The sequence below is a fragment of the Lytechinus variegatus genome, chromosome 9 (assembly GCF_018143015.1).
Source record: "Lytechinus variegatus isolate NC3 chromosome 9, Lvar_3.0, whole genome shotgun sequence".
Classification (NCBI taxonomy): Eukaryota; Metazoa; Echinodermata; class Echinoidea; order Temnopleuroida; family Toxopneustidae; genus Lytechinus; species Lytechinus variegatus.
The window spans coordinates 22,632,431-22,704,519 of NC_054748.1; the positions used below are offsets into that span (position 1 = coordinate 22,632,431).

At 37.3% G+C, this 72,089-nt stretch overlaps 1 protein-coding gene across 2 annotated transcripts; it reads left to right on the forward strand.

Moving 5' to 3' along the window:
- Positions 1-1,347: 1,347 nt before the first annotated feature.
- LOC121421425 (DNA damage-regulated autophagy modulator protein 2-like) lies at positions 1,348-60,325 on the forward strand. 2 transcript variants are annotated; one of them, XM_041616118.1, is made up of 7 exons: positions 1,348-1,400; positions 18,556-18,623; positions 20,029-20,183; positions 32,294-32,471; positions 48,663-48,712; positions 57,453-57,662; positions 59,655-60,325. In XM_041616118.1, exons 1-7 carry the CDS (start codon positions 1,378-1,380, stop codon positions 60,045-60,047), a joined length of 1,077 nt encoding a protein of 358 aa, XP_041472052.1. In that variant the 5' UTR covers positions 1,348-1,377; the 3' UTR covers positions 60,048-60,325. The 2 variants fall into 2 exon arrangements, with proteins under 2 accessions (XP_041472052.1, XP_041472053.1); XM_041616119.1 differs by having other exon boundaries at positions 57,453-57,783; positions 59,655-59,741.
- Positions 60,326-72,089: the final 11,764 nt, after the last annotated feature.

Here is a 72,089-nt window from a genome sequence, read left to right on the forward strand (position 1 = left end):
TGGTAAATAAGAGTTATTATTACCAAAGATCTGCCACAAGGAAGAACATTTAGGAAATCATTCTAAATTCAGCAAATTGACATCAATTGGCATTTAATTGCATAATACTTCATTGTGTAAAAATAGTATCCATATTACCTTGACATAAGAGATAGCCCCACCCCCAAATTTCAATGACTGCCTCAATGTGGACAAAAAAAAATCTACCTTTCATAAAACCAGTGCTGAGAGGCTTTGTATAATGGAAGCCTGTGTATTGTGTTTGCTTTTTGAAACCCAGAACTCTCCGAAGGATTTAGGAAGCCTGCCATGTTTGTAGAAATTATTTCATTAACCTTGGGGAGTAACTAGATTATCATAATAATTCTCAAACATCCTGCTCATACGCACCCAACCAGAAAATTCTCCCAAAATAATCATGAAATGTGAGGATTAAATGAAATGCAAGAAGATTAATTTCATACTTTCACTTATGAACCTGTTATTATCCTCTCCTAGGCTCCCAACCTTAAAATTCTACCATAGCAATGAATAGAATGTGAGGATTAAAACACAAGAGTGTTTAAACTTCAAAGATTAATTCCATACTTTCATAAAGATCTGTTTATGAACAATTAACCTGTTCTTATTTTCACTTGAAAGAGGGCTGAGAGGGCCTTGATCCCAACCCCCTTTTTTTCTTTCTCTGTTATGGTTTTGTGAAGAAAATGATCCCTATGTGTGGTAATAATGTTCACATTTATTTATTTCTTTATATATTTATATATTCATTCATTCATTTATTTGTTTGTTCATTTTTTTCATTCATTCATTAATCAATTAGTCTTTTTTTTTTTTTTTTTGGGGGGGGGTAATTTTGTTGACAAAGTGCCCTTTCCCTCTAGTCAGTCCTGGATTAATACTTAGCAGCCAGTCATAAGCCAGTCACAATCAAGAATTTCTTGGAAGTTACCATTTGATAGCAAAGTTACTATAATAGTAATTTTCATGAAAGAGGGCCCTCAGGAATCTTTCAGGTCAATTTTTTTTTCCAGTCTGGTGTTTTGACTGCTAACAGACAAGCTTTTTATTTATGCTACTTGAGGGTACTAAAAGGGAAGTTCACCTTAACAAAAAGATTGTTGTAAAACTAGCTGAAAAAAATAATTGAAAATATTGGTGAAGGTTTGAGGGATTTTGAGATTGTTTGCAGATAATATGGTAGTGCTGCCATTGCTATTTTTTTGAAGTGCCTTAATTTTTTGTTACATTTTGATATACAAGGTTTTGACAGGCCAGAAATATCCTCATTTGTCAGTCATTCAGGTGTAATAATCCTCTTTGTTTTGTTTTGATATTTTTTACAGGTATACAATAGCGGTGCTCAGTGACCATATTATGGTGGTTCTACCATATGTGAGGTGAGTTCATTCATAAGAATCAATTTAATCATTCCATCACAAGATGAATTTAGTCATTTTTTTGTAAAATGTGAGACAGGCGTAATTACACATTTTGTAAAGTCAGAAATAGCTTTAAAATATCTGGCTCATTGCTGCAATCACAATAATAATGTTTTAATTCATTTTTTTTTGAATGAGAGATAGGCTCGATACGGTTTGAAACGTCAGACATAGCTTGATAATCTGTGCCTCGTAGCTACCCTCACATGATAAATTAATTCATATTTTATGTTGATAAAATGAGAGACAGGCGTAATTAAAACACTCTGAAATGTCTGGATCATATTTTTAAACCCATTGGGCAATTATACATTGACGGGTTGTAGACACACCTTTGGGTATTACAAGGATTTAGACTGTCTGTAGCCCTTTTTTCCAATGAGATAATTGGTGGTTTTCTTTCAAAATACTGAAAGTTGAGCACTGGTGTTTTCAATTATCTCCACCTAGAAGCAGGGAATTGGTTTAGCCTTCTAAACGTTTGCAGTGGAAAGAAGGGCTTAATTTGGGTTTTCTTTAATTTTATCCCGCTTCGGAGTGTGTGTCACGTACAGTATACCATGTGGAAATGATAATTGAAAGAAGAAATTATGTTTTTGTAGACTTATGAATGCTAGTTACTTCATGAAATAAGTGCTTGATAACCCTTGACCCCCTCTCTTAAAATATGCACTATTTACCCCATCTTTTTGAACATTTTTGTAAGAGAGGATTTTTCAAGTGAATTCATTGACATTTTCAAAATAATATACCCTCCTCAATTACTTTAACACTTATATATTTGTTTTAGATATATTAAATGAAACATTTGCAATATGAGCTATCCTTTCATTAATTAAAAATATTAACCCACATCATTGCAAGTTCTTGAATTCAGAATATGCAGAACACGTGTTCTAATAAAGCTAAACTGAAGAGGTATCTGTGGCTCAAAAGAGTTTATTTGAATGCAAAAGTCGATATTATTTATAAAAATGTTATTTTGCAGTTTATAGGGTGTCAATTAAGCAATAGATAATGCCAAATTTCTGTGCCGCAACTTTTGAATAAGGTACACCTTATACCATGAGGTGGTAGTGTTTTGTATACATTACATGTACTGTGATAATGTATATATTGTCTCTGTGAGAGAATGAAAGTTATATGGTAATTTTTAGGGCCCCTGTTGATATTCAAATATTTAAGAGGCCTCCAACCCCCCTCCTCCTCCAGTAGAGCCCCTACTCCCCCCACCAACGCCCAAATCTACCACTTTTTTCTCCCACTTTGCCGCTGCCTCGACAAAATCATTATCCATATTATGCTGTGTTTCAACAGTCCTGTTAAGTCGTATAATTTGACGGAAATAGAAGTAAAACAATGCCCTAGGCTACACTACAGCGGTCAGTAATTATGCTAAATTGCTCTTAAGTCATGGCATTATATTCTAGTGAAGAAGTGATGTTCACACAGTAGAGTTTCAAAACTTTCGCATAAGGTGGTTTCAGACCGCCTCTAAGTTCGTCAGTTCCAGGTATTCTCTGATTGGGAAATTTACCCCGATCAGAAAATACCAGGTATTTTGGTAATGTGAAAGCAAACTACGCGTAATTTCCCCGAAAGAAAATACTCGCTAAATAGTAGGTACTTGGCAAAATTACGAGAACTTTCGCGGGGATTTTTCCAAGGTAGCAGGTATTTTGGCAATGTGAAAGCAATTTACGGGAACTTTTAGCCGAGCGTGTCGTTTGGGCGGCGTGGATGGCTACTGGCTAGTGATTTTGAATCTCGCGCCTTGCCTGCTTATCATACCATACTGCGCATGCTGGTAACTTCAGGAACTAATCCCTAAGGGTATGTTTCGGAGTGGTGTGAATGCAGGAATAATTAATGGGTATTTTTTAGCCTTAAAAAGTTCTTGTAATTTAACAGGGATTCTTATGATCGAGGCGGTTTATGTCAATTTGTAGATTTATCAAACAGATTTGATAAAAGTAAAGAACCTTTGCTGGGCTCAAACCATTATCTTATTTGGTGGATGTTCATGCTCCATACATCTGCATTATTAAAATTCAATAAGGCAAACTACATGTCGCTCATTTTTTTTGACAGTTGGCTATACAGTGCGTATCAAAAAAAAGTTTACAGTTAGAAAAAATCTTTTAAAACTATACATTTGTAATATCCCGATCATTTTTCCACATTTTAACATTGGTACAGATCCATTTAAGCAATTTAGGATATAACTTCTGAAAAATATCTCCGCTTGAGTGAGCAACACTTTCTTTTAAAAAAGTTAATGAAAAATGATTTGCGCAGAACTTTAAAATAGTTGCGTGAATAAAAGTAGACCTTAATAATCAAGGACACGTTAAATTTAGCTTGTAAAATTGATATGAAGATATCTTTAAACTTTTTTAACCTGTTTCCTTGCCCAAAACACTTCGAAGAGTTCATTGCGCCCCACCCCGCTCCCCCACACATCGAGGCCATCGTGACGATATTTGCCTTACACTGAGCTGTAATTTACATGAAACGGCTTAGGCTTGGCTTTCATTTTGTTAATCATTGTCAAGCTTGGGAAAAGTGTGGAGAAACAAGTATTAATAAAAAATGACATGTAAACCCACTTTAAAAGATAAAAACTTAGTCAAAAAAATGCTGGAGATGTCTGATATAAATTTTTGTTCAGATTCAGTTATGTCCTAAGATCCAGCTAGCACAAGAGGGGTAAAGGTTGTGCTTACTAAGTGTTGAAATTTCAATTTGGGTGGGAAAATTGTTACAAAATGCTTGAATGTATCCATCTTATTTCAATTGACCAAAAGTGCAAGGGAAATGTAAGAGAAATGTTTTGCAGGGTAAGTTTGATTTCCCCCTTTCCCATTGACACCGCGTGAAAACAAGCATTTCTGCACAAACAGATTTCTGCGAGCTTTACAAAAATGAACAGTGCTCTCTCAAGTGTAAAATTCTGTCAAAACTTTTACTTTCATTGGATAGATGAGACCCAAACCCAAGATAACATGTGAAAAATTACTTTCATGGTGTGTATTTTTTAATTCCCAGGGCTTTTTCAAAGTGTAAACTTTTTTTTGATACGCACTGTATATTCATGATAACCGATATCCATGGTCTGTGACCTGGTTTTATCGTATTTGGATGTTCTTCATGCTATACATAACATCTGCCTTATTGTTATGATTATTTATTAAAATTCAATAAAGCAAAGTACATGTAGCTCTCATTTGATGAGAGTTGGTTATATATTTATGATATCCATTGTCCATGGTCTGCGAACTTGTTTTGTTATCTCATTTGGATGGTCTTCGTGCTATACAAAACTTCTGCATTATTCATTCAATTCAATTTGTTTTCCACATAATGAGTAAAAAACATAAAATATCAGGTATCATTTATAGAACAAATTCCAGAAACTTCGGGTATAGGGCCAGTTATTCAATGAATTAAGATTAAAAAATAGAATATATTCTAGACTGGTTCATTTCCATAATCTTCATTAGTAGAGGATGGTTTAAGCATTCTCCCCATAATTTTTTAAACACTTTCCTTCTTTTGTTGGGGTGCAAATTTTTCAAAATTTCTACTGAAACTGTTTACCAAATCCTTTTAATCAATCCACAACTCAAATACTACTCTCATATTCAGCTTGGTCGCTTTGCTCGCGCGCATATACAATCTTGAACATTTGCATATTCTTGCCCCTAAGAAAAAAAATGTTTATGGTCATGTGTTTAGATGTTACCTTGATATTTTGTGGCTAATACAAGATAAGCCACCAGAAACCTTTCGAAAATCCTGAAATTCTCAGCCCAACTATTGAACCGTTCTTAATTAAAATGGGAGGAAAAGTGGATGAATTGGGTTGGGTTTTACAGGAAGGATATCATTAAGAAACTGACGGCTTTTGTTCACCTTAACTTCTCCCATTTTGCGGAGTAATGAAGCGGGCTATTAATTTGACCTCAGCTTGGGGTGTATGGAAAGCAAGGTTCACACTACAAGTGCCCTTGGCTTATTAAAATATGAAGTATTTAATGTGATACTTATTGGTCTGTATTCTGGAGTACTAGGCCCATATTCTGAAGTTTGGTTTAACTTAAACAGTAAACATAAGAAACATACAACTTGATAAAAAATTGACACTTAATAAAAAAAATTGACACTTTTGGCTTCCCATAATTTTAGCACAGAGTTAGACCATGGTCTCATTTAAACCTGACTTCAGAATGCGGGCCATAGTATTCATTATGATACCTATCGGTCTATAGTCTGGATTACTAGGGTTTAACTTTACTCTTTTCTAATTCTTTAATGGTGAAGACAATTATCTTATTTATCCTTCCCAGACAGTTAAGAATGATTTGAGAGTCAAATGAGGTGATAGATTTAACCTCTACTGTAAGGAATTTATGTCACAGTTGGCTATCCATAGTTAAACCACAACTTTGGACCAGAGTGTAAATTAAACCCAACTCCAGAATACGGGCTTATTAAATGGCTCTAGATAATTCAGCCCCCACTTTTTCAATAAACATATGTGTACAAAAACTTTTTAAAAATCCCATCTTATTGTGTCTTTTTGCATAGTCACCTCCCCTTCACCACATTTGGCTCCGCCCCACCCCCACTTTTTAACAACCAATTCCAGGGCCCAATATGTACATTTTTATATAGTTTTTGTTATCAATTTGTTTTTTTTATTTATGTTTTTATTGATAAATCATCAACATACAAATCATTTACATCAGATTTCACTATATAAGTTACAGATAAAATTCTATATATATTTTGATTTATCTTATCAATTTGGTTATGTACAGCGCATATCACATAATGAATAACATCTCTATGCGCTTAAAGGACTTGGATATTATTACCCCGGCTGTAGCTCAATCAGCCTTCCAGCGCTCAGTGCATTTCAAGGAATAAATTCCTGTCAGGTACCCATTCACCTCGCCTGGGTTGGGTGCAGCGCAATGTGGATAAATTTCTTGCTGAAGGAAACTACGCCATGGCTGGGATTCAAACCCACGGCACTCAGTTCCAAAGTCCGGAAACTAATCCACTGGGCCACAACGCTCCAAATAATGAACGTTATCTTCTAAACATGGCTAATAACTTGAGGGAAGGAGATAGGATGGGAGTATATTGTGGTTGGGATTTGAACCCACTACCCTCTGTTTCAAAGTCCAGGGACTAATCCACTGGGCCACAACATTCCAAATATTGAAAATTCTCTTCTGAACATGGCTAATAACTTGAGGGGAGGAGATCAGATGGGAGTATATTGTGGTTATTTGATGTGGTTATAATGAGTTTATATGATCGCAAACACCCAGTAATTGCTGGACCCTGAATCTTGAAATTGATGGCCATTAATCCAAATCGTGTCATTAGATCAGCATCTGAGATGTTTTTGAGGAGTAAACTTAATTAGAGCGCACCCTTGGAAAGCTGTTACGATGGAGGAGGTTTATTGTTGTGTATCAAGGTTTATTTTACACTCACTTGGTCTACTATCATTTGGTCCAATACCATGTGGGCTCAACCTATTTGGTCTAATATCAATTGGTTTTATTGCCATTTGGTTTACACTATACACAGTTAGTCTACCACGGTCTATCTCCATGTTCTAATATAGTCTGCAGGTACAGACCCATGGTTTTCGCTATTCGCATAATGCATAATGCATAATGCAGAGTCTGGAGCAGTGAGACTAGATTCACTCTGGACTGTGGCTGACTGTCATACCCCTTTCATAAACCTATCCTCCAATTAGCCGCCTAAGAGTAATGCGGATAATTCAATAAAAATTGCGTTCATAAACTCTCTCTGAAAATAATCCGCACTATTTTTATGAGCGCCCGTCCTGAAAAAGGAGGATAATCGTCATGGCAACCGCACACACCCCCTCCGATGCGGCTGCGTTGGAAAAGGGAGACCTTGTGACCGCTCCATGGCAATTATCCGCATTAGTTTCGAAATGCGTTCATAAAGCCAAAATCTGGTCCTGATGCTGCTATTATGCGGATAATTGCAGTTTCAAAATAATGCGGATAACTCTGGTCCTCAAATTTTACGACCAAATTATGCTGCTATTAGCCGCATAATTGGGTTTATGAAAGGGGTATTATTTTGGGGTGGGATCTAGGCTACATTCTACGGACCTGTTATTGGTTAAGGTGTCGTATATGTGAAAGGGTTTTTAGACTAGGTTTTATTTCTCATTTTATCTCATGTTCAGATGGACTAATTTCCATTTTCTAAATTACAATTCTACACATTTGTCATATAAAAATTTGGTTCATTAACAGTTCTTTAATCATTTAGACCAGAATTACTTTTTGTAGTAATGGAAATATCTGCAGTGCATTAAGAGTATTAGAGTGATGGGCTTTATGCTTAGAATCTTAAACAACATTTTTACAGTGTTTATCAATTCAGAATGCATACATTTGAATTCTACAAGGAGAGCTAGCTATTCAAAATATGAATGCAATAGCCTTGAACATCCAGCAATCACCTGAATGTGAAAAAATTAGGGCCTAGAAAATGAAATATCTTTCCTACCCTGGGCCTGTAAAGGACGTGAACAATGAATGATGTATAACAACAAGTCAAGGTTAGGAAATCATTCAACAGATGGGATACAATAGGGAAATAATTCTGTGATTCGTTTAAAGAGAAATGCCAGTACACTGTAAAAACTGTGGTGTTAAAACTGACACCAATTGGTGTTTATAGAGGACCACACCCTGAGGTGTTAAAATAACACCCTAGAGATTGAAAATAACACCAGAGTGTAAAAGTAACAACCATAGGTGTTGTAACAACATCTATAGGTGTTGTAATAACACCTACATGTATAGGTGTAAAATTAACACCACCAATTTAACACCGGTGTAAAATAGCTGGTGTGGTCCTCTATGTACACTGGTTAACACCAGTTTTAGCTGTGTAGTTGCAGTAAACACTGATTTCATGAGAAAGTCTGTAAAACCAGGCTTAATTGTCAGAATATCATCGAGGGTCTAGATCTGGTACAGTTACATAAACTGAACTTTGTGAAATCTTGAAATCTATGCTGAAAAACGTTCACTCTGAAGATCACCAACACAGATAGGCACACGTGGGACAGTGTATCATTATTGCTGGAATAAAGACCCGACGGAAGTGACCGAATCCGCGCTTATTTTGCTTATTTCTCAGCAATTACACAATTTCTCCCAGAATCCTTTGGCACATATTTTTTATTCATACAAACAGACACTTGGGTGGTCATTATATTAAATTCTGTGAAAAGTCATTTTAAGGTTGTTACCAAAACTGGAATTTATCTTTAAACTACTTTGTGTGATTGAGTCGAGTGTGAAACTAATGCGAAACACTCTCCGAAAGACATGCAAGAATTTGATCAAGGTAATTGAAAAAAATACTTTTCTTTCTATTGTGATATTTTCTAGTTCAATGTCTGACTCTCAAACTGTGATATGTAATTTGTATGTAACTCTTAGAACATTGACATTGAACATTGTTTATCAACATTTTGTTCAAATATGCCATAGATAATGATTAAATATGATGATGTTTAACACACTTGTGTATGAATCATGAGAGTTTCTATAAGAGGTGATAAAATAAATAGATACTACTACGAGGGTGAATATTTATGATCGATTGTAACATTTTTTTTACATGGTTTGGCATACAGGCAAGCTTAATTTTCTTTATCAAAGGGCCTATTCTGTAGAACTTTCTCTATTTCTAGTTATGAAACATAAATTCATGGTGTCTCTAACTGATTATGAAACAAAATAATTTTATTGTGAAAGAAGTAGATTTTTAATTATCCAGACATTTGGCAGCATGGACGTGGGACTCCATTGGTTTCAGTTTCTGTTTCCGTTTTTATTTCTTATTATTCCAACAGACGTAATTCATACATATATATCAATAAATTCATTAATGAAAGTAAAATGATGCATGCAATGTAAAGTTTCAAGTATAAATTTGAAAACAAAATTAATGTACTCATTGTAATCCCAAAAAAACTATATCGATGAATAGTAATGAATAACTGGAAAGCCTTATTTTTACTAGGTGGTTTCAGACCGCCTCGATGTTCGTCAGTTCCAGGTATTTTTTATCGGGAAATTTACCCAGATCAGAAAATACCTGGTATTTTGGTAATGCGAAAGCAAATTACGCGTAAATTCCCCCCAAAAAATACCCGCTAAATAGTAGGTACTTGGCGAAATTACGAGAACTTTCGCGGGGATATTTACAAGGTCGAAGGTATTTTGGCAATGTGAAAAGCAATTTACGGGAACTTTTAGCTCAGCGTGTTGTTGGGCGCGGGAGCTGTGGGTGGCTGCTGGGCTAGTGATTTTGAATTTTGAATCTTGCGCCTCGCTTGCTTATCAGACCATACTGCGCATTCTCGTAACTTCAGGAACTTATCTCGAAGGGTATGTTTCAGGGCGTTATGAATGCAGAAATAATTAATGGGTATTTTTTAGCCTAAAAAAAGTTCTCGTAATTTAACGGGGATTCTTATGATCGAGGCGGTTTGAAACCCCCTACTGACCGTAGATATTACTATATTTGTTGGAAATTTACTGTATACGAGGGGCGAACGTACTTTCTTCAATTACGGGATACATTAGTCTAAAACCACATAATTATCTTAGAAAAAATCTTCATGAAATATGAAGCTTCATGACTCAGATGGAAAATCCCCTTTTTTCACGGAGCGTGACAATTACTCAAACTTTTTTGTCTTGAAGCTCGGATGTGGGCCATTAAACATTGCATATTTTAAATCGATTCCTCAGAGCAAGGGTGGAGAATAGCAAGAAACTATAAAAGCATTTATCACTCAACAAACCCAGTCAGCTACATATAGAGCTCGCCAGAAAGCCCCAGAGAAAAGAGAGGTATATGAGGTGCTATCTGAGAAGATATGCAGGAGTATAACCCCCTCCCCAGCAATTCAGGATTTCAAGGGCCAATTATGCATTCAGTGTATCTGTTGGAATTTGAGGTTGACTTAAGCAAAATTTGACAAGTTATCTAATTGTCTGCCTGCTAGTGATTGGGCAATATGGCTGATATAAAATTTAGAAAATATAATTTTTCATTGGTAATAATTTTCTAATGGAGCATTTGGTATTGTTTATGCAATTTATAGTATCATATTGCCTTTTTTACTTGCCGAACAACGTTATCCAGAGCCTTATGAAAGAAAGATGATATAAATCCCTTTTTGTGCCCAGAAGGGAATGTGGCAATTTATTATTTTTATGGTCTAACAAAAACTAGAATTTATCTTTAAGAGCCTTTTGGGCATGTCTTTCACTGGAGGTGAAATCAAATGAGTTGGAATTCCTCTTGTTTCTACTTCATCATCTGATAGGAAAGAAGAGTGACTCGGGAACAGGAGTTTGTCCAAGAGGGATTGCTTCCTTAGATACCGACTAACTTTGGTCTGGCGAGGTCGCTGTTCAAGCCCCCAAAACGATGACTGGCTGCATGATTCATATGTTTCCAAACTTCCTAACAGATCAAAAGCCTTGAAGATCAGATTTTGATCGCAATCGCGGTGGCATGAATGACCCCCTCCCCCATTGTCACCTTCTTTCATCCTGATGTGACAGTTTGACATTTATTTGCACGAGCTTATCCTGCTTTAGCACCATAAAATACAGGATTTCCACTCAACTATTTGGGGATATACAGCTTTAATACTGGTAATATTGTCATCATGTCCGGAGGTGTGCTTGAAGTTTTCTAGAGGAATTGGTCATTGATCATCAAGAATTTTCTTCTTTGTCTTCTATAGAATTGTACTGTATATTTGCATTGATTTTAAATACATATCAATATTTGCTGATTTTCATACTTAGTCAGTACTATACAAGAGCTTAATTAATCATTCCCCCCTTTTCCCTTATTGATACTTTGGAAGCAAACTATTCATACATCGCATATCTATTAACCCATTACCTACTGGAACCTGGTGATCCCTGTACAAGGCCTGTGAGAATCACATAATAAGTTCAACACTGATAAAGATTGAGTGAATAATTGTATTCAACAGAGGGAGTGAATTAAATTCACTTGATTAAGAATGAATTTAACATATTTTTGAGTGAACTTCACCTCTTTTGAAGTGAAATTCATTAAAGTGAAAGGTTTGAATGTACACTCTAAATTCACCCCAAATTGAGTGATTCTTGGTTCCACTACCAAGTGGAGTGAAAAACTAGTGAAAATTCACTCCCATTCGTTTTGTAGAGAGTTCCATCTTTAAGAGAATTGGAGGCTTTAATGGAACAGTTTTCACCAGCTATTGTTACAAGCTACTGAAATCCTTTCATCTGATTGACTGAGGGCAAGTTAGTCGGTGATAATGACAAAACTTCTTGTGAAACGCTCCCCTGTATATATACAGCTCAGAAAACGGATGACACACACAAGACACTCAAGAGGAATTCTTGACATTTATAAAAGAGACCAGCTTAATATTTCATCAAATCCAGGTGAATTTATCGTTAAAAATCTGTGTAAATGTCAGCAGATTACTTGTCTTCCACGATCTATCTCTATTTTCTTTCATTTATTCAAAGTTTCTTCATAATCTGTTTGCATTTTGAAATGGCTGTACTTGTATCTCTTCTCTCTAGTTTTTACATAAACGTATCTTCCTCTGAAATGCTATCACTGGCAATCTATCCTTGCAATACAATTCTCTTGTCGGAATGAAATTCTTTGCAAAGCCTTTGTAGTGAGAGCACAACTCTATTCAAACCTTACAACTCATTTCTTGCCAAAAATGCAGTTCATGTCAGGGAATTCGATCAGTGGCGTACGCAGGGGGGGGGGGGTGTTACAGGGGTTAACCCCCCTAAATTTTTTTTGATACCCAACTCCCCCCTTTTTTTCACTTTTGTCATTTTTTTATTGACCTACGAACCCGGGGGGGGGGGGGGCACTTCCATTCACGAGTGGATACCATGCGCGGCCATGGGGTCTCGAAAAGCACAAGGCTAAACACGTAATTTCCATATTCTGAAAATGCACCCCTTAACAAGTATTGGCGTGTGAAACCCTACCCTTAACAAGTATTGGAAACAAAACGATACTCTTGGCAAATATTCCCTGAAATGAACCCCTAAACAAGTACAGGAATGTATTATTGTTACGGGTCCGTCGGTGGTCGGCTTTACCTTATTTGGGTTTAGTACGACCCCACCTTCTATACCTCGCGCAAATCGTACTCTAAACACGAACAGTTGGGGCAAAAACGACATCCTTTATAAAACATTTTAATTTTGTTTTATCATTCCCGCAAATTCGACCCTAAACACGTAATTTTCCTAGCGAAATAGATACCCTTTTTTCATTATTTTTGTGTTTTTGACACCCTTATCACGTTACGTACGTAACGTGCCCTATCGTGAAAAGGAAATCCTTTTTACGTTTTTTTTTTGGTTGTGCATGTTATCCACTCGTCAATGTAAGCACCCCCCCCCCCGGGCCTACGAAACAACGTGAAATTAGTGGTGAAGACCTTTTTTCAAATTTTCATTTAGCTTGAACCCCCCTTTAAAAATTCCTGCGTATGCCACTGAATTGGATATTTCTCTTTTTAGGAATGATGGCTGTGAGAGGAAAATGATCTGGGAAGGGTTTCATGATGAGGTTGGGTCGGTGATTTTCATCCCCTTATGTGCTCTAAGCCAATCAGATCCAAGAATTTTGGTTTGAAGCATTTGCTTTATGAAATGCTTCCCTGGTCATTCTTACCCCCTGGTACACTAGGTGGTTTCAGACCGCCTCGAAGTTCGCCAGTTCCAGGTATTCTCTGATCGGGAAATTTACCCCGATCAGAAAATACCAGGTATTTTGGTAATGTGAAATCAAACTACGCGTAATTTCCCCGAAAGTAAATACCCGCTAATTAGTAGGTACTTGGCGAAATTACGAGAACTTTCACGGGGAATTTTCCAAGGTCGTAGGTATTTTGGCGATGTGAAAGCAAATTACGGGAACTTTTAGCCCAGCGTGTCGTTGGGCGCGGCAGCGTGGGTGGCTGCTGGGCTAGTGAATTTGAATCTCGCGGCTTGCCTGCTTATCAGACTATACTGCGCATGCTCGTAACTTCTGGAACTTACCCCGAAGGATACGTTTCGGGGCGGTGTGAATGCAGGAATAATTAATGGGTATTTTTTAGCCAAAAAAAGTTCTCGTAATTTAACGGGGATTCTTGTGATCGAGGCGGTTTGAAACCACCTAATGTAATCTCAGCAAATTTTTAGGAATATTCTTACAGAGTATCATCATCAGCATCATCATCATCATCATTCTCCTCCTCCTCATCATCACCATCCTACTCCACCTCCTCCTCCTCCTCATCATCATCATCATTCTCCTCCTCCTCCTCCTACTCATCATCATCCTACTCCTCATCATCATCATCATCATAATCATTCCTGTGAACTACAACTTAGATTCATCACAATGTGGATGAATTCATTTCAAATATACCCATCTTTTTTTATTTGGCAACATTTGAAAGATAAAAGACAACAAAAAGTCATCAATATTATGACATTTCAAGCTACCTACATCGGTATTAGAGCAAGTTGAAGTCTGTCAAATTAAGAGCTTTCAAAATCATTGGCACGGCTTACGAATCTAATATGATAAGTCATTGGGTAATTCTTCTGACGTAGGTTCTTGGGAGTAAGCAAGATGCCTTGAAACGTGTCTCGGATGTTTGTCAGAGGTTTTGAGGGATTATCTAATTGGGGTTCTGGGACGGTGACAATTTCAATCCTTAATGATGATTGTAGATCAGCAGAATGGATAGTCTGAAGTGAAAGATGCTAGAAGGAATGAGACAGGAAGATTGTTTTGTAAAGCTCATCAAAACTTTATTTTAATGATGATTGTGGATGAGAGGAGAAAGATAGTCTTCTTGAAAAGCTTCTAGAAGGAATAAGACAGAAAAAAGTATTGTCTAAAGCTCATTGTTCATAATGCACCTTAACAGGCACAAATCGGGGGGGGGGGGGGGGGCACAAGGGGCATGTGCCCCCCATTTGAGAAGAAAAACGGAGGTATGCCCCCCCCTTTTAAAATTGAAGACCTATTTAAAAAAAAAATTTGGGTTGTCAATTTTTTTGGTACAAAATATCCCTAATTTGTGGTTGAAAACCTTTTTTTTTGCTTGTCAAAATTCCCCCCCCCCTTTTTTGGAAAATCCTGGATCCACCCCTGACTTTAATGATGATTATGGATGAGCAGGAGAAAGAGTCCGAAGCAAAAGGCTATAGAAAGAATAATACAGAAAGAGCATTTTTTTTCTTGAGCTTTATATTGTAAATGCAGTTTAATGATGATAGTGGATGAAAACAGAAGAATTAGATATTCTGACTCAAAAAAAGCTAGTAGAAATAAGACAGAAAGAGCGTTTTGTAAAACTAATTGGCCCCTATTCTGAAGTCGGATTTAACTTAAACTCAGGTTTAAAGTTGTAGTTTAAGTATGGGAAACCAAAAGTATCAAAATTTGTATTAAGTTGTATGTTACTTATGTTTACTGTGCTCTTTCCTGATTCATCAATGGTGAAGACTATTATTTATTTATACTTCCTACACAATTATGAATGATTTGAGAGCCGAATGAGCTGAAGTATGATATCTTTACTGTTAGTAATTATGTAACAATTGGCTGACCATACTTAAACCACAACTTTAAACCTGAGTTTAAGTTAAACCCGACTTCAGAATACGGGCCATTGTAAATTCACTTTAAGAGATAGATAATCTGAACCAAAAAACACTTGTGGCTCAGTGGATAAGTGTCCAGACAAGGTCCAAGGTTCGACTCCCACCACAGCACTCGCGTCCTTTGGCAAAGCATTTTGAATCGACCTGTTCATTTGCCACTCTCCACCCAGGTGTAGTAAATGGGTACCTGGTAGGAAGACATTCCTTGATTGCTTGAGCACCAAATCAGGATTGCCATACTAAAGCAAGGGTAATAGTATGCAGTGCTTAAAAACATTGTATTAGGCACTTTAATGTTGCATATTTTGGAAAGTCAGAAGAGAAAGTTTGTATCAAATAAAGCTGGAAGTCTCCCCCCCCACATTGGGTGCATTTGTGCTTCCCTTGCTAAAGTTCACTATTAAAGGCAGATTGAACATTTTGAAACGTTTATCTTCATTGTACATGTCCATCGTAGACGCTCATCAAAAGCACTCATATAAGCACCAGTCATAAATGTTCATTGTAAATGCCCCTCGTAAACACTCATCGTAAGCACTCATCCATGTCATTTGTAAATGCTCATCATAAACATTCATTAAAGCGCTCATTAGGTGGTTTCAGACCGCCTCGAAGTTCGCCAGTTCCAGGTATTCTCTGATCGGGAAATTTACCCCGATCAGAAAATACCAGGTATTTTGGTAATGTGAAAGCAAACTACGCGTAATTTCCCCGAAAGAAAATACCCGCTAAATAGTAGGTACTTGGCGAAATTACGAGAACTTTCGCGGAGATTTTTCCAAGGTCGCAGGTATTTTGGCGATGTGAAAGCAAATTACGGGAACTTTTAGCCCAGCGTGTCGTTGGGTGTGGCAGCGTGGGTGGCTGCTGGGCTAGTGATTTTGAATCTCGCGCCTTGCCTGCTTATCAAACCATACTACGCATGCTCGTTACTTCAGGAACTTATCCAGAAGGGTATGTTTCAGGGCGGTGTGAATGCAGGAATAATTAATGGGTATTTTTCAGCCTAAAAACGTTCTCGTAATTTAACAAGGATTCTTGTGATCAAGGCGGTTTGAAACCACCTATTGTTAACAATATTCGTATCTGCCTGAGAGATGCTAGAAACCTGTGCACCCATAACTAGGTCCAAGTCATTATGTTTATTTTGAAAAACGTTCGAACGTTGTTAAGAAATGGGCGTTAAGGGTTAACCAGGGGGAGGGGGGGTACACCAAAAGTTAGTGAAATTATGACAAAAAAAATCCCCCAAAGTATATAGATGGCCATCTCATGGATATAGATAGGTAAAATGTGAAATTTCAGCGACTTTTGGGGATCTTTTTACTCCCTCTATAGAATAATATGGTTAAACGGTTGTAATAAAGGAAAATGTTAATGCTTTTAACCGTCATTTGAACAGAGTTTAAATGCTTTGGCCTGTATTCTGAAGTCGGGTTTAACTTAAACTCTGGTTTGTGGTTTAAGTATGGATAACCAATTGTTACATAAATCACAAACAGTAGAGATATAAGATTTCAGCTCATTTGGCTCTCAAATCATTCATAATTGTCTAGGAAGTATAAATAGATGATTGACTTCACCATCAATGAATCAGGAAAGCGTCCAGTAAACATAGAAACAATACAACTTAATAAAAAATTTGACACTTTTGGCTTCCCATAATTTTAGCACAGAGTTAGACCATGGTCTAAGTTAAACCTGACTTCAGAATACGGGCCTTTGACTCAGCCCAACCCAGAAGTATCGAGGTGTTCCATGAAACTTGCAATCAATTGCATTTAAATTTTGTGTTCTAACATCAATCATAAGTCTTGCATTGCATTTAATTGCTGGTTTGCTTTTTGATTATATCCTGCAGTTGATTTTATGCAATAAAAGATGAGTTTTTGGTGCACATGGATTTTATGAAAACCGTTGCTTTACATCCATGTGGTATAGTTTGTATTCTATGATTGTGGGTTTACAATGTGAAACTCATTACTACGATTGTTTTGAAAGTAACACTTCACCAAGTGGAAAGTAGGTGGTCCGTTTATTAGTTCATGCTATTTGTCACAATATCGCTGCCAATGTTTACCATATGATGTTGTTTTGGTTTTATTTTTGATCATAGATGTATTGGTCTAATGACTCTTTTGTGATGGCACATGGCTTTCATGAGCTTGGTTTCTAAGCAAAATGTAACCCCCAAAATAGTTTTTTTTTTAAATATTGGATCTTTCAAACAGGGATGCCAGTTTTCAGGCAATAGCCTGAATTCAGGCTCTGGCCATTTATTTTCAGGCCATAGTTTTAGTATTTTTGTGTACAAAATATTGTATTCTAGGTGATTTTCAGGCCCTATGATCAATTCTAACTGGCATCCCTATTTCAAAACTATTTGAAAATGTGATCACGATATTCTAATTCATATGATTTTTTTCCCCTTCTCCTTGCTTTTTTCCTATGTTACTGTCTCTTTAAGTTTAAGGCCTGGTCACACCGCCCGAGCGTTGTTGGAGAGTTCGTGGAGCGGAGAGAAAAAAAATCATCACTGCTCGATACCATTCACCATTTTTTATTTTGATTTTTTATTTTTCCCCCCAATTTTGTGAGTGAAATTCGACTCTCCCTACCACTCCACGACCGCTCCAACAATGCTCGGGTGGTGTGACCAGGCCTTTAAACTCAACTTTGTCCTCTGTCCATCTCTCTTCCTCTCTCTTTATCATTCGCTCGCTCTTCTTTTAATTATCATCTATTGTGTCATACATGTAGATTATTGAATTATTCATTGAATATATGTATAATTAAAGAAATTAATAATATGATTAATATATCAGAATTATGTCTCTAATTGCTTTGCAAATATACATGTATTGTTGCCCTTTTTATCGTCATCTTGTTTGGGCACATCATGACTGCCCACATTATAAATCTCCTTCTTCACTCCCTGGGGAACATTCCAGCAAGAGTTTCAAAGTTCAATGCATACCTCTTGTGAATGATTTCATCAAGGGAAAATAGACAATTAATACTTTTTTTGTATTACTTTAAAAAATGATTGTTGCTTTCTGCTTATACCATGGTCACATTTGCTCTACGGCGGCCGTACGGCGAGTCGAAAACAGCCGTTTCATCATTTTTTGTACCAACTACATATAGGTGGTTTGAATTGAAATTAATAAAACGGCTGTTTTCGACTCGCCGTACGGCCGCCGTAGATCAAATGTGACCAAGGTATTACTCAAAATTATAAATGAAACTTTGACATCCAGTGATTTCTTAATTTTGATATTAATTTTCTTTCCCCCTATTCTTTTTTCTTGCAGTGATGCTGGCATGCATTATCCAGAAAGCAGTATATTCAGTTTCTGTTTGGATGTTGTTGTCGCATTATGTAAGTATATATTGTATTTTCATCCAAATATATAAACAAATACTGTATTCTAAATCATCATAGGCATGAACAACAACAATTTTTCTCACTGGATTTTATAAAGATTCATATGATTCTGAGATTTTGTTTTAAGTGGAATTATATATTTGTTGTTTGGTCTTGCCCCCACAGAAATTTTCAAGCTTGCGGCAAGCGTGCGACAAGCTTGCGACATGCTAGTAACTAAGCATGCGGCTAGCTTAATAAACGTGTAATATGCATGCAGAGTAATAGTTAAGCGATCTTTTAGCGAGCAGGGACTGTTCGCTAGCGTGCACTCGCTTATTAAGTGAGCACCCTGCTAGTCGCATGCTAGTAACTAGCATGCAGCACGCTTAAATTTCTGTAGGGGAGTGCCCTCTTTAATGCCTAAACCGTGAAATTGTATGATGGCATTGAATGCTTTGTGTACACACAAAAAAATTACCTTGGGGCAATCTAGGCTGTCACAAAAATTGGTAAAGTAATCCATCATCAATGATCTTAGTAAATGTAAATGAGGCATAAAAAGAGTTACAAGAATGACTACTTTTTCAAATTTGTAGGGTACCATTTGTGGTAATTTGTAAGGTCTAACATTTAAAAATCTCATTTAGCAACATCATTAGGATTCCTCATAACTTTAAATTTTAAATATCTAGGGTGTTTGAATTGGCTTGATTTATAGATGCAGAGTAATATTAAAGGTCAAGTCCACCTCAGAAAAATGTTGATTTGAATCAATAGAGAAAAATCAGACAAGCACGATGCTGAAAATTTCATCAAAATCGGATGTAAAATAAGAAAGTTATGACATTTCAAAGTTCTTATTTTTAACAAAATAGTTATATGAACGAGCCAGTTACATCCAAATGAGAGAGTCGATGATGTCACTCACTATTTCTTTTGTTTTTTTATTGTTTGAATTATACAATATTTTAATTTTTACGAATTTGATGATTAGGACCTCCTTGCCTGAAGCACAAAATGTTAAAATAATGGAATTGCACGTGTTCAGGGAGGAATGAAACTTCATTTCACATGACAATGACGAGAAAATACAAATATTTCATATTTCATATAATAAAATACAAAAGAAATAGTGAGTGAGTGATGTCATCAGTTCCCTCATTTGCATACTGACAGAGATGTGCATATAACTGTTTTGTGAAATGAGGCGAAACTTTAAAATGTCATAACTTTCTTATTTTACATCGGATTTTGATGAAATTTTCAGTGTTATGCTTGTTGAATTTTTCTCTTTTCATTCAAATCAAGTTTTTGTTGGGGTGGACTTGTCCTAGAATATCATATTAATTTGCGAATATTAATGTACTCTTTTTCTCTCTACCTGTAATTTCCTCATTTTCTTTTTTTATTTGTGCAGTAACGACCACCTTAGTCATCCGTTACTACCTGCTAGCAGGGTCTCCGCCCGAGTTAGAACCGAAATCCCGTCTACGATACAGGCGCGTCAACAAATCTTCGTTAATAGTCGGCTGCTTCTCAGCGTTTGGCCTTGCAATGTTATCAAATTTTCCAGTAAGTATCCCATGATAGGTCTTGGAGAGTTTCATGAAGGATATTGTCAGTGGTTTTCTTATGACTACTTTGCTTTCAACCAATCAGATACAAGGATTTCAGTAGCTTATAACAGTTGTCAGTAAAAGTCATTCACTATTTATTCCATGAAATGCACCCCCTGATTATATTAATGCTTTTCATAAATCCGTTTGATTTGCTTTCGCATATCAAAATATCAAAGGATCTTGGGGGAAATTGTCCATAAACTTCTTGTAATTTTGAAAAGTATCTTATGATTTTTAGATTTTTCTTCTTAGTAGGGGATATTAAAAGAAGAATTTTGCTACACTGGGAAAAAATGTGTAGTATTTTCTGATCTGGTAGAATTGCTGATCGGAACATATAAATATTTATCGTGACTGGTAGGAATTAATGCATCCTGACTCTTCATCCCTGCCTCGCATGCGCTGTTAATGTTTCTACTCTATAATAAACTCCATATGTCTTTCTCCCTCCATTTTCACTGTCAACTGTTATAAGCTACTGAAATCCTTGCTTGTGATTGGCTGAGAACTAATTGGACAATGGAGATCACTGACAATTAGTGGTTTCATGAAACACGCCCCCAGGATGCAATGACAACCTTGCATTAATTTCTTTCACATTTCGCATCAACGAAAGCAGAAACAATTATTTTGCAAAAAATGTTCATATTCAGACTCCCATGGGCGGTCGGACGACATTGGAAGGCGCCGGGATTAGGGTGTCAGCGGATTCTGGTCCTAGGGCTTCATGGTCCAGGTCTAGTGTCATCCATTTAAGAGGTCTTAAGTTCCATTTAGCTTCCTGATAAAGATGAGATTTGACAGACCAATGTGGGAGTTGTATAATATCAAACTCCATCCTTAAACTTTGTACGAGAGATAAGATTCAGTTAAGGAGTTGTTTTGTAATCTGGCAATTTTTCTGAAGGTAACTGTGACTTTGTAATTTTTTTGTGCTTAAACAGGACAACACTTCAGTCTTAGTTGGAGTTTTAAACATGGTGGGAGTTTAATGAAGTTAACAAGTGACTTTAAGTATGACTGGTGACCTTTTCTTTGGCTATAATTATGTATACCTGTGTAGCTGATTTAGCACCAAAGAACATGTTGCAGTCTCGCGTAAGGTCTTGCGCAACTTTACGAACAGCTTTATGAAACAAGTCTCTGTTTTAGTTTAAGGATGATTGTAATGAAAGCCTTTCTAGTGGCATAGCATTTCAAAATGAATATTTTTTGGCCTTGGGCTTGAGGTGTGCATTCTCAGTTCCTGATTGAGAAATTTGTGTAAAATGCAGCTTGTTTTCAACTGTGCAGTTTTCATACTGGTGATTCTCGGAGGGCGGTTTTGTTTGGGTAGATTGCCACTTGGTCTACCTCTGTTTGGTCCAATCCCACATGATCTAATCTTAGATCATCTACAACCAGTTTGCCAACCATTTGGTGTAAGAGCCATGCACTGCCAAAGATCGGTAGTCCGTCAATACCAAACACTTGTTGCAGCAAAAAGTGCAAAATTTCTATGACAAATTTTGAATCAACAAATCAAATTGCAGGATTTCAGTAGCTTTAAACTGTTATTGCAATTATAACAAGCTTTATGAAACGGGACCCAGATCGGCACTGACAAGACAGGACTTGTGTATTGAACTGAGAAAAGGAAGATAATTGTCATTAATTAAGCCCATTTACAAATATGTATAGTCGCCAGTTAGACTATACTTATTTTGGTGTATATCCATGTGGTCTAACACCACAAATATCAATTAGACCAAATTAACATTAAACCATATCGGTTTAGCAACTTATAGCCTATGTAGGTTCGACTATCTGGTAGTTGAGTAGACATCTGCTTGTAGACCCATAAACCTTTGTTTGGTGCTCCCTTTGAGGAACTACACACAACTCTTTCTTCGACATGGGAAGAGGCCTCTCACATATGGTGGCTATTATTGCCAAAGTTTCACTGAGTCAGTCTCAGGATGCTACTGTCTTAGTTGATGATGAGGCCGTTGACGAGTCAGGAATACCTCAAAAAAGCGAGAGAACGAAAGAAATACGAGATGGAGGGATGAGATTGGGATTTTATTGGAAATGGATGTAATTACGATTCTTTGACAGTTTCTTTGTGTCTGTTTGTGATGGCCCTTCCCCGCTCTGCACTCGTTCGGAAGGAAAGGAAGATAGGATCGGAGCTGGTGACGAGGATGCGAATGATGTTGACAAGGAGAGGGTTGATAATTGTTTTCAGTCATGATTTATGACTTCCCAAGGGTGATGGTGAATTGTAGAAATCTAATTGAAAACGATGGTGAAACATGTTTGTGAATGATAGCATTGATGGTGCATGGAGCGGTGATTGGATGATCTTGATTATGATGATGATGATGATAGTGATGTTGCCACTGCTGCTGCTGCTGATGATGTTGTTGATGATGATGATTATGATGGTGATGATGATAATGATGATGATTATTATGATGGTGATGATGATAATGATGATGATGATGGTGATGGATGATGATGTTTGTAATGATGATGATGATGGATGATAATGATGATGATGGTAACAGTGCTGATGATGTTGTTGATGATGATGATTATGATGGTGATGTTGATAATGATGATGATTATTATGATGGTGATGGATGATGATGTTTGTAATGATGATGATGATGGATGATAATGATGATGATGGTAACAGTAGTGATGATGATGGTAACAGTAGTGATGATGATGGTAACAGTGGTGATGATGATGGTGACAGTGGTGATGATGATGGTAACAGTAGTGATGATGATGGTAACAGTGGTGATGATGATGGTGACAGTGGTGATGATGATGGTAACAGTAGTGATGATGATGGTAACAGTAGTGATGATGATGGTGACAGTGGTGATGATGATGGTAACAGTAGTGATGATGATGGTAACAGTGGTGATGATGATGGTGACAGTGGTGATGATGATGGTGACAGTGGTGATGATGATGGTAACAGTAGTGATGATGATGGTGACAGTGGTGATGATGATGGTGACAGTGGTGATGATGATGGTGACAGTGGTGATGATGATGGTGACAGTGGTGATGATGATGGTGACAGTGGTGATGATGATGTTTATGATTTTGTTGGTTATAGTGATAACGATGGTGGTGATGGTGATGGCAATGATGCTGGATGATGGTGGTTAAATGATGATGATGATGATGATGACGACGACGATAATAGTTAAAGTAGTTGTAATGGTAATGGCTGTACAGGATTTAATACCCTTTTCATAAACCTATCCTCCAATTAGCCGCCTAAGAGTAATGCGGATAATTCAATAAAAATTGCGTTCACAAACTCTGAAAATAAGCCGCATTATTTTTACGAGCGCCCGTCCTGAAAAAGGCGGATAATCGTCATGACAACTGGACACGCCCCCTCCGATGCGGTTGTATTGGAAAAGGGTGACCTTGTGACCGCACCATGGCAATTATCCGCATTATTTGGAAATGCATTCATAAACTCAAAATCTTGTCCCAATGCTGCTATTATGCGGATAATAGCAGCATCAAAATAATGCGGATAACTCTGGTCCTCCTCTAATTTTACGACCAAATTATGCTGCTATTAGCCGCATAATTGGGTTTATGAAAGGGGTATCACAGCGATCTTGACAGTGATGATGGAATGATAATGTTGGTGTTGATGATAAGAATGCTGTTACTACTAATGATGATTATGACAGTGACTGAAGAAGATGATGGTGACATTGATGATGATGGTATTCTTGACTTACAAGGAAACTAATTCGTGTGTTGAGCTTTAAAATTTCATTTTCAACTATCACCATTGCCTTTGAACAACTCATTCTTTTATCTTGATCGCTATGCTTATTAAATCTCTCTTCATGCTTTCTCTACATTGGTCATAGTCAGACTAAAATGATTAGCATGTTGAACTAGAACATTCAGAGCTAATTTGATGATGGAAAATAACGTCAGTAGGTCCCTGGTGAATATTTGGATTGATGCACATGAATGCTGCATTCATCTTGTCTGCCCTAGCCTATCTAGATGAAGGCTGCAGTTATATCGGTTCATTTCTAATTGGTCTAATGCCAATTCGTCCAATTGCCAACTCGTTTACTATAATTCGGTCTACCATCAGTTCGCCCACTATCCACATGGTCCAATTCATCCACTCACCATTTCGTCTAATAACCAGTTGGTCCAATAGCCATTTAGTCCATATACCATTGGGCTAATTGGACTATAAAGTGTTAATTATGCAAAAGGAATGAAAATGAAATGGATATTAGACCAAATGGTTATGAGACAAAATAGTGATTAGACAAAGTGATGATTAGACCAAATGGTTATGAGACAAAATAGTGATTAGACAATGTGATGATTGGACCAAATGCTTGTTAGACGAAATGTTGACAGAAGGGATGGCATTAGACTGAATGAAAGAAGGCCATGTGGTGAGTGGACGAGTTGGCAGTAGACAAAGTGGCAATATATTGTTATATCTGCTGTTATGCTATTAACGTAAGCAATATGTCTGATGCTTAAGACTATGAACAGTGGCTGCAAAGCATCACACTTCATAGCCCGATACTAGTCTGCAAAGACAGACCCTTGGCATTCTCAATTGGCATAGTGCATAATAGAGAGTCTGAATTGGTGAGACTAGATTCACTATGCAGTATGGCTGGCTCGATCTACCTACTCATTTGCCACATGCAGAATCTGTGGAGTCTAGTCTTTGCTGAGACCTGTTATTGGTGGGAGAGTCAAATATGAGTCTGCTTGCTGACTTGCCTATTTGTAATGCTTCTATCTTGCTGTAGTGTCTGTTTTTATACATTAGCCATGATTCGTTGAGGTATGGCGTTATCATGTATCTTATTAAATAACGCTGCTGGGATTGTTAAAGCCTTGCATATCAACATTTAAAATTCTTCAGGGAAGATCAGAAAAATCTGCCTTTTAGAAAGATGGTAATGACATCAACCTCATATTGTTTAGAAAGAGTCCCCTGATTCCTTTAGACTTGGAGAACTCTTGCTAGGTCAATGAAGGTTGCCACTTATGCCATAACTCTTTAATCCATCTTTTTTTCTTGAAATACAAGGTTTTATAACAGTACAGCAAATTGGGTGCGCCTTTTTTCTAAAGTTTTTTTTTTCCGAGTGTTGTTATTACGTGGAGGTAACATGCGACCATGGAGCAATACGACTGTATCTGCCTACGGACTTTCATCTCATTGGAAGCATGTACCAAAAGACGTCATTTAAACACGTTTACGATTGTGGTTCTGTTTATACTTCCTCAGAAAGCCCGATTCTGGTCAAACGACGTTTACAAACGCACCTATTTACTTCAATAACTCCATACATCTACTTGATTTGCTAGTTCAGCCCTCTGGACTGCCATACCCGAATAGAACTCCATTTAAAAAGCGCGAGCGCGCCCTCTCCCGTTCAGGCTTACTACCCATGATCACCGCGCAATTAGCGTCCATCTTCCTCTTTTGCTTTCGGCAAGCCACCTGTCAAGACGTGCTCAGATAAGTCTCTTAAGAGCTCAAATCTTTTTGAGCTTTGGTATATTATTTTCGCTTATCTGTGGTGCATTCTCCCTTTTAATTTCAATCTTTCCATTTGTGTGTAAGATTGTGTTCAGAATTTACACTTGGCGTGACTTTTTAGACGTGTTTTTGGAGACACTTAAATTGTTTTTCTAACGTTTGAGTTCTCGTCGCGCCGCATCGCTAGCGCGTTCGGAAGGACATTCCGTCCAGCGAGGCGAGATTTGCTGCTTCGGCGCTTAAAGCAGCTGCGGCTTTTTCCCCCTCTCCCTAAATTTCGTTGTTTTTGTTTTTTCTTTTAAATTTTCTTAGGCTTACAATTGAAAACATGCCTCCCTACGGTTTGAGTCCGTCCCCTGCAGAAATTTAAGCGTGCCGCTTGCTAGTAACTAGCATGCGACTAGCAGGGCGCTCGCTTAATAAGCGAGTGCCTGCTAGCGAACAGTCCCTGCTCGCTAAAAGATCGCTTAACTATTACTCTGCACGCATATCACACGCTTATTAAGCTAGCCGCATGCTAGTTACTAGCATGCCGCAAGCTTGCGCAAGCTAGTCGCACGCTTCCCGCAAGCTTGGAAATTTCTGTAGGGGGTGCTGGTCTAGCAAATCAAGTAGATGTATGGAGTTATTGAAGTAAATTATGAAAATACTTACCTGATTTTCTTATTTACGAGATAACTCATACATCTACTTGATACCCTCCCACCGACCCTCCGCCTTGCGTAGCAACATGTTTCAACGTATGGGCTTGCGAAAGGTGAGGAAGATGGACGCTAATTGCGCGGTGATCATGGGTAGTAAGCCTGAACGGGAGAGGGCGCGCTCGCGCTTTTTAAATCCTTGGGAGTTCTATTCGGGTATGGCAGTCCAGAGGGCTGAACTAGCAAATCAAGTAGATGTATGAGTTATCTCGTAAATAAGAAAATCAGGTAAGTATTTTCATATTTTATGAGTTTACGATCGGCATTTTGAAACAGCGTTTAAATGAAAGTAAGCATGGACGCAACCGTGTTTTGGACTAATCACGTTTGGAAACGCTGATTCTGGCCTGAAAAGTGGAAGCATAAACAAGGCTTAAGTCTATTAACAGCATGGCATTGATTCTGAACCAGATCACTTTGGTATGCTTCTTGGACAAACATTCCATCTTGACTTGTTATCTTCCCTCTCATTGATATCTCCCTGTGTAAACACACCATCTTTATAATAACCCTATAGACCTACACCAAGACAAAACGTCTAAACAAACGTCCAGTATGTACCCTAACCGTAGTCTACAGGTGCGTACTCTGTTGTTTTTACTTGGTGTATAATGCAGAGTCTGACAAATTTGTGCAGAGACTCCAACGCCAAGCACCTTCTGATCTGGAGATTCTCCCGCCTGGATCCCCAAGCAAACTGGAGACTTCAACTTGATTTGCACGAAGCGCACATCACGAGCGCGAAGTCCCTTGCGGTGGGGTGTAGCTCTAGGGTCCTAGATGGTCTCCCGTGCTATCTCAGCCTTATATTTAGTATATGATGGCTTTAAGTAAAAAACAATGTAATGAATCAAATCATACAGTTTTTAAAAGGGTGTTTGGGCGGGAGAAAGAATCTTAAGGGGAAGAAAATATATCTTAAGCGGGAGACACAGAGCCATGCCGGTGGGAGATATTAAATCTCAAGCGGGAGAACGGGAGATTTTGGGAAAATGGGCTTTCGGCGTGAGATCTCCCGCCAAAAGCGGGAGAGTTGGAGTCTCTGTTTTTGGAGTTTCAAAATTGAGTCTGTGTTTGCGGTCTACCATGGCAGTACTTTAAAGGCAAGCAAATGTTTACCAAAAAGGACTCTGCAAATGAAAATTGTTAAATATTGACCTGATGTCTCTTAGATAGAACAGAGAGGACAGGTATTTGTTTAAGTTGGCATCATTGTGTTGGTTGCGTCATCTTCGGTGAATGCCAGGGGTGTTAGAGTGCAGCGTTTTAGCTGATATCAGCTTTTTTGCCTTTGATTTTCATCCTTATTTCAGCTTAATTTTATCTTTTCTCTATACAAAAAGTATGGGAGCTCTTTCAATATAACTTTTTCAGCGGGGTTTTTGGATTCCAGTGACCTGGGTTCGATTCCCATTTGGTGCGCAAGTGTCCATGAATAAAGGCATTTAAATGGTAAAACCCCAATTTCTAGGTCCCTTGGAGAGGAACTGAAGCCGTCGGTTCTCTGGTTGCTTGCTTACAAGCATTCATGCTTTCCTTGCAAGAAGGTGAATAAAAAGCACCACCATGTACCTTATACAAGTCCCAGGGCAGATAGTTTAGGCTGGATATTCAGACCACTTTCCTCAAGTGAAGGGTTTGTTCGGCAAACAAGAGCAACCCTGCCATTCAGATGGATGCAGTGTCAAACTGAAGAATCTCGTCTCGAAGCATAATTCTCCTAACGCCAACTGACACTTGCAAATTTAATGCAGATACAACCTGATTCTTATCCTTGTCTGGCAAATCAGTGAAGCTGTGAAGTTTCCCAAGTTGGTCCAAATCTAATCAGCGAATTGCCATGGCAACACTGACCTAGGAAGCTAATTGGGTGATGCAACTTAAACGATGATGCAAGCTCCTTGTTTTGTGAGATAATTTAGTGAAGTATTTGTTGTCTGATAGGTTAAGACTCAAGTCTCACTTTGTCGTGTTTGGGAGATATCTCCCATTGTTTTATATCATTTTACCCCCTTTCGTTCTTGTCTTAAAGCTATTGTTCCTTTTTCAAGAAGTCTCTACTCTTCTCATACTGCTTTTGCACCTTTCGTGTCCAGAATCCCTGACAAAACCCTTTAGATATTACCCCTCGCTCCTCATAACTGTGCTTGCAAGTTTAAGTTCTTCAAGATCGCTGCAGAGCCATTTGAAGGTAACAGCAGTTGAAGAAGAAGATGGAATAGGGGAGGAGGAGGGGGAGGAGGAGGAGGGGGGAGGAGGAGGAGGGGGAGGTGGAGGAGGAGGGGGGAGGAGGGGGGAGGAGGGGGGAGGAGGAGGAGGAGGAGGAGGAGGAGGAAGAGGAGGGGGGAGGAGGGGGAGGAGGAGGAGGAGGAGGAGGAGGAGGAGGAGGAGGAGGAGGAGGAGGGGGGAGGAGGGGGGAGGAGGAGGAGGAGGAGGAGAGGAGGGGGGGGGAGGAGGGGGAGGAGGGGGAGGAGGAGGAGGAAGAGGAGGGGGAGGAGGAAGAGGAGGAAGAGGAGGGGGGAGGAGGGGGAGGAGGGGGAGGAGGAGGAGGAGGGGGAGGAGGAGGAGGGGGAGGAGGAGGAGGAGGGGGAGGAGGAGGAGGAGGAGGGGGAGGAGGAGGAGGAGGAGGAGGGGGAGGAGGAGGAGGGGGAGGAGGATGAGGAGGGGGGAGGAGGAGGAGTAGGAGGAGGAGGGGGGAGGAGGAGGAGTAGGAGGAGGAGGGGGAGGAGGAGGAGGAGGGGGGAGGAGGAGGAGGAGGGGGGAGGAGGAGGAGTAGGAGGAGGAGGGGGAGGAGGAGGAGGGGGAGGAGGAGGAGGAAGAAGAAAAGGAGGAAGAGGAGGGAAAGAATAAAGAACAAGGAGAAACCTTGTCTCACATGAATGTGTTTCCTTTCTCACTCTTTCTGCACTTATGTAAGGCTACTTCAGCCCCCCCCCCCCGGAAGAGACTTTTCATATGTTCTAACTCTTTCCCTTTTGCCCCTCTATTCCTTCCTCTGTTCTCTCTGTCTCTCTCTTTCTTTTTTAATCCCTTGTTGCCTCTTCCCTTTCTTCTGGGGAGTGTTTCATGAAAGGCTTTGTTCAAGCTTCTTTACAAACAGATGTTGTAAGCTACTCAATCACTGCAGCTGATTGGCTGAAAGTAAGTTAGTTGGTGATAATCACTGAAAAAACTTTTGAAATGCTCCCGTCCGTCATTCCTCTTCTGTCCCCATCTATCTGTCTCCAACCCCATTTTCCGCATTCTCAAAATTTTCCTGTCATTAACTTTCCTTCTTCCTACACCATACAAGGAATAATGATTTTGATTTTGACGTTAATTCTGTTTTGTGTGAACATGCCCCTTGACAGCTCCTACACATCATAATTGGGAATTTGATGTTCTGTTGTGTGAGTGCACCCCTGAACATGTCCTACCACACAAGCATTTCCCATGACACAGAATAATGATTGTGACTATGATGTTTATTCTGTTGTGTGAACACACATCGTAACAGGTCCTTCAACACAAGCCTACATTCCTGTTGACGCCATACAAATAACTTTGACTTTGACATTTTTTCTGTTGTGTGAACAGACCCCAAGACAGGTCACACTTCCCATGTTACACCATACAAAGAATAGTAATTGTGACTTTGACGTTTCTTCCACTGGATGTGAACAGGGCCACTGACAGGTCCTTACCCCTTGTGTGTCTGTCTCAATTTCTCTACCTTGCTGTTGCCATGGCGATAGAGCCCTCTGATGAAAGATGCCCTCTCCAAAGTTTCTTCCTTTCACTCCCGGAGATAACACCAGACATGTGCGTCCAGGTTCCTTGGGAGTGCTTAAATATTTAGAACGTTTGAGGAACGGAGGGGTTCGCACGACTGAAAATTACTTGCATTGTTGTATTAAATGTGACATATAGGTATTCAAGAAGATTAATTGTAGAATCTCAAAATCAAGCTAGGATGAGGAAAGGATTTAATGGTTGGTAAATCATTGACAGATTTATCAGTTTGTTTGATAGATTAGCAGTTTGGCATATTCAAATCATACCTTTTTTCATCTGCAAATTATGTAATCCCCCTTCTCATTATAGTATCATGCTATTGATGAAACCAGCAGGGGCCCGTCTTACAAAGATTGATCCGATCAATCTTAACTATGGAAAGCCAGCAAAGTCAACATATAAAATGTATGTTTGACTGTTAAAAAAAAAATTCTAATGTATATCCATTAATTCATTGATGTCTTGACAATTTGGTGTGTTCTCCATTGTTTACAAAGGACATTTTGCAAATTTTCCATAGACAAAATTGTGAAATGGATGGATTTCCATAGAGTTACAATTGATTGGAAAAATCATAATTCTTTGTACAACGGGGCCCTGGGGCCATATGTTATAAAGAGTTACTACTATGGTAACTTTGTCACCATGACAACTACCATGGTAAAAGAAAAGGGTTACACTTTGTAATTCCGAAGGTTCGTAATTTGGAAACATGTAAATTGCCTATACCTCGATGTTTGTTAATCCGAAAACGTAAAAGGGTTCGTTAATCCGAACATTTGTGGCGTTATTCCGAAGGTTCGATAATGTGAAAACAAAATAAGGTTCGATGTTCCGAAGGTTCGTTAATCGGAAAACAAAATAAGGTTCGTTAGTCCGAAAACGAAATAAGGTTCGTTAATCATTTCGTTGTCGGACTAACGAATCTTTGGAATTACAAACCTCATTTCATTTTCGGATGAACGAACCTTCGGAATTACGAACCTAACTTCTTTTTCGGACTAACGAACCTTCGGAATTAATAACCTTATTTTCATTTTCGGACTAATGAACCTTCGGAATTACGAATGTATGCGAAAGAAAAGTACTCAGCTGCCAATCAAAATCAAGGTTTCCATGGAATTTACAATAATAGCAAATTTACCATAGTTACATTTCATTATATCAAATACTCCCCCCCACCTACAAAATCTGCAAACCGGTTTACAGATTTTTAAAAATGATGTATGAACAATATAGCTTGAACCCCTACAAAGTACAGCTTGAAAGTAGAATGAGAAACCATTTTCAATCAAGTCTTGTCCTCTATCAGACACCAGTCCTACATAATTTCTTTTTTCTAACCTTGACAGCATATTGTGGATTATCTCGACCAGTCGACCTGTCAGGAATTTGTACAAATTCATAACCCAGACAACCTCAGCTCTAATCTAAATGTTCAGATTTTCAAAGCACAGACAACAAACATCACAAAGACTTGTTGCCTTATCTTAGGTCTGGCAGAACACTATCGCCGCCCCAAATTCTCAAAGTTTGATTTTGAAATGCCTTTCTAGGTCTCGTCTGAATTCAGAGAACCAGAAATGATATTTCATAAAGTATAAACAGGATGATAATGTCTGGGTGCTTGCCAAACGGTGGTGGGGGAAAAACACGGAGGGCTGTTTTGGGTTTTGTTCGACAGGTGTATACTCTCATAATATTATAGGGTACTGCAGAGTCTCGGTCAATCGAGTCACGGCCAATAATGTTATGATGTGCTTCCAGATCCCCTATGGGTGTGTTTATGATTCCAGCCTGTAAAAGTCATTTAGGTCTGTTCCATGTGTTATATGATCTGGGGTCCGTTGCAGAAAGAGTTGCGTTCAAACGCAAGTCAAAAATGCGCGCTGTTGATTGGTTTAAAATCAAGTTGGGCGTGATTTTTAGAGTTGCGTTTGATTGCAACTCTTTCTGCTACAGGCCCCTGGTCAAAGAAATAAAAATAATAATGTATCTAATATCGTTTGTCTCCCTCTATTGTTCTTGTAGGAAGACGAGAACCTGACCGTCCATCTCATAGGTGCTATCTTCTGTTTCCTGTTCGGCGTCATGTACTGCTTCATGCATTCGTGGCTCTCCTTCCAGGCGTGGTCGACGATCACCAATCCATATATATGCATTCTAAGATTGGCATTAGCATCCTTCTCGGCTGCAGATTTAGCAATGGGTATCCTTTTTACAAACAAAAATGTTAATTAAAACATGTGAACATATATTCTAATACTAATGATATGCAACAATTTTATAGCACTTAATACAAATGTTTCTAAGCGCTGCATCCTATTACCCCGGCTTTAGCATGTCTATCCTGATCGGAAGCACGAGCATTCAAGGAATTCCTTCCTACAGGGTACCCATTTACTACACCTGGGTGGAGATTGGCAAATGTAGATAAATGCCTTGCCAAAGGACGCGAGTGCTGCGGTGGGTTTCAACCCCGAACCTTGTGGTTCAAAGTCCAGAGACTTATCCACTGAGCCAAAACACCTCTACACTGAACCGCACACGTCTATTCTATAAATGATTAAGCAATGTTTACACAATGTTGAGTAAAATTTACCTTATTTTGAGTAAAATCCATTCAATTTGAAGTAAAATTTAAAAAATGTTGAGTGAAATTTACAGTGTTGAGTAAGATTTACCCAAAGTATTTATATTACCCAATATATATAGGCCCATATATCCCCAGGACTAAAAAATCCATTCTAAAGTTTAATCATGCATTTGCAATTTTGCCAAATTTTGTAGGTTTTCATGCATAAACTCAACTTGATTTTTTTCTTTAGTTCTTGATTATTGTAGAGTATGTCACTAGGAGCTATATAAATGCAACTACCCCCCCTCTCTCTCATATGTTTGATATGTATTAATGTCGTATCTCATTTCTGTCATCTATATCAGAAAGATATATTTTGTTGCTTTTAATAAATCACATATTGCTCCCCCACTGCTGATGAGACCTCATTCATACTTTTGACTGTGAAAGGAAACAAAATGAGGTTGATCCTCTGGCTCTGATTACAGCCTCATTTTACTTCGGCTCACCCCAGCGAGCTCCTGAGCATCCTTTGCGTGCGTCCGCAGAGTCGAGCGTGGGTACGTTTCAACCCCCCGGGGGCGGCTCCTCGTCTGCGAGAACTTTTCGCTGTCTTCCTCTTCCGCATCCTCTCAAAATGTATCCATTCCCATAATTCCATGTGCTCTCCCCCCTTTTGTGATTACATTCCTCCTTAATTGTGCAAAAAGTGCAATTTTTAGGAGAATTCATTCATCATTCATGCACTTGTTCTAAATTGTAACAAGATGTTTGAGGAGGAGGTTGAAATACTCGAAAACAAATTACACCTGAAAATTTTCGTTAAAGTGATCAGAGGATAAAAACACATACATGTATTAACACCTTTATAGAGAGTGGTAACATATACACTAGCTGTAAAATGTGTGGTGTTAAGAACACCTTAGGTGTTGAGAATGCACCAAGTAGTTAGAACACGAGCAAATTTAGAGAGTGGCAACATGTGCACTAGCTGTGAAATTTGTGGTGTTGATAACACAAATCAGTTTGAACACAAGAGCAAATGTTATTTATGTGACAAGTAGAGTGTGTTATAATACACTAGTGGGTGTTGTAAAACACCATGAATTTAACACTGATGTAAAATGAGTATTGTGTAGAGAGTCAATGGATGCAAAAGGTACCCAATCAACACCTAGGTGGATAGTGGCAACATGTACACTTTAAAAAACTTAAGGTGTTAAGAACAACATCGTTTGGTGTTCTGAGAGGACGATACACACAAGTGTTAAGATACACCTTGGTGTTTAACATAACACCAAATAATATTGCAAAAGCAAACAGCATGTGTTATGATAACACCAACATTATGAAAGTTTAAATGACGTACGTGTTCCAGAGTTGATATTTCTTGCGATTGCCCAAACAGCAAAGCAAGCTGCGCAACTGTGGCTGGTAATTTAAAGACGATCAACATAAATATATAATCAGCTTTAAATTTTTGATCGGGAATGGTGGACCACTGATCATGTTTGTGTTCTGTTTATTGTAATTGCATTTCAAATCATGATTCATGTTGCTGTTGAAAACCAACATTGTACACACCCCAAGTGAATATAAACCCGATTCTAACACCATGTTCTATAATGACCGAGAAAAGGCAAAGATGAAAATCGTCCCAGACAGAATACCGTCACGAATGATGGGTGACCAATCTCAGATTTTCTCATTTACGCTCAATTGGGCGTGGGTTGTTCGTCGACCGGGGCTCATCCTTTTACTCACTTCTCGGCCAAATTGTTTCTGCGTGTCAAATTAATGTTCAAAGTCACACTTGAGGGAGTTGATGGGACGATGGGTTTATCCAATTGTTTGATTGGTATCTCCAGGAAACTGGGAGGCCCCTCTCCTGGACGTGTTTTGCTGTTTCCTTCCGAGGAGTTTGAAGACACTGCTCGATTCGATGACTGTCTTCCTTAATTCGCCCCATCCGTTCATGTTTCTTTTCTTCTATTCATATATTTATGAGAATGACAGTGTGATGTGGAAATGGAGAACCCTTTATTATGTGACCTCTCAAAAGGTTCTGTCATGTGTATGATAATGGTTTATACTTCCAGGGGGGTGTTTCACAAAGATTTAAGTATGGCTTAGAGCCGTGCATAAATGCCTAGTTGCGTGCGATATATATGGCTTGTCTGCACTGGTCAGATCGTGCCATGAGGACGCGCATAACTGTTGATTAATGAAGAAGATCATGCGTAGCATATCATGTACGCGTCGGCATTTAAGTGCGACTCAATGTCATCCTTAAATCTTTGTGAAACCACCCCCCCTGGATGGTATCCTGTCCTATAATATCCCATCATGCAAAGTTCCTTGTGGAAATATGGGACTTATCACTAGTCATGAAAAGCAGGCCTATAATACATGAAGCTGATAGTTTTGTTGGCACAGACCTATTTAATTCCAAAAGTATTACATTGTGTCTGAATTCCAAAGTCAGATATATTGTTGTTGATTTGTATTTAAAGGCATTTATCCCCCCCCCAAAAAAAAAAAACATTTGTGGCTTTTTTGTTTATTTTTTGTCTATTTTTTGTCTCCACACATCCTTGGGGTAAAGGTAACTTAAAAAAAAGAAAAGAAATGAAGAAAAACAAAAGAGTAAGTCCAGTCTGTAGTCAATACTTGATGGAGTAGTGATATCTCATTCAGATTAGAGTCTGTTAATGGAGACTAGGGAATCCACTCTGGGGAATACCCTCTCTGGAGATGACATCATCGATAGTGACATGGGTAAAGTTGAGTCACTCCTGGCATATCATATGATGCTGATTTTAATGAATGAGAGCAGAAACTTTTCTGTTAGAATAACATGAGTTATCATTTATACAACCTGGAACAAAAGCTATCTCCTCTCTTTTGACTCACTTTAACCCCTTTTCCTTTTCCCCTCTTTGGATCAAACTGTTATTTTTTTTGCTACTACTCTTACCATCTTAGCATTTTGATATTCTAATGAGACTTATTAGTTTAGTGCTAGCACACAAGAAGTAATGTTTTTGCTTGTTCAGCACTTTGCCAAGTTTATGATGTGAAAAAGCCAGTATTCTGTATAGCTGTATTGCCTTCCCCAGCATTATAATTGAAAGAGCTTTACATTTTTATCTGAATTACACACTCAGTGATGAAATGAGTTTATTTTACAACAGGGGTGGGGCCTTGGGGGGCGACTGTCCCCCCCCCGATTTTTCAAGAAGTAAAAGAAATCAGAAAAAAGTGGGGAGCAAAAGGAAAATGGGAAGAAAAAAAGGGGGGGGGGAGAGACAGCTTGAGGAAGAGAGTTGAGGGTTGTTTAACACTTTCTATTCATCTGAGAAAAAAAGTCAACTTGTGAAGCAGTCTCCCCCACCCTCCCCGTCGAAGCACCCAGACACCACCCCTGTCTTACTATGATAATTTGTATATCTCTTATATCGTGGACCTTCTTGCAGGTCCATGCTTATCTTGAAGAGTGAAAACATGTAATTAAGTTAAGAACAACTTGATGAGCAATAGCATTATTTCACAGCATAATCACTCCAAGGTCACGCATTATTTGTGGAAATTGCTCTCCAATTCTCCTCAAACTCGCAATCTGCATTCTTTGGGCGCAGCTGAGGTCTTTCTCAGGGTTCACTGCACTTTTACATTTCCAACATCACTTTGTGGATTTTTTTTGTTGGCTTCAACATCGAGATGTACTTTGCCGTGAATCTGAGCCCAATTTTGTACCTGTCAGGACAATCTACTGCAGAGGATCTGACCGGTTTCCTCAACCCCATGTGGACGTTTCCAGGAGAAAGTGGAAAAGAAATCTCCACTCTCCATTCAAAATATGACACGACAGGCTTCCAAAAGTAATCATTAAGTTCTTTCTAAGAGAGAGTGGAGAAATCTTCATTCTCCATTCAAAATGGGGACTGACAGCTTCCCAAAGAAATCATTAAGCTCTTGCCAACCGCAAGTGATGCATCCGTGAAGTTTTGATAGAAACTGATAACGGAATGTTGGTCTTTGTACACAGTTTTCTCAAGAGATAAAATGTATTTCGAATGAAAACCTTGCTATACCTCTATGTGATAAATGAATATATATCGCATAAAAAGAAAATCAATGATGATGAATTATTTAAATAGGACAGTAATGCAGCACTTACAACTGGACTCTGTCTAACAAGAGTTAGGACTGATCCAATCAATCGTAACTTTATGGAAATCCATCAGTGTCATAATTTTTTATACAGGAAATCTGCATAATATCCTTTGAAAACAAAACAAAACATACCGGATTGTCAAGAAAACAGTGAATGTATGAATAAACCTCATTTCTAGAAAATATTTTGAACAAACTTTTATCTTAGATGTTGACGTTGCTGGCTTTCCATAGTTGCAATTGATTGGCTCAATCGTAAGACGGTCCCCTGTTCTTTCAGAGGGCCCTGTGAATGTTTTATTACTACTGTTTTTTTCCCATTATAAAATGCCCAGTGCTTGGCGAGGAAGCAAAGATTCCAATTTGAAAAGTCTTTGATATGACTTGCCAGGGATGGTTCAAGAGGTGGGCGCTCTTCCGATTTAGAATGAATTTGTGAAATTTGGCTTGCTAATTTTAGTAAGAACACACAAGTAGTGGATACATTGTGCGTTCCTTTGGAAGATTAAAGTAGTTTTTGGAAGCATAGATAAAAAAAAATCCTGGTATTCTGCGATAATAAATTGCATATTTTCTTCATAAAGTACTGTCCACAAGCATTGTTAACAGATTCAAAAAAATTCTCTGCACTTGCACCCAAAGACTTGGAACTGTGTAGGCGGATCCTGAACTGAGCGTGTCGATTGAAGTCCTTTTTGGCTCGGGGAACGAACAAAAGGGAACCAGAAATCCATATTTTCCTTCGAACCTTTGATGGAAAGATGGAAATTTCGTGGGATAATTGTTTAGGAGCCCCACCGACGTTGCAAACTCACATCCCTAAATTGATGCTGTCACGACGATCGGTGAACTTCTTGAGAGAGATGTCGTTGACTCATGGAGGATACCATAGCATTGTTTACACAACACTGGAAAAATGCTGTTTAAAATTTATCCAACTCCTATGTTTTTTCAAACAGTTTGAACAGATGGTTAAAACGTTAAACAACAAAATTTAATTTTGATATTGAATTTTTAATATATTTTGCTCTGTTTAAACTGTAAAACAACTATTGTATGTTTCATATAGGAAACAGTGTTGTATAAAATTTCAAATATTGTTTTGACTATACACTATTCTTATTACACTTTAAGCTTGTTGTTTAAACCTGTCACTCTATTAACAAGTTGTTAAAACCTGTGACCAATGGTGTAACCTCTTTGAAATTGTCTAATTGTTTAAAATTGTTTAAAACTGTAAACAGTAGTTGTTAGAGTGACAGGCTTAACAATGTTTTAAACAACGTCTTTACAGTTTAAGTGATTGAGGAACTTCGTGGAGGTTTGCAAGAACCTTAGTCGCGGGACCTTAAATTCTGTCCTTAAGAGGAATCCCTGAATACTCTATTTCAAAAGCATTATTTTATACTTCAAAATAAGTAAAAAAGGTGATTTTTTTCCCTCCAGTTCCAGTGTTACATATTATTAAACTCTGATTAGAACTTTATACCATAATGTTTACTATATTAATCAAATAGTAGTTGTTTAACATTTTAAACAATCATGCTTAATTTATTGAGAATTAAATATGAAAAATTATGCTTTGTTATTTACAATTTTGATTTTGCTCATTTTGTAAAGCACTGTCATGCAATCATTGTGAAGAGCGCTATAAATACTTGTATTGTAGAATGTTAAACATATTAAACAGCATATTTACTGTGTAACTTGAGCGTCTTTATGGGAACTTATGAGAGTAGTCATCGTTATTACAGCAATTAATAGATCGATCAGGTTAAAAAGAACAACTACTTGACAAACTAGAGTTTCTAGAATATGATGTGAACATAGCTATTGAAGGAGAAGGGCAAAAAGGAGATGTACTGTAATCACGTTTTTGTTTCCAAACTGTAATATTTATAAATTTTACAAGGGAAGGGAATACAGCTGTGACGGGCTTCAGAGAATTCTGGGGTTGCGGTCAGGCCAAGATTTTTGTTCGATTACAGAATTTCTTCTGATGACAGAGACTGTCATCTTGAACCTTAAATCAATTTGGATCTGTTGGTTTCTTCTTTTGTACTGAACTTGACTAATGCATGAACTCTTTGCATTTGCATTTTATAATCTTTTAACCCCCCCCCCGTATGTAACACTTTTTATCTTAAAGCAAGTTTTTATCTTTTTAATCCCTTAACACATTGCCAAATGGAATTGGGTGATACCTGTGAACAAATTCTTTAGGATTATGATCCTTGAAGTGAAACGATGATTTTTTTTTAAAGTGCATTATGTTTTCTATTTTTATCTCTATCGGTTATTTTCATATCTAATTAACCATATTTACAACATATCAAAGCAAATTACAATTGAACCACAATATATACCAAATAATTCAAGGAAAGTGTAATGTATTACTTGTGTGCAAGGCCCCTTGAGAGCAATTTTCATTTTTTTATGAGGCTAACATGAATAACATTGAAAGAAATATTAAGAATGAATAAATCAATTGAATTCCAATTGTAATTTTGATTTCTTTGTGGATAGCAATTACTTTCTCTGCCTCTCTTAGAGTTAATACTTACCATTATAAGTATTAAGCAATAAGCCAGTTCGTAGTTCCACTCTGCGCATGATCAGAAGATTCTGCGCATGATCAAAAGAAGGTCATTGGTACTAAAGTGACATGGTGGTTTGAAATTCAATGAAATAAGCACCAACTTTGATGTCTTGATTATTCATATATTCTTTTGAATTGTGTTTTTCACTTACATCCGCAAAAACAATGTGTCCATGATGAACGACTGGTATTTCACAGTTTGCCAAGTACATTGTACAACATGCTATAATATGCATTCAAGTTAGAAATACAACAAATACCTTCATAGAGTTTTCACTGATGTGCCATTTCTAGTCACCTGGTCTATTCAGTTTCTTCAAGCTGCTATGTGAGGCATGCCTTTGTAATATCTTTTGCTTATAATTTTATGGCGTAATTTGCACTTATTCACGCAGCAGGTGTTTGAAGATCACACTCAGTCGTTCACCTGCTTTCCTACCACAAATTCATCTAATTACCCTGATAATTACTTCACTGTTGAAACATTTTTTTTCAGCCATTACCTACCGTTTCCCTTCGCCTAATGACTGACTCACGACAGGCAAAAGTTTTATGTTTGAGGTGAAAAGTATGTCTCTCGGCACATTCCATGCGATAACACAAACCATCCACATCGGAAAGATCAGTTGCCAATTTTGCATGACGTTATTAAGAGTAGTGATTCACCACGTTACATTCCTTCACATTTTATAATGATAATCCCTTGATGTATAACTGATTTTTAGTGTGTTACTCTTATCTTCTTTCTTTTCAAATTTATCTTTACATCTTTTTCATTTTCATAAAATAAATATTTCATGTTTATAATATTTCTAAAAGTTTAAAGGGAAGTGTATTTTCAAAGATTTTTTTTTATATTAAAGTGAGTTTGGAAGTTTATAAGTTGTGAATTTAATTACAAATCCAGGGGAGAAAAAATGAAGCATCAGGCTTTTGATGATCATTGAGTTCTAAGCAAGCTTTATCAGTAAAAGTATTTAAAATGCCATTCCCCTGCACCATTGTATAATCATCAGTATTACTCAACATCTTACCAGATCTATTATTCATCATCTTATTAAACCTAAAGCTTATCTTAAAGGGATAGTTTAACTTTGTGAGCAGCTGATTTAAAAAATTCTCAAACCAAGATGAAACATGTGTACAAGTACATATATTAGAACTAATTAACCCTTAAAAAAACATTGTTGAGAATGAACAGCTAAAACTACAAGGCAAACCCCGATTTTGTAAATAGGCATCTTATAGACACCTAAATAGTACACATAAGTGTATGGGATGAAATTAAGATGGTGTTTCCGGTCACTTTATATTTCAATTTTTGAAGCACTAAATAATCATTTTCGAACTCAATTTTTTCTGGGCTTCATTTTTGTAACATATCACAGACACAGGTGACAAGTGTGACCTTCTAGCTCAGATTTTTTAAAAGTCAAACCAATGTTAACCAATCACTTTAAACAACTCTTGAGAATAATCAGTTTTTGTTCAACAAGTCTGGTTGTATGTTCTTATTTGATTGGATGTACAGTGCGTCCCAGAAAAAATGAAACCGAGATTAAAGCCTGTGTATAGCTTTGGTAAAGGGTTAATAATGTGATTGATAATCGAATATCATCTAATATGACAGTCTTACTGAAGCGTAGTGACCGTTAGATATTTTTCCTACTGCACTTCTCTGAGAAAATTTCAAATATTCAAATATCTGATATATAGCGCCCTCTCTCGGTGATGCTTGTTTTAAATTTTAAAAAATGGGCATTCAAGCACCTATCTTATAATTTTAGTGATTAGATATCCAAAAGTTACAGACAAAGAACATATCTTGAAAGTTTCAGCCCATTCCATGATTTGGAATAGAATTTAATTGAAAGACAAAAACACACAGATATTTTAATTTGATCGGGTGACCCGATAAAGTTAAATTTCCATGTAAAATCGCAAAATTTATCCTGTAAAACACATTTTCATTTCATATCCTTCACATCATAACTGTTATAGGGCATATCCATTCATATTAGCTAGCAATGAATTGGAATAGTGATAGGTGCATTTTGGTGGATTTACCAAAACTATACACAAGCTTTAAGCGATGATTTATCATAACTTAATCACAAATGCAATAGACAAATTATCTACCAATGTAAAGCTTAGAATCTCTTCTTTCATCTGAAATTGCTTAGATTATTTCTAAGCAAAAACAATTTGAAGAAAGGATACCAAAAACTCATTTGGCGGGGGTATTTGAATTTTCAAAAAGAAAATCATATGCCTAAAAAGTTCAATATCTGCTCTTTTATTTGATACCTTATCACAAAATTCAAGCCTTATTTCAAATAACCAGAACTTTGTTATTTCATGACCATTTTCTGTAATTGAGTTATCTAATTAAAGAGCAGATATTGAACTTTTTAAAAATGTGGTTTTCTTTTTGAAACCCAGATACAGCCTGCCAAATGACTTTTTGGTATCCCCTCTTCAAATTGTTTTTGCTCACTCATGCATGAATGAGAAATAATCTAAGTAATTTCAGATGAAAGGAGATTCTAAGCATTACAATGGTAGGTCATTTGTCTATTGTATTTGTGATTACGTTATGATAAATCACTGATAAATCTTGGTTTTGTTTTTTCTGGGATGCACTGTATACACCAACTCATCCTAATTTCAACAGGGAGCATACATGTATATGTCTAGGAGGTAGCATCATCCGAGTGAAAAAATCCTTGAGATACTAATTGAAGCCGATCAGCCCAAGAAAAAAAGTGCCTAAAGATAATTAACCAGCTCCAATTGTAGACACAAATGCACCCTAGACGAAATTAAGGAAATCTTTGAGAATCTGGAGATTTCCCTTGCCGTGCACGGTTCCCCCAATTCTCCCTTCGTGACCGATCGCGGATAGCCTCGCCCACGAAACCTCCTCTGTCGGCGGCGCTGGCCGTGTGGGATTTGACGGGATGTTGTTTGGTGACTAACACTGTGGTCATTTCTGGACGCTATTCTTTGGCAATGTGCTCCCTCCTGCCAAAAAATTGGCTGGATTATGTTTACAATCCCTGCAATCTGAACAAGAATTTGCTCCCTTTTTCAGTCTGTTGGAACTTTGAGCAAATTCACTTAAAAAAACAAACTGAAATTCTTTCTTCTATCTGTTTACCCCCCCCCCCCTGATTTTAGTTTTAAAAAAATCTCTGATTACCTTCTATGGGAAATTGATATTTTCATATTCTTTACAAAAAACTAGGTCATGCTGAGGTCATATCTAAGTTAGATAACAAAGACAAGAAATTTCATGAAAAGTATAAAGTGAAATATATCTTACTGAACGTAATACAGATTAATTTGTAAATACTGTATTTTTCTTTTCTGTATAATGAAAGAATCATTCTGTAATAGTGAAACACCAAAATTCATGTTAAACCCTTCTTTACACCCTTTCTCTTTTTCCTTGGGATTTGTCTTCAGAATACCCATACACTGTAAAAACTGCAGTGTTAAAACTGACACCAATTGCTGTTAATAGAGGACCACACCCTGAGGTGTTGAAATTACTCCCTAGAGATTAAACATAACACCAAAGAGTGTAAATGTAACAACAAAAGGTGTTGTAATAACACCCATAGGTGTAAAACTAACACCACCAGTTTAACACCGGTGTAAAATAAGTGGTGTGGTCCTTTATATACACCACAGTCTTTGCCGTGCAGCAAGGGGATTACGATTGTCAGATACGATTCCGTAACATGTCCATCTCCCCGAGAATGTTTTCCATTCAACCATGTATCCATTCGACGGTAAGAAGGAAAAGATTACGAGAGGAAACAACATCATTATATCAGTTTCACATGAATGAAGCTGCACTACAAGCCCACGCGGGGTATATAAAATAATCCAAATGATTCTCATTGCTGTATTGGATGTCTGTATTTGTAGCTAGGTTCACACGACACATTTTGTTAGTACATTGTGATAAATGGTTTGTATCTATGAGCTGATAGGTGTCTCTCTTTGAAATAATGAGAATAAGTGATTCTACTACACAGTAAAAACGCTGTTTAAGATTTTATACAACGCTGTTTACTATATGAACCTTACAGTATTTGTTTAACCATTTAAACAATCATGTTTAATTTATTGAAGATTAGATACTGAAAATTAAACTTTGTTGCTTAAGATGTAAACACTTGTTTAAACAATTACTGTAAGGTTCATATAGTAAACAGCGTTGTATAATTTTGTTTTATTGTGTATGGTCACTGCAATGTCCAAGTTTCAGCCACAGTCTGGTTCACATGACACATTTTTATTTCTGCAGTTCATAATTAAAGGTTTGTTTCCATAGTCTGAACAAGCTAATAGATGTCTCTGAAATAATAACAAAACAATTCTATTACGGCCAATGTAAAGCTTCAGCAGGAGTCAGGTTCACATGACACATTTTATAATTGCAGTTCATAATTAAATGTTTGTGTCCATTGTCTGACAAACTGATAGATAGCTCCTATGGAAATAATTACAATAGGTGAATCTACTATGGTCAATGTCCAAACTTGAAACAGCTTTGAGGGCCCTGTCCAGTTGTCATTCGGACATTGGGCAATGATCTTTGCCGTTTGGCCAGCTTGTAGTTGTATTGTCTGCTTATCAGGCTTGCACTTTCTCTGTTTCATATTCTTTGTTTTGGCCCTTTTGGTGAGAATATGCTTTTTTGTCTTTGGCTGTTATAGAAACAAGGAAAGGTTGCCAACTTCATATGAACAGTGCTTGTAAGCTTGTCATAGAGTATTCAACAGCTTAAATCTGAACATTGAGATATAAACTAGGGCAGTATCGTATGAACAGAATTCATGGTTTCAAGTTATCAATGGAGTAGTCAACTGTTTTATTACTAGGGTAATATTGTATCAGCAGCACATAGGCGTTAGCTAGCCAAAGAGAAATTACCTGAATCTTATTCTTAATTTGAGTAAAACACTAGCAGTTGATAAATAACTTACATCTTAGCTGGATAGTTATTAACAAATTCAATTGTAACTTACTATCATCAACTATCACTATTGGGGCATTGCAAGAAACTTGCGATCAATCGCAAGTCTATTTTCAGTCCCTAAATATATCAAATTTCTTGTAATTATAACTTTGTGACTGATCGCCAGTCTGCACCTTGAAACAAGAAGTGTAATCTGATTTGATACAGCTAAAATGGATCGATTGATTTTGAAATTGCAACAGAAAATTTGCGATTGATTGCAAATATTTTCTTGCAACACACCCTATGTGTGGTAGCAAGTTGGTCTTTGAATAATCAAATGCTTAATTCATAACTTTGAATTATAGTAGGGAATAGGCAGTGTCGTCGCAGATTTCATCTTAGCAAATTAGATGTAGAGTATTTAAATCAACAACTTATATCTTCACCCTATGTGACACCTTTGCAGTGTCGTATGAACACAACCAACAGTAACAGGTTGGCTGCAGAGTAATCAACTGCTCAACGCTGTCTGCACATTTGGCCCATATGTCACCCTGAATATTCGATTATGACAGTTGTTTTAATTTTTCCAGGCTGTGTTTAGCGAGAGGCTGGGATTATATTTAGTTCCTTTTTCCTGCTTCCCCGCTTTCGCTGCTGTTTCTCTCTCCTTTCGGCCAAGATACGCTTGACCGGTTGGCCAGGTCGTCTTTCAAACCACAATGGATGTGTCACTGCCAAATGGTCAAGTTTAATGGACACTGATGGACATTGATATTGTGGACAGAGTACAGTCTTCATCCCTCTAGTGAAAAATGGCAAAAATTGCAAAAGTTCCTGGAGAGTTGCCCTTGTATTTTCTCTATTATTTCTCTAACATTCTTGAACAACATATATGAGTGTGCATGTATATGACCTGCATACATTCGTAATTCCGAAGCTTCGTTATTTCGAAGGTTCGTTATTCCGAAGGTTCGTATTTCCGAAGGTTTGTTCGTCCGAAAATGAAATGATTAACTAACCTTATTTCGTTTTCGGACTAACGAACCTTCGGAACCTTATTTTGTTTTCGGATTAATGAACCTTCGGAACATTGAACCTTATTTCGTTTTCGGATTATCGAGCCTTCCGAATAACGCCAAAAATGTTCAGATTAACGAACCCTTTTACATTTTCGGATTAACGAACATCGAGGTATAGGCAATTTACATGTTTCGAATTACGAACCTTCGGAATTACGAAGTGTAACCATATGACAAGTTTATGATTTTGTGTGCAATAACCAAATGGGAAAATTGCTAATCACGTAAGGCTTGTCCATTTCTTGCTTTCCCTCTCATATTTAATCCATTGTACAATAGTTATTGCTTTGTTGTTCTTTGTGAATATGACCCTTCGTATATGTAATGTGTTTGTGGATTTTATGAGCAAATGAATTTAATTTAATTATTCTATACCCACCATTTCTACTTCCTAATTCTATGATTGCCCGTAGAGAATTAATTACCTCTTGTTTGCTCTAAACAGCTATCATTTGTCCCACCCAGCTTCATGATTCATGTTTCAGACCTTGAACTTTTTTTTTCTTTTTTATGAAATCTTTTATTACCATTTTGCACCTGAAAGACACTGTACATTGTTAAACTTGATTCTCTGATGCAGTTGAGTCACATACTTCTCAATAACTTTAACGGCCTTCTTGCTCTCAAGAACAATGAATGACAAGGTAGTACAATGAAATTTAGAGCCAGGTCTGCCCTCGATTTCTCCGCAAATTCACTTTCCCCTCCCAATTTAAAAGCAAACCTGTGAACGAAGAAACAAATCAACCATTTACTAAGACGCCAGACAACAATTCCGTCATGATCAAAGCTTTCAACATTTTAAAGGGGCCTTGAGTTTAGCCTAAACACCTAGTTCTTTTTGTTCTTGGTCTAGACTTGTAACTTTTGTCTTCATGGAATTATGGACCTATACTGGACTTGTAGTAGATCTATGATCGAATTGATTTTCTATTTTTTGTTGTCTTTGACAGGAGAGGGGGGATAGATGTGTTTTATTTCTTATAATAAGGAGAAGGGTTAAAACCATATTGTCATTGGAGACTGTTCCAATAATATGATATAATATTCTGCATTTACACAGCGCTTAATACATCGAAACGACGTCTCTAAGTGCTTTACAGACATATCCCGGTCATCGGATCCTTGCATCCCTGCATACAATGTATGCTCCTTCTCCACTCCCTGGGGAGCATTCCAACAAGAGTTCCAAGACTCAATTGCTAGGCATACTACATATAGGCTTTCACATCCTACCGGGTACCCATTTAACACCGTGGTGGAGAGTGGCAAAGTGTGGATCAACGTCTTGCCAAAGGACGCTAGGCCATGGTGGGATTCGAACACACGACCCTCTGATTACAAGGCGAGTGTCAGAACTGCTACACCACGTTTCCACTACATACACCTCATACATGCCTTGGTGTCTTTGAAAGCAACATGTTAGGGTCTATAAAAAATGCATAAAATGATATTTTATGGTCATTTTCACGGGTTGTACATGGTTTCGGAAAAAAACCCTCCCCCTGACCGCAGCTCCTGTTATATCACAATCAACCAGTCTCAAATGGGTTAGACAGAAATGTTGAGAATTTGGAATTGAAGTCCATCACTTAAGGGAGCTGCGGGATGAATTTGAAAGTGAGGGAACGGAGCCCAAATATGGGGGGGGGGCGGGCTGAACATGATAAAATCACAAGTCGATAGTCATTGTCACATTTTTGTACATGGTCTCTGAAAAGTGGGGGTGTCAACATCTGATCCCCCCCCCCCCGTTCTTGCCCTTGTCATTGAAGTAAGCATAATTCTCACTCAAAATCATCTCCTTATTAACATTTTGACCATGAAGGCCATAGTGCATTGACCATTGGGGAGAGGTGATCATAAACGGAAGAGCTCGGTATTAGTAGCTTCCTAATAGACGGAGGCTATGAAAATCTATTGGTCATCCATCCTGGTTAGTAACTTCGCTGACCATGAGGGCTTTCTTCAACCCTTTGCTCGCTGATGTTGCAATTTTGCGCATTCGTACAATTAAATTCAACAATTGTAATGATAAGTTTTCCCCCTTACCTTCAAATTAGATAAGCCAATAAAATGCAATAGCTCTTGTATAACATCTATATAATAATAAGTAATAGTAGCAATGGTGCAATGTGGATATTCTGAATTAAAGAAAATAACATGAAAAAAATTGTCATTATTATTCCCCCAAAATTATTTCAGCATGCAAAGATTTAAAAGTAAAGTCTTTCATATTGTTTGTTATATTTTCATTTCCTTGATATGTTATGGTTGATTTGTTGAAATCAGTCTTTTTAGTTTGATTGGGGTATTTGTGTTAAAAATTGTCAAAAATGATTGTAAAAATATTCATGATAATACTTACATGAAAAAGGGTAGGGCATTTCCAAGCCCCATACCAATTTCAATTCTCCTGTATGAGTTTTCCTTCAATTATGTTAAAGGTATTAACTTTGAGAGCAGCCGATTTAAAAAATTCTCAAACCAAGATGAAACATGTGTACAAGTGCATGTATTAGAACTAATAAACCCTGAAAACAACCATTATTGAGAATGAAAAGCTAAAACTACAAGGCAAACCCCGATTTTGTAAATGGGTGTCTTATAGACGCCTAAGTAGTACACAAGTGTATGGGATGAAATTGAGATGGTGTTTCCGGTCACTTTATATTTCAATTTTTGAAGAACTTAATAATTATTTTCGAGCGCAATTTTTTCTGGGCATCATTTTTGTAACATATCACAGACACAAGTGTGACCTTCTAGCTCAGATTTTTTAAAAGTCAAACCAATGTTAACCAATCACTTTAATGGCACAATATAAATCCATGTATATTACTAATATGAGTATCGTTATCATTGTTCTTTTATTATTCTTTTGTCATTTTTTAAAAAATGTTTAATATATGCAAGATATATTTAAAAACACTTATGAATCGTGATGTCTTCATAATTGTAAGTTTTCCTTGACAGATATTTTTTTCCAGTTATATTATTTGGTTCTGGGCTCAGATGGTACGCAACAAAAGATAATCCGGTAAGTACCGAACGATCACTGCCAACTCATCCACTCACCACATGGTCTACCTTCATTCAGTCTTATGCCATTCTGTCCATCAACATTTTGTCTAACAACCATTTGGTCCAATCATCACTTTGTCTAATCACCATTTCGTCTATGACCATTTCGTCTCATAACCTGTTGGTCTAATATCCATTTTATTTTGCACAATTAATACTTAGTCCAATTAGACCAAATGGTATATGGACTATAAAATGGCTATCGGACCAACTGGTTATTAGCCGAAATGGTGAGTGGACGAATTGGCAATTAGACCATGTGGATAGTGGACGAACTGATGGTAGACCAATTGATAGTACATGAGTTGGCAATTGGACGAATTGGCATTAGACGATTTGGAAGTAAACCGTTTGAAATATATCATTATGCATCGGAAAGTATAGCAATACGTGGCTTTAAACAATTCTTATATAAACAAAATAGGCCATAGATTGCTTCATACAGCCCAGTAGCTCCCAATTACTTAATCCTTTACATTAGATCAGGCTCATCTTGTGAAACAGGTGGAAATTACTTGACCCTTTCAGACAAAAGATGATTTCTGTAGTACGTTGTGAATAGCAGAAAGTGCATTCACACTTGGAAATGTTGAAGTCGATTTGTTTTCCAAAGGACTCGGTGGACTAGGAGGTCCATGGTGGAAACGACCATTGACCAAAATATATCGTATTCAAATTCCAGTGGAAAAAGCATTGGTAAAGATTTTCATTTATGTAAAAGTGCCAGCTAGGGTCTGTGCTTTTAGACTACATTCTCTCTGCAGTTATAAAAATTGAAATTTGAATTTCTCATTAACACTATCTTGATAGGATGAAAATAATTATGAGAGAGGGAATAAAGTTTGCAGTCTTCATTAACACGTTTCACTTGAATGTTAAGCCCCCTAAATGGGCTGTAATGAAAAACGTGAAAACTAATGAAGTTTGTAGTTGTCATTAACAATAACATGTTTTAATTAAACTTTGAACTGTCTGAATGGGGGTGGAATGAAAACGAGAGAAGTAATAAGCACTGGACGATGTTTTCCTGGATATCTGTGAGGTTTTTGAAACATTGGAGTCGAGCAGCTGTTAGGGAGAGGATATGTATCATGTCTTTATAATCATGAAGGGTGGTCGTAGCCAGGGTATACTCCTAATTGATTAAATCTTCTTGAATTGCCGAGCTGAGTTCAGTACGTGCTCTTCGTGATTGAAAGAATTGGTTTCTGGACAAGTGCTTGGATACTTCTATTCTCTTTATTTGCTGTGTTTTGGTGTGGAGTGGGCTTGTAGTTATTTCATATCTATTTCAAAGTCATGATATAAGATGTATAAGTATACGTCCTTATGTGAAATACATAACTTTGTTTTTCAATTCTTTAAAAAAAATTTTGTGGTCCTTAACTACCAATATGATTTGGTCAGTATTTAACCGCTTTTCATCAGAGAAGGTGTATTTTTTTCAATCACTGATTGATAGTTCATGTCACAACCAGAATGGTTACACCCAGTGGCGGACCGTGACCCCGAGGAGACAAAGCATTGGGGGGGGGGGCACGGCATTGTTCACACACAATGCAGTGCCCCCCCAATGCTTTGTCTCCTCCGGGTCACGGTCCGCTACTGGTTACACCAACTCAAGATTGGTCAAATCGGTTATTTTTTTCTAATGACGTACTATCAGTTGATTTTGAGTCGGTTTCATTGGTGTAACTGTAACATTGGATTTCCTAACTTTTTGAACATATACACGCGCACTTTTGCATTGCAGTGATTGTGAATGGTGCACCCTTGGTGTGGCTATGGGTTTGTTTGCAATTCGTCTAATGCCAATTCGTCCAATTGCCAACTCGTCTACTGTCATTTGGTCTACCATCAGTTCGACTACTCGCCACATTCATTGCTGCACAGTTGTTTCTCCTGAAAAGTATTTGATCTGTATCCCCTCCAATTTGGCATCTACCCCGCCCCCCTCTTTCTCTTCCTCCTTTTTTTTCTTCCCATCTTTCATCCTCCCACCATTCCCCTTTTTTCTTTTTCTTTCTTTCTTTCTTTCTTTCTTTCTTTCTTTCTCTCTTACTCCCCTCCCCTTGCTTCCAGTAACTACATTGTACCCCTCTCTCCCTTTCTCTCTATTTTCTCCTCTCTTCTCTCTGTGTTTTCATTCCTTCTTTTTCTCCCACCCCTCCACTGCAGATTCCGGACTATCTCTATTCTCTTCAATTACAGGAACCATCCAAATTGTGTCTTCCTCTTTATAACACAAAAGCTAATTCTATGTCCATGTTAATTTCACATAGTTTTTGGTCCAGCTGTCAGTATGTTATTGCCAAGGCACATGAAAACAGAAGCAAATTCAAATTCAATTTTGAACTTGAGAAATTAATTTCCAAACTCATGGTCTGGTTTGCCAGAGAGTGTCCAAACATTTTTATACGAAGTGCATTTACACTGAATATGAAAACCCTTTGTATATACATGTATGTAATAGGGCCGTATAATAGTCAAGCCAAGTGCGGAAGGTGGGGTGGGGGGAACTGTTATGAGAACATAATGCTCATCTAGAGACTTTAAAGGTCAAGTCCACCTCAGAAAAATGTTGATTTGAATCAATATAGAAAAATCAGACAAGCACAATGCTGAAAATTCCATCAAAATTGGATATAAAATAAGAAAGTTATGGCATTCAAAGTTTCGCTTATTTTTAACAAAATAGTTATATGAACGAACCAGTTACATCCATATGAGAAAGTCGATGATGTCACTCGCTATTTTATTTGTTTTTTATTGTTTGAATTAAACAATATTTCAATTTTTATGAATTTGATGATTAGTACCTCCTTGCCTGAAGCACAAAATGTTAAAATAATGGAATTCCACATGTTCAGGGAGGAATGAAACTTCATTTCACATGACAATGACGAGAAAATCAAAATATTTCATATTTCATATAATAAAATACAAAAGAAATAGTGAGTGATGTCATCAGTTCCCTCATTTGCATACCGACCGAGATGTGAATATCACTGTTTTGTGAAATGAAGCGAAACTTTAAAATGTCATAACTTTCTTATTTTTCATCCGATTTTGATGAAATTTTCAGTGTTATGCTTCTTGAATTTTTCTCTTTTTATTCAAATCAAGTTTTTGTTGGGGTGGACTTGTCCTTTAAAACTTGGGTATGTTGCTTGAGCCCCTTTCACAATTGGTGGAGTGACTGCTTACAACCGTTGCGATCGTGTGCCATATATTGTGACTAAAATGATCGCAAGAGCGATTGTGAAAGCTTCTTTAGAATTTCATAACTTTCCAGAAGTAACTGACATTGATTGTAATTACTGTAGTTATAGAGGAGTTTTCCAAAATCCAAATTTCATGATTAGCAAATGTACCACTTTGTAAGTTTTGTGCCACAGAATGTGGATAAAATGCAGGGGCCAAACATGGCATTTTGGGGGCGGCAAAACTTCTGTAAAGTTGCAAGTGAGCAAGCGATTTTTTTGTTACATTTTCAAAATTTAAGTCAAATTTTTGTAATAGGTATTGGGAATATGAAATTTTATTTCATCTGTTTTCTTTTCCTTTACTCCTTCTCTTCCCCTTTTCTTCTTGGTCTAGAGCCACAGGGGTTGTAGTTGACTCAGTTGACTGTCAACTATGGAGCCTACAATAATGTTCCTAAGCACTAATAAGTGCGTAAGAACATTATTGTAGGCTCCATAGTTATATCAAAGCAGAATGTTATTGATGTTTTTACAGGGATTATATAAGTTTGAACTGGTAATCAGTTTTTTATTCTATTGATGTTTGTGCAGTGTAAATGCACCCTAACAATATTTATTCACCAATGGTGGGAACCTTGCGCGAAACTGATACAAAGTTTCAGGAAATTCTTAAATTGACCTTTGTGGAAGAAAGACGCTTACGAATCTGGAACGAAACCGTTAATAGCCCGGCCGAGGAAATTGAGAACAAGTGGAGGAAGCCGAGGATGTGAATGTGTGATAATACGCAGTGAAGTAACTGGGCTTTGGGGAGGGGATTCATTTAGCGGTTACTTTATTTGAATGGATCCTTAATTAAGGTATGAATGAATGATTTAATTCAGTTACAGTTTGAGTTGAGAAGGGCACCTGCTCTGAAATCTCTAACATTCTTGTCGTGATTTTGGCACTTAACTTTAGTGAAGGGAGATTTCTTTCAAAATTAATATTTTTTCTCAAAATGTGAGAATGGATTGGCTTGTATCTTTTTGTATGAGAATAGTGCAGGCAAAAAATTATTATGATTATTATTATTATTTTTTTTTTTGGGGGGGGTTACTTTTTACAACTCAATGCCTGAATCTGCCACATTGGCTAGGCGTTAACATTGCAATAAACAGGGATTTCCAGGGCTACTTTTTTAGTATCCTGTGGACCTGTAAGACAAAGCCTAGCAATGATCATAAAACATTTTTGTACGATTGATTGCATTGACTACAATTTACAATCTATTGTATAAATCAAGTGTACGATTAATCACTGACCTATATGTTATGGGATCCAGGATTCTTTTGAATATTTTTGGGCTAAATTGCCTCCATCCCCTGTGTATTCTTTTCCTGGAATAGTGCTATCTCATATATTTTAGTATGACTTACATAACTCTCACTTAAATTCCAAGTGGCATGTGGGATAAACACACGAGTGTATTCGTGAAATCTTGTTGTATTTTGGTGATCAAGTAGGTCTAGAAGCACCTTTAGGACATTTGCTTACACCCAATACTTAGCCTATATCCACTTAATAATTTTAAGTAGTTACGCTACAGGCAGATAGAAAGGCTTATTTTAGATAATTCACTTCTTAGGCATTGGATTCAGAAATGCCCTTTTAATGACTCAGTGAATTGAGCCCAGTTGATTATTAATTGAAGTATCGTGAGTTACTATTACATTGCTGGGTTATAGTATGTTTCATAAGCCTTCTGAAGAAGACATAGTTTGTAAAATACATATGATAGCGTGCCCCGGAATGGATAATTTCTAAAAGGATGGTGCTTTATAAATGGCTATCATCATAATTTCTCTCATCAATTTCGCCTCCTATCAGGAAAGATTCTGATCACATTTTAAAGGTTAAAATAGTCCTCAAAGTTCAAACATACTACTGCACATTCCTTGAAATCCAATCAGTTTTAGAACTTCTTATGAACAGCGCCCTCTGTGATTCAAAACTAGGAAGATATCCAGCATGGATTGAGTCATATTTCTATCACCTGTTCTGAAGTGACAGAAATGAATAATATTAATTCAATCAGTAGGATACAATGGAGAGAAAAGATGATGTCTAAGCTCAACTGTTTGGTAGGGCGCTCGTTGTTCCAATTTTGATATATCTTGTAGATAGTGTGTTTAAACTCCAGTAACTTCAGGAAGTTTATGTTTGGTGAGGTTTCCCTCATGGAAGAGGGTTTTTTTGTCAGGAAATTTCCTGTCAAGAGTTTCCAAAAGTGAAACTTTATTCTCTGCGAAGAGTTCTTTAAGAAGACTTCCTTTTGGTGACTGTTTCCTGTCATAAGATTGAAGCATTCATGTATGCTGAAGTACCTTTCTTGGAAGATTGATTTTTCCAATTTTGAAACGTCTTGTAACATGGAGTTGGACTCCATTAACTTCAGTTTATGTATTGTGATGTCTCTATTTTGGAAGATCTGTTTCCAGGAACTTTCTTGTGACAAGTTAACAAATTTGGAACCTTACGCTTTTTGAAATGTTCTGAAAGAAGATTTTTTCGTCAGGAAATATCCTGTCACAATCTTAAAAATCTGAAACTTTATTCTTTGCGAAGACTGCTTTTAGAAGAATTCCTTCTGCAGAATGTTTCCTGTCATTGGTTTGAACCATTCTGACAAGTTCGATTTTATATTTTGTGATTTTTTTTTTGAGGGGGGGGGATGGGTAGTTGGCAGAAGAATTCATTTAAGTTATGAATGTTTCCTGCCATAAGTTTGAAACATTCTGGTAGTTTGTCTTTCATGACTTTGCTTTTTTGGAAGAAATGTTTTTTTTTTATTGTGTACGATTTCTGCCACAAGTTTGAAACATGCAAATGCTGTCCTTGCATTAATTTATGGTTCATGGAGTTTTTTTTGACAGGACCACTGGAAGTTTGGATTTTATGATTTTTATGTCGGGAATTCTTTGTTTCTTGTCAGTTACAAATGGTCAAATATCTGAAAATTAATGCTTTGTGTAGAATTCTGCTTACAAAACTTCCCTTTAGGAAACTTTCCTTTTTCTAATTTTTTTCTTTTCAACAGGGTCACTATTTTATAGAGACTTAGTAGTCTGACTATGCCTTTGCTATTGTTGTAAATACCTTGATTATCTTGATTCTGATTGGCCGTTTAGCCCTGTTGTCATATTTATGAACCCAAAATTGAAAAAAAAAGAGATATTTTAAATCCATTCTTCTGATTTTGGCAGAGTGATGACATCTTTTTGACCTGGTGCAGGAGTTGGCAGAAGCCAGTGGTTGGCTTGGTTTACCCAGGCAGTGTTTCATGAAAAGTTTGTCACGGTGATTTCCACTCACAGATGTGATAAGCTACTGAAATCCTTGACTCTGATTGGCCGAGAGCAGATTGGTGGGTGAAAATCACTGACAAACTTTTTGTGAAACCCACCCATCTTAGTGTGGAAATGGGCCATATGTCTTGGAGGAAAGACATCGAGGGATGATGATTTGTGTTTCGTTCTGACGTTTTTATGACGGATCGAAGATGGTTTCGTCTGATCAACGTTGACATGTTAGTCTGTGTGTGGCTTTGATATTCTTAAAACGATCATTGTTCTCAGAAAATCTTGCTTCTTTCACCAGTTTCATTCTCAAGAAGATATTTTGTTTTAGATTATTTTAAATGAATTATGGTTTATTGTTTCAATCAAATAAATCAGAAAATTTCAAAGTAGTTAAGAATCATTTCAAATTAAGATGAAAATGCAACAAGGACTGTGTTGTATCTTAAGAAAGGAATGATATAGAACCAACAGGTATTTTAATAATAATAATAATAATAATAACAATAATTATAATGGTATATTAACCCAGGGTAGCCACTTCTTTTCTGAAAACTGTTCTCCCAGTGGGCCCTGCTATTATTATTACCCGGCCAAGATAGGCTACCCATTCATGTGCACACAGCTTTTGGAAGGAGGTTACTTTTGCTGAAGGAGATTACGCCATGGCTGGGATTTGAACCCATGACCCTCTGTTTCAAAGTCCGGAGACTAATTCACTGGGCCACATTTTACCTGTTCACCTTCACTGTTTTCATTCAGTCACTTATTGGTCACTCAATGGTTATGGCACCAATCCCCCCCCCCCCGTAAAAAAAGGTCCAATATCACCAATGATCTTGAAGCTCCTCGATATCATATGTCTTCTCCCTTTCTCTCTCTCTCTTTTCTTTAGAAATCTCATTTTTCTATCCGTCCATTGTTGACAGGAATATTAGTAAGATATTCCTTTATAACATCGACAAGACTAAATTAAAGCTGACACTAGAGGCTGCTCTTTACAATCCGATTGAACTCTACATATGACATCCTCTCTAGTTCAGTCTCTCTATCTTGGTCCCTCTCATTCTGTGTGTACACTCTTTTTGTCTTTGTCTTTCTGTGTGTGGCTGCCTATCTCTCTATCGCTCTCTCTCCTCACCCCTCTTTCTTCTCCTCTATCCCCCTGTCTTTAACATGCCTCCCTGCCCTAATCTGCTGTGCAAACTCCTCACTCAGTTAAGAGGTCTGAATTCACAGCCTACAATTACTAGCATACAGTAAGTTTATTTGCTAGTCTTGCGTGAAGACCCAGTAGTTGATCAAATTTTCAATCAGGGTCTGTGCCTGGAGACTTCCCCTTCCCCTCGTCTTCCAGTCTTTCCCTCAGTATTTCTGCCCCAGCCCTCTCCCCTCCCTCTCTCTTCTATCTACCCCTCTCTATTCATAATAAATCTCATTTTCGTATTATATTCAACGTTGACAGCGGACCAAAATCAGAATCTGTCGTGCGATGACATCTTAGATAATGAAGAATTCCTCTTGCTCTTGTCTTTTTCTTCATGCCCTGAGTCACTTGGAGATAATAGAGTTATGTTCTGGAATGGTCTTGGCGCTGGAACTTCAATGATATGAATTTTGTCATTCACTTTCTTTGGATCAAAAGTGGACAGATTTATTGTCTGTTTTCTTAGCCCCCCCCCCCCTGGAAATCATAGAAGAAAATGTTGGTGGGGGATTTGATTTCTTGAAAACTGTAAAGTAAAGTTCTTTTTACTTATTTATTTGTTTATTCATCTATTCATTGATGTATATCCTATTTGTTTAAATCTAAAATGTGATAATTTGTATTTGTTGATTTATCCATCCTATTATTGTGCTTTAGCTAACAAGGCTTGCACTAAATGATGATGGTTAATTTGATGTTGGTGGTGTTGATGAAAGGGACAATTATCATTATGATGATGATTACAAAAATTTGAAGATGAAAGCATTTGAAACTATTCACAGGTGCAGAGTCATCCAAAAAGGTAATTAACTTGAATAAATTTTGAATTGACTTTATTCTTTCTTTTTTACCCTCTTTCCCCTTCCTTTCTTTATCCCCCTCTCTGTACCCCACTCTCTCTGTCTCTCCATCTCTCTCTCTCTTTTTCCCATCTCCCATCCACAGGTATTGCATTTTAGACAGATCAGCGCAGCATTCGAGTGGATGCTCGTCGTGAAACTCAACGTCTTCTTCATGACGTTCTCGCACGAGTTCCGTCACATCAAACTCTTCATGCAGCTCCACCACTGGCAGGGGAACCAGTGGGAAGCGTTAGAGGGCAGCATCGGCACGGCCACGCCCGCCACGGCATCGCTGACGGACGAGGACGTCGAGGTGAAGATCCCGTGCCTGGATATTAAACCCAGCACGCAGCCCGGCACGAGATATGAAAAGCACACCTTCATTTGATGCATGTTCTTAACTAGATGCTGCATCGTGATTCAGTCCCAACTATGTTAGTATTTTTTTTCAACAAGAGGGCGGTATTTCTTATACCATGGACCTACTACTCTGTAGTAGGTTCACGCTTATACCTATTGCAGGGGTGTGTGAGTTCAGAATTCTAGCTGATTTCACATTTTTGGGGTTTTGATTTTCAGCTTGATTTCAGCTCATTTTTGGATTTCCTCTGTACAAAAAGTATGGGAGCTCTTTTTATTTCAGACTTTTTCAACACTCTACAGCTTTTTTTTCAGATCTTTTTATTTGTGACCAGACACACAATCTAGTTATTTTGAAATTTCAGAAATATTTTATCAGCAGAGAGTTTTTGGACCTGGGATGAATGGGCCATTTTGCGGGTACGTTGCATGTTTAAAGGCCGTCTGCCAAGAGTTGCTTTATAATTGCCCCCCCCCCTCCATAAGAACTGAAGAATGACACCCTTTTTAGTATATTTAGAACATTTTTCTCAACATAATGAGTAATGGAGCAACCAAAGATGCTATGTTGGGTTGCCTGGCATGGAAAATGGAATGAAACAATAAAAATGCATGAAAATAGTAATTTGTCTAAAGGCGACCGCACACTTTACGATTGGTCTGCGAACCGATTTCACATTAAAATGTAGTAGAATTTGATGCTAATATTGAGACTTGGAATATCTTACTGTGTAATGTTCTAAATCATGGTATAAATACCTATGATCAAATCTGTGACTATGCTATCATCCTTCTTAGAATAAAAGCAAATCTAATATTTAGTCCTAATGACGTCATAGCAGTTGTACGATTGGCTATGATTTGAAACTAATTTGGCCTTTACTCCAAAATAAAGGCTTGCAATCTTTCTAAAGGGTTATATTAGTATTCTTTCAATTAATTTTACCCTCAAATAAAATGATATGTTCCATTCACATTTTCAGGAAATGAACAAAATGCGATTTGTTCCAAAATCGGATCGCGAACAGTCATAAGGTGTGCGGTGGCCTTAAATTGCAAATAGAACTTGATTGCATCTTGTAAAGAACTGCATGTATTGTAAAAGAATATTTTTATGTCATTGGAATTGTTCATGCTTTAAATGCTTAACAACAGTTTTGAGCATGTTTTCAACTTTTTCCAAACCTTCGTGTGTGACAAAGATAAGATTGTCTATGGAGTTTACCCCAAAACAGTGTTAGCAAAATCTGATTAGAATTTCTGTGAGAAATTGTTGGTGCTAAGGGAATAATTTTCCTGGTATCGCATCGCAATTTGCTCCACATTTTTTAAAGACTGCTATGCATAAATGTCTTTTGTATAGCATATTTTTACATAGGACTGTACATAGGGAGGCGCGATAGCTCAGTCGGTAGAGCGGGGTTTTCGGAGTCCGGTGACCCGGGTTCGATTCCCAAGTGGTGTGCTAGTGCCCTTTGGTAAAGCATTTATCCTCATTACCAGGTCCCTCGGAGAGGACCTTAAGCCATTGATCCCCTGGTTGCTTGCTCACATGCATTTGTGCCTTTTTAGCAGTCAGATAAAAAACCTTGGTGTGACCATTTGTTAGTTGAGAGCTTTTCTCTTATGACCAAAAATGCTATTCAAATTTGTAAAGCATTATTATTCTCTGTTACCACTGCTTGACTGCCCTTTCAGTATTTAATAGCTATGGATTTATCTTGTTAATCAATGATTTAGTTCCCACACTGTTATAAAACCTTCAGCTAAGCCGATATTCCCTTTTCTCTTCCTGAATTTTGTACATTATGGTATATAATGTGGTTTTATAGAATCATAATAAAGATTCCTTTTTCTATTTCTGATTTTTTATGTCATAGATATTTAATACTGTTTTTTGAAAATTTTGTAAATCATGATTTTTGTTTCCAATTTGTTTTCATAGGCAATACAAGTGAAAGGGAACATTATGATAAAAATACCCGAAGACTGGGATAAAGGCTACTATTACTCAGCTAGTAGCAGAAACAGCTGGTCGTCCATGACAACCAAAGAACCACCGTACATCATTGACCGACTCGACGACCTCGCCATGAAGAACGCCCTCTACAGTTCAATCATTTCATCATCCTTCAGCAACATGGTCATCGGGGATCTTTTCGAGCCGGGCGTGCCAGCGTCGCCTTTCGACGAGGAGTGCAAGATTTCGTTCTCTCACCCAGTGTGCTTCTCCGAGTTCGAGGACAGTGGGATAGTGGGTACCGATAATCGGCGGCAGTCGATGCTGGGATCGACACAGTTTCACAACGAGAAGAACGCTAGTCAATTCACCACCTGAGAATCTTAGGAACGTTTCATACCCCATTTTGTTGGCGATTTTCATCTTGAAGCCTCTTGTTAGTGACTAATCTATTCTGAGCCAATCGGATGCAAGGCTTTCGGTAGCTTATAACAGCTGTATATTGGTTTCATGAAGTGCTTCACCAATTTACAGATTTGTATTTGGACCTCCATTCACTTCATATGGATGTGAGGATTGTGGCTATTTCAGTCTGGTGGGACCTGGGTCCCGTAACACAAAGGTTAGCGATTAATCATAGGCTTTGATTTTCACGATTGATTAATAACCCATTTTGTTGGCGATTTTCATCTTGAAGCCTCTTGTTTGTGACTAATCTATCCTGAGCCAATCGGATGCAAGGCTTTCAGTAGCTTATAACAGCTGTATATTGGTTTCATGAAGTGCTTCACCAATTTACAGATTTGTATTTGGACCTCCATTCACTTCATATGGATGTGAGGATTGTGGCTATTTCAGTCTGGTGGGACCTGGGTCCCGTAACACAAAGGTTAGCGATTAATCATAGGCTTTGATTTTTACGATTGATTGTACATTGTAGTCAATGCAATCAATCGTAGACAAATGTTCTACGATTGATTGTTAAGCTTCGTGTTACGGGCCCAAAGAGGATATTACACCATACATGATGTAGTTGGATAGGTAACAGGCTGTGGACATTGAATCCAGTTAGGTCCCTATCTTGGACTAGTTCGGGGACAACTCCTTCGTGCGAGAAAATCCTCAGGAATGCTTTATGAAAGACCATTCTGAACCCATTTGGCCATCGATTAGCAGGGATATTTGAGGAATATTGCTGTTTGCTCCTTTTGTTATTTCAGGTTAGATAAGGTATTCTGAAAGTTTCAATATTCTGATGTTCACTAGTTCAGAAAAAAGAGGTTTGTTGATTCAAAAATAGAATAAGGTTTGCTATTCCAAAACTGATATATGGTTCATTAATTACGGAAACATCTAATGACCTGAAAAACAAACCCTAATTAACTTTTGGACTATCAAACCTTTGGAATATAACAAGTCTTGTTTCATTTTCAGATTAACAAATCTTCAGAATTCAACAAACCCTTTTTTGTTTTCGGATTGATCAGGCTACAGTATAAATCTTGGGAATAAAAAAGAACCTGGGGCCTGTCGCATAAAACTTCTTACCTGAGAAAGCTCTGGTAAAAACTGAAAACTAAGGTTAATCTGATTTCTGCCATTGGCTTTAACACAGGGCAAAAACTCCGGCGAAAATAACCTGAGTTTTCTCAGGTAAAAAGTTTTATGCAACAGGCCCCTGGTAGGCTAATGAAGCTTGGAATATCAAACATTTGGAGTTTTCAATCCTTCTGAATATCAAGCCCTATGGCTTAAGAAGCTGTATCCATGATGTTAAAGGTAAAAGCAGGGTTCTCACAGTCATGGGAAATCCTGGAAAAATTTGTGGTCATGAAAAGTCAGGGAATTGGGAAAATTTGTGAAAAGTCACGGAAAGTCATGGAATTGCATTTACCTCATGGCTATGGCAGCTTTCCAGTTTGTCGTGTCTCGCAACATCCATACTCTACTATTTTAACTGGTGTTCATGATTTCCATTTTTCCCAGTTTTGTGACATCCAAAATTCTACATAACTCCCGGGACGTCACGGGAAGTCATGGAAAAGTCATGGAATTCTGTTTCCAAATTTCTGTGGGAATCCTGAAGAAGGGAAATGGTAAATTATGCTGTGGTATTTATGATGAGTTCTACCTAAAAAAAAATCTTCTACATGTATGGATATGTGTAATTTGGGAACTAGCTTTTTATTATTATTATATGTTGCAATAAAAAAATGATGATATTTGTGATCATTGATTTGTTTCATCTAAACTTGAAATTGTGAATGATTGCTGTGCTAACTTCTGAAATTTGGGATCTTGGAGTGATTAAGGGAGACTAACGTATCCATTATTTAAATGGATGGGGGTTTTCAGGTAATTTATTTATGCTTATTTACATGTTTCTCTGTCCTATTCCTGGTCGGATAACTATTGAATGTGAATTTCTTCTTTTTTTATGGATCAACTGTAAAAATATACATTTGATAAACTCTAAAATGTGTATAGATATACATTTAACCTTTTTTTCCGGATTAATGGGCAATTTGTAAAAATGTATAAAGATATACATTTAGCCTAGTTTTTCCGATTGATGGGCAATTTGTAAAAATGTATGAAGATATATATTAAACTACTTCAGTCCCATACACCTGAAGTTTTGTGGTGTTGTTACAATGAATCTAGATGTGAAAAGTGCAGTTTTCTAGCCATTTAATGTACCAGTCCTTATGGAAAAGTCTAAATGGAAAATATTTCACTGCTTTCTCAGTAGCATTTTTTTTACAGCCAAAAAGAAAGAAATAAAAGGTTTCAGTACAAACAGAACGTTTGTTAAATGTAAAACAACAACACATGAATGTCATAGCATTAAAAGACAAAGGAGTAATTTGCCGTTGAATTTGTTATACTAGAGTGGCCCCTATTTAGTAATTGAACAAGAAATCATAGGGCATCGTTTAACTTATTATCCTTGAAATGAAAAAAAAATTGTGTCCAAATTTTAGGGTTTTTATCAACATTAGCAGATGCTATGTGTTGTAGTCGTGCTTTGGACGTTTTTGCGCCGACATGACTATTTGTGGTGTATTTATATACAGGGAGAAATTATGTGACTTTGGTGCCTTCTTCCTCTGAAAGGGTGAATCTAGGTATTACATGACATGTGACCATTTTTCCGCGAAAGGGTCATATCTTCTATTTATGCCACTCCTTCGCCGAACGGTGCTGGAAGTATTCTACAATGAGAAAGGTTTGAAAATGAAAAGCCTTTATTTACATGTGTGTGTAGTTATAGAGGTATATTTATTGTATCCACTATTTAATTATATTGTAAACAAGAAATTAGTGATCTATTTTCTTATATATCTCATCATGTCTATAATTACTTTGTATCATGGAATGACTTGATACCATGAGTTTCTACTCTCTCTTGTATTTTTTATCAAAATATATATATATATGTTGCCATAGACCTTATTGTAGATTATATGAATATATTTGAATCATGGTGAATTTGAAGTATAAAAAGAGGGGTTGCTATGGTGATGCAGTATAGTAACATCTGTATATAAAGAAATATATAGAGACCATACTCTTTGTTGTTGTTGATGTTGGTATGTGTACTTTATAGATGAGGGTAGGCCTATGGTGTCCTGCAACTTTCCCTTTTTTTTCCTTTTTTTGTGTGCTCAGATTGAAGAGTAATGGAGTACATGTACCCAAGTCCACTTGGTCAAATGAATAAAAATGATAATGATTATGAAAATTAATAATAACAACAACAACAATAATAAGAATAATTACATTTAGTGCGTCATACTTTGATTTCTAAGCATTAAAATGTTATGGTCTTTATTGCAAAAATTGATTCTCAATGTGTTTTTAACAGAAAATGGTTTTTAAATTGGTCTGGTTAGTGTTTCGTGGAGCAAATAGTCTGAAATTTTCACTGACTCATTCGTTATGAGCCAGTCAGATGCACAGATTTCAGTAGCTTATAACCATTTTGGTGAAAATCACAGTCTAATTCGCTACCTGAAATGCTCCAGTGATTGTTAGTTGTGAAACCACCTAATCATGATTTTACATTGTTTTTTTTTAATCAATTATTGATTTTTCTAATGAATTGTGTTTGAAACCCCGATTACTATTAACAAATTTAATCAAGGTGTACAGAACAGCCCCAAGTGTAGTAGTTTAATTGGACAGGAATAATATTAGAATGTTATTAGTGACTAATACTTTCCTGATGACACGATATTTGCTCCTGCGACAATTGCTCGTCTAAGATAAAGGGTTAGGGTTGCAATAGGGTTTTATGCTAGGTTTAGGATAGGGTATGAGAGATAAACCCTGGGTCATGGGCGGAAATCCTAGGGGGGATTTCTTTCCCCCCTACTCAAAATAGGGGGGACACAATGTCTCGCCCTACTATTTGTGGTCTTTTATGATAGTAAGAAATACATCATTCAAAATTAATAAAAAATAAAACATGCATTTTAGGACGAGATGACCTTACTTCGGGGATGATAACCCCTTTTTTCAATTGCTTGTCAAATTTTCCAGCCCCTTGTCCCCCTACCTTTTGGGAGAGATTTCCGCCCCTGCCCTGGATTGAAGTTGGTCATTCCATTAGTGTGTGGAATGTAGAGCAGAGCAATTGTCGCCGGAGTAAAATGTCATGAACCTCTTTCACATGCTGCTTTGGGATTTCAGAAGTCACATTATATTTTCTCTTGAGGATACTTGGGATTGAGCTCTTAATTCCACGAAAACTGTTCACAAAGATTGCCCTGGCTATAAAGACCGCTTATTTTGTTTCCTTTAATATAGTGGTCTCCGTACCTAGGTTCTGTATAGAAATATTTAGCATGGTTGTAGTTTCAAACTCTCTTACTTATAAGTAAAGAATCTGCACATGAACACCACTGTGGCTATTAAAGCCACTTGTTTTCCAAGGTTGGTCTCAATACCTAGGAATTGTATAGAGAATACTTTTTAATTTTGCAATATCAACAAGCATTCTTCCTAGAAAGTGAAGACCTTGCACATAAAGACCACCCTTGCTGTAAAAGACATGTATCTTTTTCTAGACTGGTCTCCTAGCTTGGCTTCTATGTCATATTGTTTTGAAATTCTTGTAATGCAAAGTCTCCTTTACATTGGCCCATATTTTCAACTCTGGTTTAAATTACACTCTTGCTTAAAAATGTGGATTAACTATGGATAGCCAGTTGTGACATAAATCCTTAACAGTAGAGATTTAATGTATCAGCTCATTTGGATTTGAAATCATTCTTAATTGTCTGGGAATGATAAATAAGTTGGTTGAATTCACTTTCAAAGAATTAAGAAAGAGCTCAGTAAATAATTAGAAGAAGCAGCCAATGTATTACTTGTTTGGCTTGCCATAAGTTTAGCACAGAGTTATCCCATGGTCAAATACCCCTTTCATAAACCCAATTATGCGGATAATATCCGCATAATTTGGTAAAAAAAATCGGAGCAGGACCAGAGTTATCCGCATTATTTCAATGCTGCAATTATCCGCATAATAGCGGCATCGGGACCAGATTTTGACTTTATGAATGCATTTTCAAAGTAATGCGGATAATTGCCATGGAGCAGTCACAAGGTCTCTCTTTTCCAACACAACCCCATCGGAGGGGGTGTATGCAGTTGCCATGACAATTATCCGCCTTTTTCAGGTCAGGCGCTTGTAAAAAATAGTGCGGATTATTTTCGGAGTTTGTGAATGCAATTCTTATTGAATTATCCGCATTACTCTTCTGCCGATAATTGGAGGATGGGTTTGTTAAAGGGGTATCAGTGACTTCAGAATACAGGCCATTATTTCTATCATATGTCTTCCCTCTCTCTCGTCAGTTTTCTCTCATGTATTTTGCTTGTTCATTAACTCCTTACAAGCCTTTTATTTATGTGATTCAACTCATTAACTCGAAACTTACACATTCCATGTAATATACTATATAGTCATTATTTTAATCATGTTTTTATAGATCTTTCGTCTGCTTGTATCCAGTCTTACTTTTACTATCATATTTTTTCCTCATTACTTTTATACGCTGCAATAATTTTAATCATGTATTATGTAATAGGTCCATAACGTGCTTCGGTCACTTTTGATTTTACATTTTATCCTTATCATAATTGCTATAGGTTTGAAGTAATCATGGAAAAAGAATAGGAAATCAACTAATCTCGGTGGGGAAAGTGTGATTTTCTCATATGATTTTTTATGAGTTATTTTATCCGTAATTCTGTTACAGATTATGTTCAATTCAATTCAAGACTTTATTCCAGACACAACTGCATAAGCAGATGTCCATATAAGCAAACATCCTAGTATACATCATTCAATACAGACATTCAATTCAATTCAAATTTATTTTCATTCTTCAAAATGATACAAATAGGTTCAAGATAGATTGATTCAATTTAAATAAACAATAGCATGAACAAAATTCAATATTGCAAAAAAAATACATATATGAAAGTAATTTAAAAATAAATTAACATACATGTCAAGTTAAATCAATATAATCAATATCATTAAATATAATTGAATCAATGCAATTATATATCATAAGAATGGAGGGGTCCACTGAAAAGCAAAGCAGCTTTCGAGGGGGGTCCACATTTTACAAGCTGCTTGTAGAATGTGGACCCCTCAAAAAATAGATACAAGGAATATAGAAATATACGTAAAGTAATACATGAAGATAACAAAAAGGCAAGTAATAATAGTAAATAACACAAAACAACACAACACAGGAACATGAGGTGGACAAAAAAACAACATAAAACTAACTAGATTAAACATACAACAGATAATTATGTATAAAGAGTATAACAAGGTATTACAAGAATAGTGATTGTTCTATTAAAAGACATTGTGAGCTTGTAATTGTGAAATATTTTCAAGTATTTATCTTGAATGTGAAAATGCTTTTTGGAATTCCATGCCCTTTGTATTATGTTCATTGATTTTGTTTTCTTCTGCATTTATTTATTCCAGTAATCATTATCATATCATACTATGTTCAACCCTAATTTCTTGTCAGTCAGTTTCCATTAGAACATTTTCATATTTAAAAAAAAAATAGTTTCTGTAAATATTTGCCAAAATCCAGGGAAGAGCAAAATGTTCTAAAAAATTGTGGAATAGGAGCCCGAACATCATTAATGAGAAGACAGATGGATTTTTTAAAACCTCTAGTTTGTGTTTTAATCAGACATCACATAGGATTCGATTGTGTCAGATGTAATTTCATCAAATAAAAATATCTTCTGAGAGTATTTTTTGAGAGAGTAAAACCATAACTATCAATTTTCAGCCATTTTACTTTGTTTTTGTAAAGGCCAGTCCAAATTATGTGTGTAGTTGTGTTTCATATTTTTAGTTGTCAAGTGTTATTTTCCCTGTTCTGTAGTTCTTTAGAATGTTTTTGTTTTTCAGGTCTTACCTCATTACAAGATTTACAAGCTCTTCATCTTTCCATCTTTTTTAAAAGTTGATTTTTGAGCAATATCACAGTTTTATTACAGTAAGACCTGTCACAATTGATTGTACATTTTAGTCAATGCAATCGATCCTAGAAAAAAGTTGTACGATCATTGCCAAGCTTTGTGTTACGGGCCCTAGGTCGAATTTGTCAGCCTTATTTCAGGTTATTTTATTTTCCCTTAGCTCTTGTATGGATTTTGCTATCCCCATCTATCTACAGACACTTGGTCTGTTGTTAACCCATTAACTCCTAACTCTTATAATTCCCATTACCTTTATACAGGGTTTATATCCAATGAGTTAATCATTGATATGTGATCGTTATTCTGTGTTGTTATCCATAGTGCCTGACGTGTACGTGTGTCGAGTGTGTTGAAACAATGAAAATTATCTTGTAATGAGATTCGGTTGTAATTTTTTGGAATAAATTGTAACCACATTTTTGTAAAAAAAATTGGTTGGAATTTTTGTTATTTGACTGATTCTTTGGTTATAGTTGTGGAATGTTAGGGCATGTGATATAGAAGGAGAGGGTTAGAGTGGTGGATGGAAGGTAGCCTTGAGTGTAGGAGTGAGGATGAGGAGGGACATGTATGAATGACTTTTCTTTTCTTGGAGGCAGTGCCGAAGAAGATGAAAAAAGGCGAGGGGGGAGGCGGGGAGGATGAAGATATAAGGAAAAGCGGAGAGGAGAATTAGATAGAGGAAGGGGAGACTGAGAGGAGTAGGGAGGGGGAGGGAGGGGAGCAGAGGATGGGGTGGAAGGAGAGGAATTAAAAAGAGGCGAGGGGGAGGAGGGCTATAATCAGTTTGGTTTATTTTCATTTCAACTCGAGTCAATTTAACAATAAAAGAAATCATTAAAAGTTTAAAATGCATATAAAAATGAGTCGCCATCATGGTGAGTTGGAATTCCTCATCATTTGAAACCAAATACAGGCTTGTGGAATGAACATGTATTTCGCGGGCTTGGTTGTCTTTGAGGTTGGTTCTATGAAGAATTTCCCTCCGTCTGTCTGTTTAAGGTGATGGCGCCCTCATAAGGAGAAATATAAACATGGTCCAACAACTCCCAGTCGATGTTCTTCGGTACGTTCTCTCCGCTCCCGAATCCCCGGGTACAAACATGCCAGGTCTTCGCTCAGCGAGCTCAAGCCCTGAGACTCCTCCGGCCTTGTCACACCTTTTGGGTTAGTCTCCGAATTTAGACCCTTTCATTTAAGATAAGACGAACAACCACACACACACACACACAAATATTTTGTACTTGAAAAGGCAATGTAAAGTCCCTTTTATGTGGGAATGCAAATCAAGGTAATAAAATATCATTAAAAGTAATATGAAATTTTTATTTTTCAGGAGTTGAAAGAATGTTTGAAGTTGAATCTTTGGTAGATATTAATATATTCACCAAAAATATTTTCGTCGGAAAAGCAAGAGCTTCATTCACTTCATCATGACATCGTATTTAACTTCACTCCTATGGTTGTCTTTATAATTTCTGATGACAGCCATCTTTTTGCGGTTGTTTTCATCCACCTTCGGTAAACTAGATCAACTTTTTTTACAGATGATTTTGAAATTTATGTCTGTTTATCATGAACGGTGTTACTTCACTTCATCAATTAATGCCTATTCGATCAAATCATGAACACAGCTCATCTTGAAGAGATGTTCAAAGTGTAAACATTCGTACTGTAGAGATGTCCACAGTGTGAACACTCATACTGTAGAGATGTCCACAGTGTGAACATCCGTACTGTAGAGATGTCCACAGTGTGAACACTTGTACTGTAGAAATGTCCACAGTGTGAACACTCATACTACTCATACTGTAGAGATGTCCACAGTGTAAACACTCATCCTGTACACAGGGTGAACACCCCTACTTTAGAGATGTCCACAATGTGAACACTCATCCTCTAGAGATGTCCACAGTGTGTGAACTCATATTGTTGAGATGTCCACAGTGTGAACACATACTGTATATATGTCCACAGTGTAAACATTTGTACTGTAGAAATGTCCACAGTGTGACTACTCATACTACTCATATTATAGAGATGTCCACAGTATAAAAACTCATCCTGTAGAGATGTCCACAGTGTGAACACTCATCCTGTAGAGTTGTTCACAGTGTGACTACTCATACGTAATGATGTTTATGTATTGATTTTTATCTCAGGGCCCCCAAGGACAATAGTTTGTTAACTGTTGACGCCACCCTGATTAAATAAAAGTGAATAAATAAATCATACTGTAGAGATGTCAACTGTGTTTAACTTGAAGATTTTAAGAATGTGAATATGCGAACACACTGCGGATACACATTACGACACAATATCTGACTTTTCCCACAGGATTTAGGTGCTACCGTTTTACAAAGGCGTTTCTCTGGACTGCTTGACGTTCGTAAAGGCCTATCGACCAAATTATTCATTTCAAATTTATACACCCATCTTGTCAATGGGAAAATGTGTCTAAAATACAGATTCTATAGGGCACATTGGAAAATGCTTTGACTTCGAATCGACGTTTAAGCCGACTATGCTTTAATAGACCTTATCGTGAGATCCATTTCATCACCAAACTGCAAGGACTCTTTGCGCAGACTACGGGAGTTATCTTTCGTCACTCCCCATTCCCAGTCGCACCGTCCACACAAGCCTGCATCACCATCATCTACCATTCCTCCCTCCCCGATGCATCCCCATCAGAATCGTTCCATGACTCAAGGAGCAGCACGCCGTCTTTAAAATCACCCCCTTGTTTTTGGAGATTTCGGCAAGCAATTTGCCAATCACAATATTTGCTCGACAAGTTTCGCAAGTATCTCTGAGAGATACCGTAGGCGAGGTTACGCCACACACCTGTCCAGCGATGTTGTCATGTTGAAAGCAATGCAGTTTGATGAACCTGGCTCAAGGTAAAAAGCATTCGCTCGGCGGATCCAGCCGCATTGGACTTTCGCGCGTAATGTTTGGATGCCAATGCAGAAAAATTACATTATCGACAAAATCGATCGATCGGATTCAAATTGTCGTCTGAGGTGTAATGTTCGTATTGATGTAGGAATAAGGATAGATTGTTTTAAGTGGATTCTAACTTTGCAGAGCATCTCGGAACTGGAGTCGATATAACTGAAGCTTGTCGTGTCTTGTCCGATTGGTTTGTAAGAGAGGATATTTTTCATCGTCTGGGATAGTTATTAGGTCTTTCTTTTTTTCGAGGATAAGCACTAAAGCTAAGGTAAGTAACATTTTTTTTATCATTGTACAGTAAAATTAACATCACACATTTGCTCATGTTTGTCATTTTTATCATGTTGACGACGAAAGTTTTTCGTCAACATGATGTCGGCATCCTTATTGGAAGAAGATAAAATGTTCGAGGAGGGTCGAGGAGTAGGAAAAGAAGGGAATATAGAGTGGGGAAGAGAAAATGAAATAGCAGAGGGAAATATTAAAAGGATGATGAATGTTGGGGAGCATTAAAATGACGAAAAATATTAGATGATGATGAAGTTTTCGGAAAAACGAACGAACGGAATAAAAGAAAGAAGGGAGCTCGGATATGAGAATGGTATTGTTTATGGCGATGTGGTGGTGTTGTTGCGGATTATGAGGAGGAGAATTGGGAGGGGGAGGGGGAGGAGGAGACGAAGGAAGATGGTGATGATGATTATGTTTATGGTAATGATGGATTGATGATGTTGATGGTGATGCCGGATTATGGTGATGAAGATGATGACGGTGATGCTGTTGTTGTTGTTATTGATGTTGCTGGTGGTCGTGGTGGAGGACGTGATAATGATAGTGATGATGATGATGATGCTACTGACGATAATTGTGATGATGATGATAGTGATGATGATGATGGTGATGATGATTGTAATAGTGGTAATGATGATGATGATAATGATGCTAATGATGATGATGATGGTTATGGTGGTGGTGATGATGATAATGATGATGATGGTGATGATGATGGTGGTTATGGTGGTGGTGATGATGATGATGATAGTTATGGTGGTGGTGATGATGATGATGATTGTCATAGTGGTGATGGTGATGATGGTGGTTATGGTGATGATGATGATGACGACGCTGATGATGAAAGGTATAATTAAGCTCATGGAGGCGAGGAGGATGACAATGATACCAGATTAAAAAAAAGACAGCTGAGAATTCGAAGGAAAGGATGAAGAGAATGGCTCCTTTCATGTGAACATTATTGACAATCACTGACAATGACGCAAAATTTACGATGGTCCTCTAACTTTTAATGACCCCTGTCATAAATGTACGTGACTTTCGTTCAATGTTTTTTCTTCACTTTGTTACATATGTGTCTTACTCGAACCACACAAGATATTTTTCTTCATAATTCACTCTCACTGCAATTTCTGTCTGTAATAAGTAAACGAAATATGAATTTAAATTCACAAGAGACCAATTATGCTCTTTTTCAATCCAACAAAGACAAGCTTTCTGACAATCTGGCAAAGAATTTCCCAAACGTGTTTCCGATGGGGACCGTGGGGCTAGCATTCAATTCGCAAGAATGCACACCCGCCCCAATGATAAAAGAATGAATGAACAAACATAGACGAGTACATAAATGGATAATAAAAACAATAATGATGAAAAAATAATAAGATAATAACAAAATCAGGTAATTATTTGTTATCATTATCTTAAAACATGAATAAAAACTGGTTGATGGCGGCTTAAAATATTGAGCTCAATTTCTAAGAGGGATGGGGTGCCGAATCGCTTGAAACGTTATGCTAATTTGGCCTACTTTACATAATTTATACATGCAGGCCATATGTTGTACTTCAAGTTCCATTCAAGCGCTTGTTATAACTTCCAAACTGAATCCCCCTTACTGAAATTGAGAAACGGAATACT

Bases quoted from the DNA above. Each gene is read 5' to 3' on its own strand.
- LOC121421425 (XM_041616118.1), top strand. From the start codon at position 1,378: ATGGTGGTTCTACCATATGTGAG. The intron at 1,401-18,555 runs GTGAGTTCATTC...TTTTTCTTGCAG, and splicing joins GTGGTTCTACCATATGTGAG to TGATGCTGGCATGCATTATC. The intron at 32,472-48,662 runs GTATCCTTTTTA...ATTTTTTTCCAG, and splicing joins GGCTGCAGATTTAGCAATGG to TTATATTATTTGGTTCTGGG.